The sequence below is a fragment of the Salvia miltiorrhiza genome, chromosome 7 (genome assembly GCF_028751815.1).
Source record: "Salvia miltiorrhiza cultivar Shanhuang (shh) chromosome 7, IMPLAD_Smil_shh, whole genome shotgun sequence".
Lineage (NCBI taxonomy): Eukaryota > Viridiplantae > Streptophyta > Magnoliopsida > Lamiales > Lamiaceae > Salvia > Salvia miltiorrhiza.
The window spans coordinates 3147165-3208569 of NC_080393.1; the positions used below are offsets into that span (position 1 = coordinate 3147165).

The following is a 61405-nucleotide window of genomic DNA, read 5'->3' on the forward strand; positions in this document are numbered from 1 at the left end:
TACTGACAAAGTTGGCAGGGTAAATCTTTTTCTCTTAAATTTATTATTTCACAATATTATCAAATATATCAACTAACTTTTTTTAACTTTTACTTTTTATATAGTTTGCGAAGGCATGTTTGACCAGTGGTAGCCCATTGAAAGATGCTCATATTGAGGCAGCTATCATGTATTTGTTCTCCCCTCATTTGCTAAAATTCCAAATAGTAGCATATGAAAAAAAGTCTTACACGATTTTGTGAAATGATAAGTTTGTAGAGATGGTTAATCAACATTTGTTTTTGTTTTTGTCCAGTAACTGAGGCTGCCTTGTTCATTTGTTTTTGTAAGTTCTGATATTTAGTGGCAAAGCTAAGAACATCGTAATGACGTGGTACGTTGTGAAGCCAACATCCCTGAGGTGTGGGGTTGATTGAACCTTGGAATATTACAACTAGAATTGCTACATTTGAAGGAATTGTTGTAGCACCCATTTTAATTGATACTTGCCTTCTGTCTTTCTTGATTTTTGCTTTAAATAGCTTATTATGAATCTAATCAAACTTATTGTTATACCAGGCTCTCTGTGTTATGAAGCTGAAATGTATGCATTCATCTGTTCATGCATTCATCTGTTCCTAATGTGAAATCCTTAGAAGTGGTATGTTGTTTCGATGACTACGAACAAGTACTAGCTATACAACGTTGTACTGCACACATGCACTCATCGTAAATACACTAACAGACTAAAGGTAAGGCCAAATATGTTATTACAAAGTTCGGCCCAAAATGGCCAAAAGTCCATATGAGATAATGAACCCTTAAAACTAAACTTAATTAATCATTTACAAATCCAAAAAAGTAGAAAACATTAGAGAGCTAAAAGAAGATCAATCTTTTACACAAGTTAAAATGGATGGATTTTATTTTCTATTATTGCGACGTGACTTTTTGATGGGTGCTTCTTTCTTCTTTAATTGTGAGGCTACATTGCTCCGTTTTGCTTGTGATGTGCAATCGTCTAACTTAAGTACATTGGCAGGTGAAGAAGAGTCAAACATGCAATCACCGAATTGACCTTTAAGAGGGGTCGGCATTGTTTAGCTGTGAAATCAACAAACATTAAACAAATCACTAATAGATATGTATTATACTTTATATAATATCAAAGGAGTTGTTGGATATACATTAAATTGAATGGTTAAATGGTCACATATGCCTAAACTTTGTAATATGACATTTTTAGCCTTACTCCGTTAAATTCCACCGTTCCGTGTTTGTGGTGGAATCAACAATAGCTGATGGTGAATATATCAACACCATATTTACTTCTGCTTGCATCATAAGACATTATAGCGAAAATGCTGATGCTGTAGCAGGACCAAGTGATGTTGAGGTTTGTGTAGTTTTGTGGCCATTTCATTATTTGACATATTCGAGTCTGATGCTTATACTCTATAATTTGGCTTTTTAGATAAGTGTGATTTTATCAGAAGAGACTTCTTGCATGGGTGAGCATGTGGGATATGATTTCCACTACAACATTGCAGCCCTTAAAATGAAAACTCAAATGTCAATCCCTTCATCAAGACTGAAGGAGTTAGATGACTCCATCAGTCTTGATCCAAATTTCATTGATCAACCATATGATAATCGTGATAGGTTTCGATTATTTCGTGGAGATACAGTAATGGCACTAGGTCGCTATAAACGAATGAGGCTTGTGATTATCTCTGGAAAATTCAGGTGTGATATGGTTGAACACAGTTGATTGATGTATGATTCTTGTTAATTGGTTCTTTTGACAATTTTAACCCATGCTCTCTTGTAGTATCACTCAGACTGGATTCAACTGTGAAAATCTTCTCCGTGCAGAATGTGAAATTAATAGTGTATGCACATATTTCTCTTTTTATCTGTATATGATCATCTTGTCTATGTATGATTGATTTTCTCTTTAATATTTTCTTCGTGTGATATCGTGGCATTGGGGGTCCACTGATCAATCGTCATGGAGAAGTGATTGGTATGAATTTTTTTGCTGATCGATTCACACCTTTTTTGCCGATCAATATAGTTTCATTGTGGTGGAAGGGCGTCAAGAAAAATGGGTATGACTCTTGTCATTACTTTATTTGATATAATAAGTTCATGTCTAAGCTGTACTTACACATTCATCTTGTGTAGGCATTGCATTATATCTCGACATGGATTGAAGTTGAAGAATATTTATCTGTATGAACCATGTTATTTGGAACTTGTAGTGCGGACATTTCCAAATACTTTTACAGGTGTTGTTGTTGATCAGGTGTGCACTTACTTTTACAAAGTGATGTTTTAACCATTATGTACCCTCAATTGGTTTTATCCTCACTTGTCCACATTTACCAAAATTAATTAGGACAAATCCGATTCATTGGAGTGTAGTGCATCTTCCACTAAGATATTGAAAAGTGATATCATTATCGAATGTGATGGAAAACCTGTTGCCAGTACTTTGGAGGTATTTGGTAATCTTGTACTTACTAACCTCTTTTAACATACTATTATCTAATAAAGAAAGATGTGTCAATATAACAGAATGCCACTATCGTGACTAAACTAGTTTCTAGCTTTACTCGGGTGATGATGTTTTATTTGTCGTGTACCAATTTTGTAAGTGTATGCTGAAACTATACTTTCAACAGGTTGTTGACTATCTTAAATCCGTGCAATTTTAGTTTAATATTTTTGTAATTTTTTCCTGTTTGTCGTCAGTTCTTAGAGTTGATATGGGACAAGGCGGGGGAACATGTGCAGTTAACTTTACTACGACCATTTGATGGTTCCCGTTTGCATGTTACTATAACTGTTGGTAATGTTGGCCATAATCCACTTAACAGGTGAATATACTATGCACATGCACTCGTCGTAAATACACTAACAGACTAAAGGTAAGACCAAATATGTTATTACAAAGTTCAGCCAAAAATGGCCAAAAGTCCATATGAGATAATGAACCCTTAAAACTAAACTTAATTAATCATTTACAAATCCAAAAAAGTAGAAAACATTAGAGAGCCAAAAGAAGATCAATCTTTTACACAAGTTAAAATGGATGTATTTTATTTTCTATGATTGCGACGTGACTTTTTGACGGGTGCTTATTTCTTCTTTAATTGTGAGGCTACATTTCTCCATTTTGCTTGTGATGTGCAATCGTCTAACTTAAGTACATTGGCAGGTGAAGAAGAGTCAAACATGCAATCACCAAATTGACCTTTAAGAGGGGTCGGCATTGTTTAGCTGCGAAATCAACAAACATTAAACAAATCACTAATAGATATGTATTATACTTTATATAATATCAAAGGAGTTGTTGGATATACATTAAATTGAATGGTTAAATGGTCACATATGCCTAAACTTTGTAGTATGACATTTTTAGTCTTACTCTGTTAAATTCCACTGTTCTGTGTTTGTGGTGGAATCAACAATAGCTGATGGTGAATATATCAACACCATATTTACTTCTGCTTGCATCTTAAGACATCATAGCGAAAATGCTGATGCTGTAGCTGTACCAAGTGATATTGAGGTTTGCGTAGTTTTGTGGCCGTTTCATTATTTGACATATTCGAGTCTGATGCTTATACTCTATAATTTGGCTTTTTAGATAAGTGTGATTTTATCAGAAGAGACTTCTTGCATGGGTGAGCATGTGGGATATGATTTCCACTACAACATTGCAGCCCTTAAAATGAAAACTCAAATGTCAATCCCTTCATCAAGACTGAAGGAGTTAAATGACTCCATCAGTACTCCTTCAGTCTTGATCCAAATTTCGTTGATCAACCATATGATCATCGTGGTAGGTTTCGATTATTTCTTGGAGATACAATAATGGTACTAGGTCGCTATAAACGAATGGGGCTTACGATTATCTCTGGAAAATTCATGTGTGATATGGTTGAACACAGTTGATTGATGTATGAATCTTGTTAATTGTGAAAATCTTCTCCGTGCAGAATGTGAAATTAATAGTGTATGCACACATTTCTCTTTTTATCTGTATAGGATCATCTTGTCTATGTATGATTGATTTTCTCTTTAATATTTTCTTCGTGTGATATCGTGGCATTGGGGGTCAACTGATCAATCGCCATGGAGAAGTGATTAGTATGAATTTTTTTGCTGATCAATTCACACCTTTTTTGCCGATCAATATAGTTTCATTGTGGTGGAAGGGCGTCAAAAAAAATGGGTATGACTCTTGTCATTACTTTATTTGATCTAATAAGTTCATGTCTAAGCTGTACTTACACATTCATCTTTTGTAAGCATTGCATTATACCTCGACATGGATTGAAGTTGAAGAATATTTATATGTATGAACCAGGTTATTTGGAACTTGTGGTGCGGACATTTCCAAATACTTTTGCAGGTGTTGTTGTTGATGAGGTGTGCACTTACTTTTACAAAGTGATGTTTTACGGCTTATGTACCCTCAATTGGTTTTGTCCTAACTTGTCTACATTTACCAAAATTAATTAGGACAAATCCGTTTCATACCAAAATTAATTAGGACAAATCCGATTCATTGGAGTGTACTGCATCTTCCACTAAGATATTGAAAAGTGATATCATTATTGAATGTGATGGAAAACCTGTTGCCAGTACTTTGGAGGTATTTGGTAATCTTGTACTTTACTAACCTCTTTTAACATACTATTATCTAATAAAGAAAGTATTTGGTAATCTTGTACTTTACTAACCTTTTTTAACATACTATTATCTAATAAAGAAAGGTGTGTCAATATAACACAATGTCACTATCGTGACTAAACTAGTTTCTAACTTTACTCGGGTGATGATGTTTTATTTGACGTGTATCAATTTTGTAAGTGTCTGCTGAAACTATACTTTCAACTCTTCTGTTAAGTTAACAGGTTGTTGACTATCTTAAATCCGTGCAATTTTAGTTTAATATTTTTGTAATTTTTTCCTGTTTGTTGTCAGTTCTTAGAGTAGACATGGGACAAGGCGGGGGAACCTGTGCGGTTAACTTTACTACGACCATTTGATTGTTCCCGTTTGCATGTTACTATAATTGTTGGTAATGTTGGCCATAATCCACTTAACAGGTGAATATACTGTGCACGTGCACTCGTCGTAAATACACTAACAGACTAAAGGTAAGGCCAAATATGTTATTACAAAGTTCGGACCAAAATGGCCAAAAGTTCATATGAGATAATGAACCCTTAAAACTAAACTTAATTAATTATTTATAAATCCAAAAAAGTAGCAAACATTAGAGAGCTAAAAGAAGATCAATCTTTTACACTAGTTAAAATGGATGTATTTTATCTTCTATGATTAAAATGGATGTATTTTATCTTCTATGATTGCGACTTGATGGGTGCTTCTTTCTTCTTTAATTGTGAGGCTACATTTCTCCGTTTTGCTTGTGATGTGCAATCGTCTAATTTGAGTACATTGGCAGGTGAAGAAGAGTCAAACATGCCATCACCGAATTAACCTTTAAGAGGGGTCAGCATTGTTTAGTTGCGAAATCAACAAATATTAAACAAATCACTAATAGATATGTATTATACTTTATACAATATCAAAGGAGTTGTTGGCTATACATTAAATTTAATGGTTAAATGGTCACATTCGTTTAAACTTTGTAATATGACATTTTTAGTTTTACTTTAGTGTACTTATAGCACGGGGATGTAGATCAACGTTGTACATCGCACATGTACTCGTCGTAAGTACACTAATGGACTAAAGGTGAGGCCAAAAATATCATTACAAAGTTCGAGGAACTTTTGAATAATCTTTACATTATTACTATATTTAAAATATATAAATAAAACTCTTACCTTATTCCACAATGTCCTGAGAAGAGATGAGAGAATACCCCAAACCTAATTCACGACGACTGATGCTGCCACTGACGCCACCACTGTCACTATCGTTCAACGTCTTCTTGTTTCATGAATTTGCTTGAAAATTTTGACAACTCTAGTATTGGTTACGCCTACAATATTATTTGCTCCCTTACATCTTGATTACAAACTGCCGTAGGTATAAGTGTAAAATCAGTAGCTTGGATTGGGCTGAGCCCGTTGAGGCCATGTGTGAAATGGTAATTATATTCATAGGCCTCATTTTATTCAGTATAACCTTGATTTAAAATAAACATAAAAGGCTAATTATTAATTTATCATTTTATCCTAAAATTTACAGCCCTAAATTAAATATCCTAAGTCCTAACCCATAACCCTAACTTCAAACGACGAATCAAGTCCTTGGGAAAAGATACATTGTATGTGATTCTTCCTCTAGGTTACATAATTTCACCCACACGCACATAACAAAGACATCTACAAAGTTGAGACAAAATTAAGTATATTCGAAACAACAGTCTTGATTTTGGAACCTAGAAAGATTATCCCCAAAAAAGTGCTTAACATGAAAAACCTTAATATCAAGAGCCAAGCCTATTCTAACAAAAACTCATCGATAAACTTTGTAACATGATTTTTAAGAAAATTTAACACCCTTCTAAAAAAATAAAAAATAAATAACATGAATCACCAACCTCGTAGTAGAAATTAAATATCCAAACTTCAAAAATTGTGATAACACAACATAATCTTGTACAGTTTAGGTGACAACAATTTTTTTCAAAAATTAAGATGATTGAAAATATTACATAACACGGTTGTAAAACCGAAATACAGAGAAATAAAAATTACTCCATATTACTTGGGGGATTATGGGCTATGGAGTATTTAATTTGGAGGCCATGGACTTTAAGATAAAATAATATATTCATTATCTGCTCCGTTTCATAACAAATAGCCTACTTTTCTTTCTGAGTTATCCCATAACAAGTGTCATCTTTTTAAAATAATAAAGTGGACTAGACCACTTTTTATCCTTCAGTCATCTCCATTTTAATTCTATTTCTCTCAGAAAATAAAAATGGGCGCCACCACTTTTTATTTTCTTACTTTTTAATCATACCCACCTAAATTCCATTGTCGAAATAAATTAATACACTTGTTATAGGATGGAAAGATTATTATTATTTAAGATGGCAATTATATTGAGTAAAACGGGAACTATGAATAGAATTACACTACGCCAATTTTTTTTTCCAGAGGTATAGGATTTGCCCAAAACCAAAAGCAATCTTATGTTCGGGCCATTTGATCGGCCCACCTAGGCCCCAGCCTATTGGGCCAATATAACAATATAATTTCATTAGTTCAAAAATTGGATTTAATAACTCTAATTTGAAATCCCCAAATTTATCTATATTAAGTAAAGCTTTAATGGGACTCTCTAAATTTGTTTGCTAGCCGTTTAACTCTAACAACATGAGAATCATAACATAATGGTAGGTTGTTGAAGGTGGTTCATGTTTGTTCAAGTCGAGATAAATTTAGTTAAATATAATATTATTGATTATATCATTTTGTAGTGAGCACCATATTGTATATATGTGGGTGTTGTGGGCTTGTATTATGTGAGTGGTGACAACTACCTAACATGGTCGCCAAAGGCTAAAGAGATAAGAAAGAATCATTAGTTGCATCGAATGTGGGTCACATTATATTATGAACGTGCCATGTTTTAATCGACCACAATCGCATAATGTTGTTTGTGACTTTTGTTTTCTATCTTTTTAATATTTTTTTGGGTATCGTAGATGCTACACGACGTAGGAATATGCACGGTTGGTTTTAGTTATATGGTATTTCCTTCGTCTAAATTTATTTTACATATTTTTTTTGACATAATTATTTACAAGGTGTAAGATAATAAGATAATACTATAAAGGGACACGTGTTCACATTTAATATGGCATAAAGTGATTATTTAAAAAGAAAACAGATTAAATAAAGTGAAACGGTAAAAAAAAATACTCCCTCCGTTCCATTAGACTTACTCCATTTTTTTTGACACAATTATTAAGGATAATATAATTAATGTAGTAAAAATGTGGGGTCATATTATTTATAATATAAAACAATTACCAAATATAAAAACATGAAAAAATCAATGGAACATCCAAAAAAGAAAACAAAACAAGATCAATAGAACGGAATGAATACAAGCTAAGTCAAATGACATGAAAAAAGTATAACTACAACAAAAGATTTCACTAGTCACCATGGACGGAGCTAGAAAAACATAGGCTCTGTGCAAATTCTTAAATTTGGTCCTACTATCATAGTTGGAAAAAATAATATATATTATAAAATATTTAATTAAATAAGTATATTTTTTCTGAAATTATTAATGATTATTAATGAAAATAAAAAAATAAAAGATATAAACATAATTAAAAATTTTAAAGAAATTAAATTGCCATTTTTATTTTTATTTTAAAAAGAGATGATGAAGGAGAAAATTTTTAGAAAACAAAAATATAGGGTTTAATACTTTAATTAGAGCAGGTATGGTTTGATGACACCTGTAAAACTAATTTTACAAAAAAAGTGCTTACCTCAAAGACACGATGGGCCTAAGCCCAGATTAAAAACGTTGGGATTTAAAAAATTTAGCGAACTAATAAAGCTAGAAGGGATCGAACGGTTTGAATTAATAAAGAAGCATTCACCGCTAGGCTATATTAACCAATTTAACTAACATATGGATTGTAATTGTAATATAAAACTTCCTCTATTTTTTCGGGGCTATGTGCAATCAACCACTCCGTGCAGGGTTCAAAACCGCCGCCGCTAGTCACATAAAAACTTAGTAGGTATTATGTGTGTCATAAAAATTAGTACTAATATTTAATGGTGTAGTTAATCACTAATAGCTACACTTTCAAAAATTAGGACAAACGTTAAATGGTGTAATTTTTTATCAGAGTTCGAATCCTAGAGGGAGCAAAATTTTTACTAATTTTTCGAATATTATTATTCAACACTATATACTGCATTATTCAGTACTATATATTGTCTTATTCATTATACTCAGGGTCTTACGAAAAATAACAATCTTACTATATATATATAAAGGGTGCGCTCCAGTGAGACACTTATTTTTCGTGAGACACTGAGGACAATGAATAAGACATATATACTGATGAACAAGACAGTATACACTGATGAACCGGCAGTATATACTAATGAATAATGAAATTTAAAAAATATGCAGTATATATATTCATTCAACAGGGTTACGAATCAACCGTAGATCTTGATGATTTAAGGGCTGCAAAATTATTTATATTTTATATTTATATTTTAAGAAGTATTTTTAGTTTAAAAGATGAAAACTAAGAACCAATAACAACCTTTGATTAAAAGAAAATAAAGGGGTTGAGATTTAACCTTCAATTTCACACGGTTCATTTTTATTTAAATGTAAGGGAATTAATAAGGGTAGAAATGTGAAAGACAAAATGAATTAGTAACTGCGAAATTACTTTGTGCTTGGAAAATTCATCCTAACATTTTACATTTCGAGAATGAAGTGACCGTTTATTACACGAGTCTGCATTTTGTTGCTTTCAGCACATGCTTTAATGTCCTTTGAAGTTAATTCATTTCATGTGAATGCATTCACCTATGTCGTAAACAAAAAATAACTGGATAGAGTTTGCTATTGCTGGGATTATTCTTTTTGTCAATGTCTTCTCTTTGATAACAATAGCATTGTATGCCATTGTTTCCTTCTGAAATCTCTTCTTCACAACATTGATTTGTGGCTATTGTAATTTGAAACTGTCTTTGCTTCTTTTCTTCATGTCGAAGTGATGTTGTAGAAAAGGTGCTTCAGGCTTTTGGTACGTCTGGATTGAATTCCTCTATTGTTTTACCTTCTTTGGTGCTTCTTTTCTTCATGTCGAAGTGATGTTGTAGAAAAGGAGCTTCATGTCCGGATTGAGTTGCTCTATTGTTTTACCTTCTTTGGCATGCAAAATGTTATCATTTATTGCTAAGGTCAAACGATGTACCAATTAACTGTTGATGAAACAATAGATTCGTAAGTCTGTTGTGTTCTTATTATAATCCTACATCAGCATCATTGTGTCAAGTCTTGCTGTTAGTTTAAATAATATTCCATTGAGACTGGTTTTTTTTAAAAAAAAATCTACTGAGACTGAATTAGTTTAAAATATTGTGCACTACTTGCATTGAAAAGAAGGTCGTGGATTAAAATAAGATAATCGAATAATCTAATATAGTCATATTAAGTCCAAACTTACATAAAAACACAAAATAATGTTCCCAAATTTACAACAGTCATCACCTACTACTCTTCGTTTTATTCTTGTTTGTGCTCATTCGGTTTGTGTTGTTGGCAATGAATTCTTCAATATAATTAAATAGAATGACCATGTTATACTTAATAACTTGAGAGGAAATAATTCCCACAAGATGTCCATTTGAGTTGAACACAGGACTACCAATTCCACTCTCAATCCCTATGCTTTTGATTGGAGTATTATGTGAACCAATATTTGCACAACACAAGTTATCAACTTGAATCAAATAAGTATATTTTCCAATACTACTAGGAACATATCAGAATCTATTTGATCGGATGTCATATTAAATATGTATTCGGGATCAGAGTAGAAAAGTAAAACACATTTTCCTATAAAAAGCATGAGAGATGACGATTCTGAATCATAAGCAAGTGCATACAAACTAGATCTCACTTCAGTACAAGTTGTCTGCCCAATTTTAACGTATTTAGACTTTACTTCTAATTCTAACAAACTTAATCCAATGTCTTCATCACGGTATAAAGCTATTGGTGTATAAGATATTCCCTCCGATGAACAAATCCTGATCTTATTAATTTTATCATTCTTATCAACCCAAGTTGTAAGAATGAATTTACCATTAAATACGCAAACACCATTATAGATCTACCAATTTCCTCTTCTTCTACAAAAAGAGATATTTTCCATACGCTACACTTCACTTCATTTGGTTATAAAACTCGTTCCTTTGTTGTACGTTTAGTGGACTATCGCCATCATCGTATTCCAATTCAAAATTCATGATTCTGAAAAACACATAGAAATTAAAAATAATGTCTAAATAGAAACCAATTTAGTTTAAAAAAACACAGATTATTTGATGTATTTTGTTCCATTTCAGCTAGTTTGGTGCCTGTAAGGCTGTACTCAATATATTCGGAACAAAATGGAACATTAAATTAAATGGAACATATTGAGTACAGCTTTACAGGCACCAAACTAGCTGAAATGGAATAAAATGAATCAAATAATCTGTGTTTTTTTAAACTAAATTAGTTTCTATTTAAACATTATTCCTAATTTCTATGTGTTTTTCAGAATCGTGAATTTTGAATTGGAATACAATGATGACGATGTTAGTCCACTGAACGTACAACAAATGAACGAGTTTTATAATCAAGTGAAGTGTAGCGTATGGAAAATATCTCTTTTTGTAGAAGAAGAGAAAATTGGTAGGATCTATACTGGTGTTTGCGTATTTAATGGTAAATTCATTCTTACAACTTGCGTTGATAAGAATGATAAAATTAATAAGATCATGGTTTGCTCATAGAGGAAATATTTTATACACCAATAGTTTTATGTCGTGATAAAGACCTTGGATTAAGTTTGTTAGAATTAGAAGTAAAGTCTAAATACGTTAAAATTGGGCAGACAACTTGTACTGAAGTGAGATCTAGTTTGTATGCACTTGCTTATGGTTCAGAATCGTCATCTCTCATGCTTTTTATAGAAAAATGTGCTTTACTTTTCTACTCTGATCCCGAATACATATTTAATATGGCATTCGATCAAATAGATTCTAAATATATTCCTAATAGTCTTGGATAAACATACTTATTTGATTCAAGTTGATAACTTGTATTGTGCAAATATTGATTCACATGATGCCACAATCAAAAGCATATGGATTGATAGTGGAATTGGTAGTCCTGTGTTCAACTCAAATGGACATCTTGTGGGAATTATTTCATTTCAAGTTATTAAGTGGAACATGATCATTCCATTTAATTATATTGAAGAATTCATTGACAGCAACACAATCAAGGGGGCACAAGTAAGAAAAGAAAGAAAAAAGCGAAGGGGGCACAAGTAAGAAAAGAAAGAAAAAAGCGAAGAAGAAAACGACGAAGAATAGTAGGTGATGATTGTTGTAAATTTGGGAATATTATTTTGTGTTTTTATGTAAGTTTAGACTTAGGGGGGTGTATTCGTTGTGGATTTCCACAGACTTTAAAAAGTCCATGGAATTCACATAGATTCCAGACGATTTTCAAAGAATTCGTGGTTGGATTTCACTCCGATTTTCACTGATTTTCGAAGAATTTAGGGGATAATTCTGGAATTGAAATCCATGATGTCAACGCCCGCTGAGTCCCAACACCGCTGGAAACCCAACGACCGCTGGGAATCCAGCGAGCGCTGGAAAAGAAATCAACAAATTGAACGACGCTCTCTCTATCTCAGTTGCGAAAAGAAATCAACAATTGAATATAATGAACCAAATCCAGAAACCATTCAACATCTAACCTCTAAAAAATGAAACAAGAAAAGAGTAAAGCTCCAACAATTTCTACGAATCCAGCTACTCAAACACACAAATTCATCTAGAAGCAGAGATTTTGAGGGCTGATACATCAATTGAATCATTAGGCATTTCTACACAACAATCCCAATCGTATGCAAAAGAGGAGGAAAAATCACACTTCTGTTAAACTGAATTATCAATCTCTGAGATGTAGAAATAGAATTTGAAACAGATTATTACGCTTCATCGTCGACGCCGGCTTCTTTAGGGGTCTTGGCGGTGATGGAGAGCGCGTGCAAACCGGATTGGAGCTCGTCGGAGAGGAGTTCGTAAACCATACGGTGTCGTTTGACTAGGTTTTGGCCCTGGAATTGGGCGGAGACGATTCGCACATTAAAATGAGTCTCCTGCGCGCCGCCTCCCATTTCTTTGACGGCGGCGTGGCCGGCGTGCTGGTGGGAGACGTCCTCCACCTCCAAAACGGCGGCTTGCAGCGCCGTTTCGAGCTTCGTCTTGATCCGACTCGCCCTCGAAATCGCCACTCGCGACGCCATTTCACTGTCTCGAAAAGAAATCAACAATGACAAAGCAGAATCCAAAATACACCTTATGAACAAATTTACCTTTTTTCGTCTGAATCTACAAATCTAGCTTCTGTCGCCGGTTGTGCGATTATTGTGAGAGATTGAAAAAATTGAAGAATTGGTGTCTATGGATTTCTAGTAAATAAAGGGAAAGAATTATGCAGCAAAACAAAAGGTTGGAATGTCAACGCTGGCTGAGTTCCAGCGGTCGCTGGCTTCTTGGCCGCGGCCGCTGGAACTCAGCGCTCGCTCAAAACTCATGGATTTCAATTCTCGTGGTTCTTGGCCGGATTTCGTCGTGTGTATTTTTTGAATGAAATCCATGAAAGTCATTCCGGATTTGAAGTCAATGGAATAACGAATACACCTAGATTTGTATGGATTTTAAAAAGTCTGAAACGAATACACCCAGATTTATATGGACTTTTAAAAGTCTTGAACGAATACACCCAGATTTCTGCAGACTTTTAAAAGTCTGGAACGAATACACCCAGACTTTTAAAATCCATAGAAATCTATTAAACTCCACAACGAATACACCCCCCTTAATATGGCTACATCAAATTGTTCGATTATCTTATTTTTATTTCAACCCACGACTTTCTTTTCAATGCAAGTAGTGCACAATAAATTTAACTAATTCAGTCTCAGTAAAATATTTTCTTTTTAAAACCAATTTCAATGAAATATTATTTAAACTAAAGCAAGACTTGACACAATGATATTGATGTAGAATTGTAATAAGAACACAACAGACTCATGAATCTATTATTTCATCAGCAGTTAATTGGTATATCGTTGACCTTAGCAATAAAAGAGGATAACATTTTGCATGCCAAAGAAAGTAAAACAATATAAAAATTCAAATGGCAGCAATCAACAAGAAAGAATCTATGTCTATTTCCATCATTCCATGCCACTACACAAAAAAGAGAAACTGCGATATTAAAACTATAATTTGCTATTTTTCAAAAAGCAAATAAGAATATATATATCTCAACTACAGCTCAAATCACTTAAATCTCAACTACCCGTTAGCCATTATATAAAAAATAGCCTGCGAGAAAAAAGGAAAAAAGAAACTGCAGCTTTTGAAACACTCACCTTTTGCAGGAGCCTCACCGGAGTCGGCGGTGTAGGGTTTAGTGGGGCAGAGGAGGGAGGGAGGGAGAGAGAGAGAGCAGTGGTGATAGCGTGAAAAATAGAAAATGAATGAGACCTAGGTTTCAATTAATTGGGCTTCAGAATCTTTCATGTAAAGAAAAATAATATGGCAAAAAGTTAAATGGGCTTCAAATAGTGTGATGAATTCAGAATTGGCATAAAAGAATTTAATGGTTGGATTATTATTCAATCACCTGTTAACTATTGCTTATAAGGATGCCCAGATGGAAAACTCTCAAGCTAAAATGATGTAGCAGTTTATCTTTCTCAATAATTTATATATTTTATGTTATTTTTATGAAAACGGTATATCAAATATTATTCATATAAATTATTTATATAATTAATTAAATTAAATTAGTGATACATTTTAATTATATTAATTTCAACAACTTTTAGCAATTAAATATTAATTTTGTTGAGATCATAAAAATACTCTTTTATACTCCTATAAATTTTCATATGAAATTTTATAAAAAGTTGACGTATAAAAAAAAAGTTGAAAAAAATACAAATTTGACATAGGTACGATGGATGATTGATTTGTTGCATTTGGTGTTACAAGATTTATTAATTTTGTTCATTTTTTTTAATTTGCTTTTTTATCATAATTTTATTTGGAATTTGAAAGATCATAATTGAATCGTGCGTATCATATAATTTCGAACTTGAAAGAGCATACTTAATTATGACAATCATCTCGCCTGATGCTTAAAAGACCATAACTGAGTTATCGAATATCATATCATTTGGAGTTTTAAAGACCAACCAAGTCGTGTGCATCATCTCGTCTAAAACTTAGCATATCACCTCTAACTTTTGGGCATTATCTTGTCTGAAACTTGAAAGAGCATCATCTCGTCTAGAGTTTGAGAGAGCATCATCAAATATGAAATTATATTCAACTAAGGTTAATATGAAAAAAATTCATCAAAAATTAGTGAAAATAGAAATAAAAAAAATATAAAATATAAAGAAGTTACTACAATTGTAAGAATAATACTCCCTCCGTCCCGCGAAGCTCGAGTAGTATTTTTTTTTTTTGAGTTATCCCGCGAAACTTGCGCACTTTCCTTATATAACAAGTTTATTTTTTCCTTCATTTATCTTTTTATTTTTTCACCCACCACACTTAACAAGTTTTGTGGGACGTAGGGAGTATACTATAAGACAATATATTATAGTAATAAACTAGTGAACTCAAAATAAAAAATAAGAAATTATTATAATTGTGAAAATAGTGTAATATCATCATTTCATAAAATTATACTTATAGTAGATGAAATGGATATAAAAAAGACAAGTATCGAAAAGAAAAAACAAAACACAAATGAAAAAGTAAGGGAAAGAAAAAGAAAAACATAGTAACATGAGATTCTTTCTGCATTTGAAATCCCCAATTGTATCTATATTAAGTAAAGCTTTAATGGGCCTCTCTAAATTTGTTTGCTAGCCGTTTAACTCTAACAACATGAGAATCATAAGATGATGGTAGGTTGTTGAAGGTGGTTCATGTTTGTTCAAGTCGAGATAAATTTAGTTAAATATAATATTATTGATTCTATCATTTTGTAGTGAGCACCATATTGTATATATGTGGGTGTTGTGGGCTTTTCATTCATTTATTGAAATGAGACCTTACAAAGTAAAAGGGAACAACAAAAAAAGGAATTATAAACTTCACTGTCATCTCACTCACTCTGTATTACTCTAAATTTCATCAATTTCAAAAAAGAATTTTCAACACAATAGTTTGACCAATTGCTCCATCACTCTAGATGATAATGAAGCACTGCAAGCAAAAACACACGCAAATCATAGAAGGTTCATATGATGAAAGATATAAGAAGTTCATACATTTCTTGTTTATGGAGTTAGCTAATAGGATCCATGGAATGATGTGTATGAAATAGATGAACTCTTAACTTAAATCTAGAAAGAAAAATAAATATGTCATGGATCTGACAAGCAAATTTAACAAACCTTAAATTCACGGGAAAGAGTGTTGTTGTTTACACAGAGTAGACTAGCTGAAGTTAACAAACTACTCAAGTGGATGCTATTTGTATTGTAGGATTCTATACAAAATCCAGAACCAGAAAACAGGCTCATCTCCTAAACAATGGGGGGCAAAAAAAATCAATAATGCCTGTAAATTGAACTGAACATTATTAGTACAAAGAATGTAGTATGTATACCAGAATATGAGATGAGAGAAACTAGAGATGGAGAAACTCCTAAGCCAACTTCCTTGGTGTCTATGTCTACCCATTCATTGAAGGGAAACAACTGAAAAGGATTGATGGAATTTCTGAAAATGAAGAACAAATTAAATTAAATCTGGCAAAAACACAGGCATGAAGAACAAGTTAAATTAAAGCCTCTGCATCTTACAATAAGAAAATAAGAAAGATAGATATTAACCAGCGTATTTTCAACAAAAATCTCTGCGTATAATTCACCTCTCTATCAAAGAAAATCAGCAAGCAGAATTCCCCTACTAAACTGAACTGCTCAGAAAGTGTTGGATGCGCTGCTGATTTCTTTTTACGCTTCTCCAAGTCCTACATTAGGGCGGGCGAATATGGGCGAAGCCGAGGATTGTTGTCCTTCTCCAAATTCAAAGGAAGAGGACTGTATTTCCTTGCTGCCATAATACATTAATGCTGCTTCAACCAAATCATCAACATCCTTGGGAAGGAAAGTACATACCGTATTTATCATTCAATGAGAGTATAATCTACTTATTTGCACAAGAAATGTTGGCAGTTACTATTAAGCCTCAATACTGGAAAAAAATGGTAGTATGTTACCTGAAATAGACAAGTGTTGATTTCTAATGGGTAGGCCGCAGGTGGATAACTATTTTTTTTTTTTTTAATTAAGAGTAGTGAAACTCCATGATTAGTATTTCTGCTCTGCATAGCTTGATAAGAACAGAGAAATAAACAAAAACAGAGCCTTATGCATAATGCAATTTAATATTTCTACTAGTAGAATAAAGTCAATAAATAAACCAAACTGATAGCAGACAAAGATCAAACAAAAATCAGGTATTTGGTTGGACTTTAAGTTGAAGCCAATTAGTCAACAAATAGGCAGAAGTGACAAGCCTAAAACTGCAGCTGCAGCTGGTAGCGAACATTGGAGAGCTAAGAGAAGACCAATCTTTTACACAGGTTAAGATGGATGCCTTTTCTCTTCTTTGATTGCGACGTGACCTTGCCTTTTCTCTTCTTTAATTTTGAGGCTACATTTCTCCGTGTAGCTTGTGATGTGCCCTCGTCTAACTTGAGGACACTGGCGGGTGAAGAAGAGTCAAACATGCCATCACCGAATGGATCTTTATGAGGGGTCGGCAATGGCCAGCTGCAAAATCAACAAATATTAAACAAATCACTAATAGACATGTATTATACTTTATATAATATCAAAAGAGTTAAAGAGATAACCGGTTAAATTGAGTAGGATTAATGTCGGCAACCATTATGGAAAAGTTCTGATGAGACCCATCAAGCCTTGCGACAACCAAGTCTATACGCTTCCCGACCTTGTCCCACATCAAATCAAAGAACTGATACATGAATAAAATGATAAGGATTAAAACCACCTCGTACATATTATTATTAACCAAGTCTATAACAATAAGAAATGTAAGTATATTTCAATATTGAGGACAACATACCTGTAAACAACCCTCGACAACTTCTCCATCGCACTCAATTATAATATCTTGCGAACTTATTCCAACAGATTCAGCTGGAGAATTTGGAGTAACCTGACATACACGGACATGAATTCTTACCCTTCATAGAAATAGTTTCAACTAACTACTAAATAAAATACAAAGATATACCTCATCGACCATAACTCCTTGTTTAAGATTGGGGAACTTTTGGATAATCTTTTCCAAAATAAGTAAGTGCACAGCATAGAGATTAAGCAATTTCATTCCATGACAAAGTCGGCGACAGTCCCTGTACCAAAAAAGCAAAAGATTTAGACATGAAAGTAGCAAAAAACGAAACTAAATGTACAAAATCTAAATGTTGGGACAGCTAAAAATTCAAATGCTAGAACAAAATGATTTCTTGATTAAATATTCAAACTTTGAATGTTGGAATTACCAATGAGCTGCGAACAAACAAATAGCTTAACTCTACAGTGAAAGTTTTGAAATGATAATATAAAATATTTCATGTACCTTGATTTCTTAAAATGCTCCAGCCATTTGGTAATGATGTTTATTGGAAGAAAAGGGGTGAAATTAACGTGAAAAAAATTGACTCCGACGACTTCTCCTTCTTGATTGATCATTGGTCCGCCAATGCCACTCTATCACATGAAAAAACACAAGTTACAATGGGACATTGGGAAAATCAAGCTGCAATTAGTCCTTTAGTAACAAAAGATATTATACAATATAATGTGTTTTGCCTCTTATGGTGATATTTTTTGGTCATCTGCTGTCATATTGTTGGTTGTGGTGATCTAATCAAATCTACCTTTTTCATCAGGTATGCTTTGTTACTACCTATGCAATTATTCGAAGTTAGTATCACAAAATATTTAGTTTGAGAATAATCTGTTTCCACTGACGATATGACAAAAAGACAGAGTCTCATATTGACAATCTTCAAGTTTTCAATGACATTACCAAGTGCAACAAGAATGAAGGTAAGCTCTCGATAGTTTACATTGGAGATTAGACGGGTGATTCATTTTAAAACTAACATTTATTTTGTGATTAATCTATAAATATCATAAACCATGAGGTTATCACAAGTATTGCAGTGGCAATGCTCTCACGTACAAGAGAGTAATCTCTATTGTGCTCTTGATAGCTATGCTCTTCACACTTGTATTTTACATTCTCATACATTTAAATTTTTGTGATTTATAATGTTATCTATATTTTATTAAACTATGACCGTACTGTGCATCAAATAAACAAGGAATATGAATTAAAGTGACATTTTCATTTATTCAAATCGTATGAAAATAGTTTTAATATACATTTTTCCAAGTTAAAATATTTAAAATATATATTGGTATAATACACTACGTACCTCGAATAATACAATTAGTCAAATTTAATTAACAAAGACTATTTTTTTGGCATTAATTAATTAATCTAACTCATAAATAATACTCCCTCCGTCCCTGAAATAAGTTCCTCTTTTTCCTTTTTGGGACGTCCCCCAAATAAGTTCCTCTTTCTTTCTTTCCATTTTTGGACAACTACCCCACCACTAATAATACTTTATTTATTCTTACTTTTCACTTTTTCACCACTCCCAATACTAATTATAACACTTTTTCACATTTTCACCACTTCCAATACTAATTATAACATATTTTTTTCCACTATCAATACACTTTACCATTTTTCCTTAAAACCCGTGTCGTCCCCAAAGAGGAACTTATTTTGGGGACGGAGGGAGTAGTAATATTTTGATATATTTATATAGTTTAAAAAGTTATCATGGTTTCGTGTATAGCACGGGAGGATGTACTAGTTAACTCTTCATGAAATAGAGAAAGAAAACTACCTTTGTGATTCTACAAGTTGAATAAAATAGCTCCTTACAATCAAATCCACAATCTTCAATACTACAAGAAAAAATAAATTATAAAAATATTAATTAAAGTGTCTAATTTCAATAGAAAATATGATATATCTTGTTGTGTTACTCACCTCAACTCACCGGGGGCAGCCATAAAATCCCTCATGCGATCCTGGTGGCGCCCAAGTGCCATTAACTTATGGCCTGGAAGTAAAACACTAGACTGATCACACTGGGGTCGCAACTGCCATGAAGTTGTGGCTGAGTTGAGGATCACAGAATCTTTGATACGTCCTAACTTTGCACACGGTAATAATTGAGCTGCTTGAATTCTGACAATGGCAAGGTTTAAGTGGAAGTCACATACTTCCACTACACCAAGACAGAGATCTCTGTTTGGAAGAACCACAACCACCTATAAAACGGATAAGAAAAGAAAAGCATAATGATAGTTAGGTTTTTATAAATTTAAATTAAGTTATAAGTATATGATAAGCACCCTTAAATTATCATGAGCTGTGAAGAGGGTCCCAGATGTTAGGATGGTAGCTTGAAATTGTTCATTGCATTCCAAGATGAACCCTGAACCCACACATACGGCCCTTTCACCTAAAAAAGAAAACAAAAGAATTTTGAGTGTTATATGTTTTACAAATTGAATGCACAATTAAGACACAATAAAACTAATACCTGAATAAACTCGTATCGCTACGACGGCAGGAGCAACACTCAAGCTAGCTCTTTTAGCATATATGTCCAAATTGTTATTGACTTTCAAGATACGGAAACTCTCGAAACAATTGTTTGCATCCCATGATTCTCTTTGAAAACTATCTTTAGGATCACTCTGCCATACATTGGTTTCATTCCTCCTCCTATTTGATTAATGAATATAGAATAAATGATACTAACTATTAATGGGATGATAACCAGACAATATTTGTTGGTTTACAATATAATACCTCATGCGCTGATCAGATTCAATCCTGAAATAATTCATTATCCTCGAACACAATTACTTGGACTACTGCACATGTGCAAAACAAAAACTTTCACCTTCACATAAACTGTTCCGAGTAAGAGAATGCAATGAAAACAGACACGGTGCGAAAAAAATTCCTTATTAACTTTCACATAATACTCCCACCTAGGGGTGTCTAATCGGGTCGGGTCGGGTACCCTACCCGAAAATTGCGGGTACCCGACCCCGACATTTCGCCAAAACCCCCACCCGATACCCGTCCCGCCAGCACCGTCGGGTACCCTAATACCCGACCGCATACCCGCCTGTTTTTGCGATTTTTCAATTTTTTTTTTTTTTTTCGATCAATGCCCACAAAATTTTAGCACCACAAAATTATCAATCACATTTTAGCACCACAAAATTCAACTTCCATTTATCTAGTTCTACTGTTCTAAGAAACAGCATATTCCACACATTCTCTGCATCCACACATTGCAAGAAGTATCCACACATTTATCGAGTTCTACAGCTCCATAACACACTAATCCTCACACTAGTTCTATAGGCATTCCACATTACATGTTATCCACACCAAAATCAAACAAACGATGAAACAAAAGCAGAAAGAAAAGAACTAAAGCAAAAGGGAAAAGTAAGTGCAGCGGAGGTGGTAAAAATCTGGAAGAAATCTAGAAAAATAAAACACTTACCTTCTGACCGCCGGATGCTGTTAGATTCAGGCCGTCGGACGCCGGAAACGAGGCAGGCTGAGGCTGGTATCGACGCCGGAGATAGAGCTCCGCCTGAGACAGAAACCGCGCGGCCCGGATGAGAAGGCGTCGACGACGCGGGTGAGCACTGAGCAGAGGGGCGCGGCTCGGACGGCGGACGGCGGCGCGGCTCAGACGGCGGGTGGGTGGGAGGCAGAGGGGCCGCGGCGGGTGGATGGGACTTGGGGGAGGTTTCAATTTTCACGCTACAGTGATTTAGGAATTAGGGTAGAAAGTTTAGTTTTTTACTAATTACTAGTACTAATTTACTATTTAGTAGTATTTACTATTATTAAAAATTAATAAAAATATAAAATTTATATTATATTTTTTTTTTATGAAATTACATTATAAATAATACAAACCACACACACACCCCACCTAGTGGTTATTGTGGCCGAGAGTACTCGAACCTGTGACCTCTTGGACAACAGGCAATCACCCCAACCACTAGGTCATCCCAAAGGAACAAAAAAAATATATATATATATATTATATTAATAATAGGTGCGGGTATTCAGGTATACCCGTTACCCGACAGGTATACCCGATACCCGCGGAATTTTAAATACTGCTACCCGGTCCCGTCCCGCATCTCGTCTTAGGCAGGTATCGGGTACCGGGTTCGGGACGGGTAACCCGATACCCGAATCCCGTTTAGACGCCCTAGTCCCACCTATTCAAATTGAATGTCATTTATGTTTTTAAACTTTTGTAACACATTTTTCACTCTTTTACCAATTTCAATTTTTCATTTATTAAATTTATTAAAGGTGAATTTCGCAAAAATAAGATTCATGCTTGCATTTATTGTGATACATGAATGCAAGTGAAAGGACTAACCTACTGCGATGCCCTAGCGCGGAAGAGACCGTGAGCTTGCGTCTGCCAATTTGAACTTCAGAAATGGCGCCGCTTTGTCGAATGGAGTGCAGAAGACGCGGCGAGCGGCGGTTAGTGCCTAATTTCACATTTTTCACATATTTGCCTCAATGGCGCAGCCCATTGACCCAAAAATCTGTTGGCCCATTTTTCGGAGGTATAGAATTTGCTCAAAAATCTATTGACCCATTTAATTAATAATAAATCCATAATTATTTATTTATTACCTGCTCCGTTCCATAACAAATGTCCTATTTTTCTTTTTGAGTTATCCCATAACAAGTGTCATATTTTTAAAATAATAAAGTGGACTAGACCACTTTTTATCCTTCAGTCATCTCCATTTTAATTCTATTTCTCTCACAAAATAAAAATGGGCGCCACCACTTTTTAATCATACCCACCTAAATTTCCTTGTCGAAATAAATTAATACACTTGTTATAGGATGGAAAGATTATTATTATTTAAGATGGCAATTATATTGAGTAAAACGGGAACTATGAATAGAATTACACTACGCGATTTTTTTTTTTTCAGAGGTATAGGATTTGCCCAAAACCAAAAGCAATCTTATGTTCGGGCCATTTGATCGGCCCACCTAGGCCCCAACCCATTGGGCCAATATAACAATATAATTTCATTAGTTCAAAAATTGGATTTAATAACTCTAATTTGAAATCCCCAATTTTATCTATATTAAGTAAAGCTTTAATGGGCCTCTCTAAATTTGTTTGCTAGCCGTTTAACTCTAATAACATGAGAATCATAAGATGATGGTAGGTTGTTGAAGGTGGTTCATGTTTGTTGAAGTCGATATAAATTTAGTTAAATATAATATTATGGATTCTATCATTTTGCAGTGAGCACCATATTGTATATATGTGGGTGTTGGGGGCTTGTATTATGTGAGTGGTGACAGCTACCTAACATGGTCGCCAAAGGCTAAAGAGATAAGAAAGAATCATTAGTTGCATCGAATGTGGGTCACATTATATTATGAACGTGTCATGTTTTAATCGACCACAATCACATAATGTTGCTTGTGACTTTTGTTTTCTATATTTTTTTGTATTTTTTTGGGCATCGTAGATGCTACACGACGTGGGAATATGCACGGTTGGTTTTAGTTATATACTGTATTTCCTTCGTCTAAATTTATTTTGCTTATTTTTTTTGACATAATTATTTACAAGGTGTAAGATAATAAGATAATAAGATAGGACATGTGTTCACATTTAACATGGCATAAAGTGGCTATTTAAAAAGAAAAAACATTAAATAAAGTGAAACAATAAAAAAATACTCCATCCGTTTCATTAGGCTTAGTCCATTTTTTTTACACGATTATTAAAGCGAGTATAATTAATGTAGTTAAAAATGTGTAAAGGTGTGGAGCCATATTGTTTGTAGCATAAAATCATTACTAAATATAGAAATATAACAAGATCAATGAGACAAAAAAAAAGTATAACTACAACAAATCACTAGTCATCAGGGGTGGAGCTAGAAAAACATAAGCCCTGTGCAAATTCTTAAATTTGGACCCTTTATCATAGTTGAAAAAATATATATATATATATTATAAAATATTTGATTAAATAAGTATATTATTTTTGAAACTATTAATGATTATCAATGAAAATTAAAAAAATAAAAGATATAAACATAATTAAATTTTTTAAAGAAATTAAATTGCTATTTTTATTTTAATTTTAAAAAGAGATGATGAAGGGGAGAATTTTTAGGAAACAAAAATATAGGGTTTATACTTTAATTAGAGCAGGTATGGTTTGATGACACTTGTAAAACTAATTTTACAAAAAAAGTGCTGACCTTCAAAGACACGATGGGCCTAAGCCCAGATTAAAAACGTAAAAAATTTAGCTAACTAATAATGCTAGAAGGGATCGAACTTAGGTTTGAATTATTAATAAAGAAGCCTTCACCGCTGGGCTATATTAACCAATTTAACTAACATATGGATTTTAATTATAATACAAAACTTCCTCTATTTTTCCGGGGCCTTGTGCAGTCGACCACCCCGCACGGGTCCAAAACCTAGTCACATGAAACTTGGTAGATATTATGTGTGTCATGTACTAATATTTAATGATGTAATTAGTCACTAATAGTTACACTTTTAAAAATTAGGACTAACATTTAATGGTGTAATCTTTTGACGTTGACTAAATATGAACGATCTTCACAAATGATGTGCAATTTATGGGTACTTTTCAATTTTGTATATATATAATCAATCTCACAATAAAGTTAGTGGGGTGCAATGAACCTGGATTTGATTAAAAATTTAGGCTTATGAAACATTGTTGATTGATGTATAGAGGAATAGTTCGATTTCAAAAAAAACAAAGAACAAGAAGAAAAGGTTTGGTGAACTTTGGTTGTTTAATGTAATTAGGTGTTAGTTGCCAACTTTTCTAATTGCAGCATTATTATTAGTATGATTTCTCTCACCATTTTATTGTTGAAAGTGGAGTTAGATGGGAGGGGGTTGATTCCAAATACCCAATTAAAAATAATGCCATACTACTATTTTCTATTGTGAAAGATTTTGCAGATTAAATTGTATCATAAATCATGATCGAGTATTTTTTTAATAACAAATTAAAATTCACTAACCACGTGTGTTTCTTATATATTATAGCATCCAAATTAATTAGATGTGATACAGTTGAGAGTCCCATAGTAATTACATATTTTCTAATTTTATAAATAATATTATGATTCATTGACCTTTACCTTAAAATTATAGTATATCTTGCGTTTTGCCCTAATCATTTTTGTTTTATCAGATTCTTATTAGCAGAGACGCAAAATGTTGAAAATCAGAAACTATTTAACGAATCAATGATATCAATCCAACTGTAACTCAATAAATAAATGCGACTTTTTCTTATGATATTTGATTTAGTAAACAGTCTTCTTGAATTATTTAACTAACGTATTTTTGGTCATTATCAATGAATCTTTTGGTCCTTATCAACAATACATAATAGGAATTTTTTTTTCTCAAAAAAAAAAAAACAATACATAATAGGAAATGCAATATATCAATTAATTGCAATAAAAAATCGAACTTAATGGAGTTAACTGGCCGTCTTGAACAGTGGAAATAAAATGTATTATTTTAGATTAATTACGAAAAATAACTAAAAAATTATTTGAATTATAAATTAATGTCAAGAGACTTTTAAAATATTTATAATAATAAAATCACATTTTAATTTTTTGAAGTAAAACTACGTTGTTACGTTGGTAAATCAATATTGTCTTAATGGTGAACTACGAACAAACTTTAATGAAAAAATTGAGAATAATTTTGAAAATAATACTTTCATAACAATAAAAATTAAAAATTATGCAAAAATTGTAAAGTCGTGTGAAAAATATTGTTTGTAGCCACCTAGAGGTGTGGATGGCACTAGATGTCATGAATATAAGTCATGTCTACACAACAATAATAATACTGCTAATAATTTTATGGATAAAGTTGCATGTGGTGGTCTTAAATTACCAGTCATGATGTTATAATGCAGTTGCTTTCTCTTATCATATGGGAACGAATTGGTGATTGGAGATATAAGGTTGGAGTTTGGTGAATGGAGAGATAAGGTAGTTCTTGGAGTGGATGGGGAACTAACTACTAACATCTAACATGACTTTGACCGACCAAAAAAAAAAAAAAAAAATCATATATTATCAAATTGACAGCTACCAACAATAAATCTACACCCCAAAAAAGCATTAAATTCAATCATACAAAGCTCATGGCAATATTAATATAATTTGGCGATAAAGTCTTCTTCTCCTATCTTGTAATATTGTCACATGACAAAAGAGTAGAAGAAAATTGTATGTTCAGTTATTACTAAATTCTCGAATGTTACGTATGTATTTATTTTAATTGAAATAGATGATTGGTAATCAATGTCACGATTATAATTAAGCTAATGAATCGTTTTCTAAAAAATATGTGACCGTGAATTTGAATTTGAAATCTTCGGTATCAACCATTATTAGTGAAAGATTACTATAATGCATTATAGTAGAGTTCTATCACATAATTAGTTTATCAAAATAGACCTCTAATTACGCACAACTCGCATTAATGAGGTTATTAACTTTTCGCAGTTTTCTCACTTTAAGTGGTATTGTATTCTCGTATGCGTGTAGCGTTACTCGTTGTATTGTTTAGTGTAGAAATCGCATATGCAGAGCGTTTCTCGCCTGCTTGCAGTGATATTTTCCCACTGTTTGAGTGGTGGTAAGATCTTATCTACGTGCGGGTTGCATAATTAATTATATTCAGATACCTTATGTAATTTAAAAAAAAAATCTCATATATTAAACCGTCTAATCGCAACATATATAATTTGGTTTTATTTAACGGTAAAATTGTTTGGCCATATTATGATCGGTCATAACTCATAATATGGTAAAAAATTATAAAATTCATGTATTTAATTTTTTATGTTTAAAATAAAAATAGAATTTAGTTAGTTTTATTTCTTTACATATTGTAGTTATTTTTCTTTTATTTTCTAATAAATAAAACTTGCTCGAAATCCAGCATCCATTTCAAATTATGTTCATTTTGTTTTGGGAAAATCAACAACTTTACCATTATACTATTCATTATGCTAATCGACATTAAAACAAATAGTATATGTATATACATGCATTTTAGATTATGTTGTAATTAATTTAAAAGTTTAGGCCAACTGGATATAGTACTGCAAAGCTAGGGAAATAAAAGAAAATAATTTAGAAATATGAATCAATTACGTGCTGGGCATAATAATTAATTAGATTATTAAAGTCATTATTATATATGTCTAGGCATTATTAAAGTAATAAAATTTATATTACTAGTACACCTCAAAGGTCGACAAATACACCACATTCGCCCTTTTTCTTATTTCCATGTCATCAAAGCATTATTATTTGAGTGAATAATTTATTGCGATAATATGAAAAGCATTCTTCAACACTTCAATAATCTCACAATTCACAAACATCACTAGATTTATCTTTCTTCTTTTTCTCATAGAAAGTGATTTCATATTTGATTGAAAATAAATTCATGATTTTGCTAATGTAACTAAAGGGTAAAAGTAAGTCAAAGCATTAAACTAATCGACCAAATTAAATTATGGTTGATTTGATGAGCATAACAAAAGAGAGATATGATCTAGATTGCACAGGTGCGAGGGGCGGGTGCGGGAGCGATACGATTCGGGCGCGGGGATACGGATTTTTAAAAATTATAGGGTGCGATTCGTGAAGGATACGTCTATTATATTTATATATTTTATTATATATAACCAATCAAATACCATATATATTTATATATTTTATTATATATAACCAATCAAATACCAATTATTATGCATCATCCTTAAAATAATTAAATCAAACTATTTATATAATCTAATTAATGTATTTCATTAACAAGCCTTTCTTAACTAAAAATGGAGCCAACCTTTAAATATAAGGTAGCCCAAATTTAATTTAAAACCGGGCCTAGCTTTAAACAAAAGCAGCCCCATGTACTCAATTTAAAATCGGCCCAGCTAAACAACCAATAGGCCCAGCCCCTTCTCCTTCTTCACCAAAATCGGCCCAGCTAAACCCAACCCTAACAGTAAAACACTTTCCCCTTCTCCTTCTTCACCAAAATCATTCCCTCTCCCTCTCTCTGCTACCCGCAACATCCGCCCCAGCCTCCCTCTCCGAACTCCGGCCACCTCTCCCTCGGTTCTGTGACTCAACCCGACGGTACCCCGTGCGCCGCCTCCTTCCTCGGCTGCGGCGAAGATGCCGCCGCCTCCCTCTCCTCACGATACCCACCCCACTGTTCCTGCTTCTCTCCCACTTTTTCGCACCCCCGACGATTTCAGCAGCGACAAGTCGCCGCTCCGCCTTCCTCCTTGGCGACGGCGAGGCGCCATAGCCACCGGCCACCACCGCCATGTCTGCTGTGTGAAGATTCGCGAATCCGATTCGCGAATCCAATTTTTTTTTTTTTGATTTTTGGGGGGATTCGCCAGGTGGCGAATCCCGTGCGAATCCCACGCGAATCGCGCCCGCACCCGCCCCCCGCGCGAATCGGATACTGCACGGCGTTGATTTCCGGCGAATCCGTGCATTATAGGATATGATAGATACAAACTGAATGCTTTTTTTTTTTTTTTTTGATCAGTAAAAATTCATTAATAAACGTGGATGGTACGAGGAGTACCTAAAACATCATACAAATGGTGAGTACTCGTTAGAGCACCACATAGAAAAAGAAACATTAGACTCAACAATATGGAAAATTTTGTTCCAACTCCACAGCCTTCCCTTGATATCTTTAACCGCATTGGACACCTCCCAATTCTTATTCTCGAACCTACTCTCATTTCTATATTTCCAAATCAACCAAACAGTCCCAATCCAAAGCGCTGTAAGAAAATTCTTGTTTCTCTTACCTTTCCTTCCTCCGATGAAAGACTTGAAGTGATGTTCGACTGTTTGTGGTTTTGCCGTGTCAATTCCGATCCATTGATTGATTTGATCCCAAACGCGGTCGACTTTCGTGCAATGTATTAGAGAATGGTGAACTGTTTCCGCCCTCCAAATACATGAATTGCACCATTTTTCTTCTACTGGTATCGGTACATTTCGTTTGAGAAGGTTTTCACAGGTTGGCAACCTGTTACAGATGCTTCTCCAAGCTGTGACTCTGGCTTTGTGGGGGGCCTGTGCCGTCCACAGTTGGGAGTTAGCTTCAATGTATCTTCCGGAATGTTCACCTTCCGCCTTAGCGCACTCTTCATATGCTGCTTTAGTCGAGAAGATTTCCCCCGTCACACTCTTCCATTTCCAGCCGTCCTTAAGGTTTGGGCGAGGAGAAATGACCCCAATGACTCCCCTCAAATGTGCCTCCATCTCCTTCTCCCTCTCTCTCAACTCCCTTCTCCATTTGAATTCCCACCCCCACCTTTCCTCCGTCCATTTCCCTGCCTCCTCGACTTTACCGTCTTTACAAAGACTAAGATTAAAAAGCCTAGGGAAGAGGATCTTGAGAGGATTGTCTCCCACCCACGTCTCCCCCCAAAAACCGATCTCTCTACCATTCCCCACAAATCTTTGAATATTGCCCCTAAACCACTTGGCTTCCTCACCTCCCGCACGCCCCACAATTTTTGACCACCAACCCTTCATCCCACCCCTTTTCTCGACCTTCCACACTCCCCCTTCCCCCCTGGACATTTCCCCATACAAGGATTTAATCACTCTCACCCATAACGCCCCTCCCTCAATCAAGTATCTCCAAATCCATTTAAACACCAGAACCTTGTTAAACCATTCAATGTTACGAAAACCCAAACCCCCTTTAGACTTTTCAACACACAAGTCTTTCCATTTGAACCAAGCAATAGACCTCGACATGTCACATCCCCCCCACAAGAATTTTCCAAAAACTGAGTTAAGATCGTGGATTACCGATTTAGGAATGAAGGAAAAAGAGAGTTGGAACACTGGTATTGCTTGAAGAACGGACTTCACAAGCACGATGCGTCCCGCCAAAGATAGAGATTTCTTGTTCCACCCTCTGATTTTCCTCTTAACTTTTTCCACCACGCCACTCCAGTCGACACTGCTCTTCATTCTTCCCCCGACTTTGATGCCGAGATAATTGAAAGGAAAAGATCCCTCCTTACAGTTAAGAATACCTGCCCATCTTCTTAAACACTCGTTTTGAACACCAGCGGCCATCAAGCTACTCTTGTCAAAGTTTATCTTTAGCCCTGAAAGAAATTGGAAAAGTAGGAGGATCCTTTTGATAAAGGTGACATTTCCCTCGCACGCCTCCAGCACAAAGATTGTGTCATCTGCATATTGTAGATGTGAGACCTGTATTTTATCCATCCCCACCACAGCCGGACTCAGAAGCTTGAAATCTGTAGCTCTCTCTATCAGGGCATTTAACCCTTCGGCAATGATTAAAAAGAGGAAAGGTGACATCGGGTCCCCCTGCCTAAGACCCCTTTCCATGTTGAAGTCTCCGGTGGATGATCCATTCACCAGCACGCTACCTGACGCCGATTCAAGGCATCCCTTTATCCATTTCCGCCACTTCTGATCGAAATTCAAAAGACCGAATAATGCATCGAGGAAATCCCATTGGACGGAGTCGTAAGCTTTTGCGAAGTCAATCTTAAAGAATAAACGACCGATTTTCTTTTTCTTTGCTTCCGCAATTGCTTCATTAAGGATAACAACCCCATCAAGAATGAATCGACCTTTGATAAAAGCACACTGTTTGTCCGAAATAATAGACCCCACCACCATTTGCATCCTCCCTGCGAGAATTTTTGCAATGATTTTGTATAAGCTATTGATCAGAGAGATCGGTCGAAACTCATCCAGATTCTCTACCCCTTCTTTCTTCGGTATGAGCACAATGAACGAGGTGTTGCTTCCCTTAGGAATACTCCCGTTCTCATAAAACTCTTTCAGGACTTGGAGCAGATCTTCCTTGACCGTTGACCATGCATTCTTCCAGAAGCAAAACGTGAACCCATCTGGACCCGGGCTCTTATCTCCACCACAGTTCCATACCGCCTCCTTAATCTCGTTCATCTCGAACTCCCTACTCAACCAAATACGCTCCTCATCAGTGAGCTTTTTCTTAAGGAAGTCGTTGGGTATGTTTGGCAGATAACGTTGCCTTTTTTTGAAAAACTCTTTAAAGTGTTCCCTAACTTTGGATTTTACCTCCCCTGGATTAGACACCCATTGGTTTCCGAAATATAAACCCACGATTTCATTCTTTTTTCTTCTCCCCCTAATCGCTCGATGATAGAAACCCGTATTTAGATCACCGCTTTTGAGCCAACGGACCTTGGTTTGTTGTTGCAGAACCCTTTGTTTGTCTTTCAACTGAAGAAAAAGATTCGCTTGAATCTCATTTCTTCGTATAATTTCAGAGTCTACTATCCCCTGTTCTTCATCTTTCTGATCCAAACTTTGCAGTTCTGACTTGAGTTTCTGGATCCTCTCATCAATATTCCCGAAAGTGGATTTATTCCAATCCTTCAATTTCATTTTCAGTTTCTTGAGTTTTTCACTAACGACGAAACACCTCCATCCTGTCACTCCGTCCGCTGTCCACACTTTCCTAACCTGTTGTTCAAACTCCGGGTGAGTCGCCCACACATTGAGGAAACGAAAAGGCCTTGGTCCCCAGTCTTCAGCTTTTGACAACATGACAATCGGGCAATGATCCGAAATAGTGCGCTGAAGACCTCGTCCCATCGACTCCTCCCATTGTCGCAGCCACAAATCATTAACCAAAAACCTGTCCAATTTACTTTTACACATTCCGTTCGGCTTGTACCAAGTAAATTTGCGTCCTTGGGATCTGATTTCTGTTAGGCCGCTTTCAAGAATGAAACTTTCGAAATTTCTTGCATCTGCTACACCAAAAGAGTCCTCACTGCCGACTCTTTCTTCCCGCTTCCGTACCGCATTAAAATCCCCCATAACGCAAACTCCGCAATCATCATTTTGTTGCACAATATTTTTGAGAACATCCCAAAGTCTAGATTTTTCCTCCGTACTTGCTGGTGCATAAACATTAATGATGCAACACTGAAAATCACCTTGAACCCATTTTCCATTCACCACCACAGCTCCGTTGACATCCCATTTGCTAGAAGCTTGGAAGACATCATTATTCCACGCACTCACTAAACCCCCTGATCTCCCTTCAGAATTACGAACCGCAAGATCAAACTTCTCTAAACCCCACCAATTGTTACAGATCGAATGATTAAACTCAACCATTTTTGTTTCTTGGAGGCAACAAAAATCAATCTTTTGCATCTTGACAATCTCACTAACATCTTTCTGTTTCCCTAAACTCCCAAGGCCCCGAATATTATAGGACAAAAAATTCATAAACACTTACAAGATTGACTCCCAGCTTCTGTCCTCACGTTTTGTTCTTCATGTCCCTCAATTTGTGCTTCCATCTGCTGATCCGATAGTTGACTTGAGAGCCCCAATTGTTTTCCTAATTTCCAGATTTCCACACTTTCGGCTTCCAAACCAGAAATGAAATTTTTCCATCCATAATTTTGTTCCTCTTTTTCTCGCCTCTTCTTCGATTTCTTACTTTGATTCTTTTTGTTTTTGCCAAGAATTCTACCATCAATCTCCTTTTCATGAGTTTCCTGAAGAGAGCTCATTCCCCCGTCGCCTTGTGACTGCTGTGAAGATGCGTCCCTGTCTTTGTCCTCGTCAATTCCAGAATCGACGGGAAAAATATTTTCAGCCGCAACAATACTTGTTGATCTCTCTCTCTCCTGTCGTTTCTCCAATCTTTCTTCCCTCCCCTTTTCCACTTCTTCCTCATAAAGTTCTGCGTGTATACTGTTTGATAAAGGCGTAGGCTCCACCATTATGCAAGGCTGAAGAGAATGTTGGATTGAAAAGTCATATTTTTCCCTTGGGCCGATTTCTTGAGTAGATAGGCCTACAACTTCTTTACTTAGCTGCTTTGGTTCATTTGTGCTCGACATGGGCCTCCTAATTATCGGCCCATCTTGATTTTCTCTTGCTTTATCTCCCAGAATGTCCTTATTCGAATTTGTGACAAAAAAGTCACCCTGCGCCGACTCTTTTTCGAAAGTTAACATGGCCTCAGTTCTACCCCTCTCACGCGTAGCGTGATACGCGGAGATTTTTTCTTGGGATACTGAAACGCCGTCATCGTAATAAATTCCTTCATCCTCGATAATTGCGTCTGCAGGTCCTGTTGATTCCTCCTCCCAAGACTCGTCGGAATCCGATTCCGTCCTCTCCTCGTCCGCCTGAGTTCCGTCGCAGGGATTGAATGAATGTCGAACCTCCTCGACTCGGATTTTGAAACATATCCCGTCGATGAAGCAATCTACAATTCTGTCACAAGAATGGAAGCCCGTAGCAACCTGTATTAATGCCTCGTCGATCTTCTCTTTAGTCTCCGTTCCTTCGTAAATTTTAAGCACCGCACCAAAGCTAGCGCTTGCAGCTTTGAAAAAGCGAGGATTCCATGCATGCAACGGCACGCCTACCCATTTGGTCCATACCGATCTTTGATGCGAAACATCCCCGATCTTCCATTTCCTACTCCACTCGAACCAAAACCGGAGCCATTCGTCCATCTCTTTAAGGGTTTCTTCAGTTGAGTTCCCGCAAGTACTCTGTATGAGGACTAGATTCCCTCCCAAATTCGACACTTTCAGTTTCCCCGAGCATTCTCCAGTGATCTCGTCTTTGATCTCGTCCCACCGATACTCCTTTTTCAGGGAACCCGTAATTGCTCCTTGAAGCCAAGATTTCTCCTCCTCGGATGGGTAAAAATGGATCACTTCATTCGGTCTTGTTTCCTTTCCTACGTTCCCCGTAAGTATGTCTTTGAAGGAGACTCCATGTTTCCTATCCGCTCCCTCCAAACGATGGCCTTTCTCCTGTCTTCTATCACCCAAAGTTTCAAGCTTCGAACCTTCCCGCTTCTCAGCCCTCCGTTGTCTCTCGAACCTTGGTTTGTATACCCTTATTTTATAGCTACCAATCCATAAAGTATTCAGATCGGCAAGCAGTTTGTCGGGATTACCCACCCCCGCGAACCTTACAAAGCCGAATGCTTTCCCACGCATGTCCTTCTTTTTTGGACATACAACTTCGATGGGTTCCAACACCGTGCCAAACTTTCTTCTCAAGAAATCCGGGCTACATCCATCCGGCAGGTTGTTAACGAAGAAAGTGGTGAATGCCTTGTCTCTCCCATTCCGATCCATGTACTTCGGTTGTCTGTCATCTTTTCCACCTTCTCCATTGAAGGTTGTCCTTGAGCGTGGTGTTAGGATTCTAGGTTTTTGGTATCTTTGGTGCCTTACCGGATTGCTCTCGGAAAAGGGTTGACGTACCTCTCGTTTCCTTACCTCCCTCCAAACGCCCTCCATATCGTGATACAAACTGAATGCTAACCTAAAATAAACTTACAAAATTTTCAAATGTTATTTATTCAATATCTCCGAGCAAAAATTTGTGTGTAATTAAATATATGGTGCATCCATCATAATTAAATTCATCAATCATTAATTCAAGTTTATTAATTTTTAATGAATTTTTATTTCCACTTAAATATTTATAATTAAAATTCGATTAAAATAGATACACAAACTCACAAAGTATATCAAAGTGTTCCTCTATATTTTGATATCTTATTATATACTACCCTTTCATCACAACAACTTTTTATTGCCAATTTTTATTTTAAATAACAACAACACCAACTTAATTTTTTACATTTTTTTTTAACTCTTCTTATTTCCAACGTATACCAACTACTTAGGTTGGGTTTTAATATTTATTTAGACGTTAAATTATTGTTTCTTTGAAAGTAAAATGTCAGTTTTATAATATCATTAGGTAAAGATTTGCTGTAACAGAGAATTGAATTATCAGGAAAAAAGTGGAGTTTTTTTTTTTTTTGGTAATATTAAAATCACAAATTCGAGTAATGCTATATTTATTGATTTAATTTACTCTAAAATCGTAATCTTTCATTTTCGTTACAGAATACAGACAATATATCTCGAATTCTCCACCTTTATTCTCGGAAAAAAAAAAAACCCTTGTTTTATCTCCCGTTCCTCATCTTGTTTGTACATTCTGCTTCGATTTCTCAGCCGCCAAGAAATCCCTCATTTGAGCCGTTTTCCTCTTGAATTTGGTGTGTTAGTCGCGTTTTCGGTGAATTTAATCATCGCCAATAATGTACGTGTAGCTTCGGTATCAAGTTTGAGTATTACAATTATGAGTGATAAGTAGTCTTTGTTTGTATGTTTTTGTGCGTGAGGGGAATTCCTTTTGGGGTCGAATTGCAATTTGGAAGAAAATTTAGAGGTGTTTGGGCGGTGCAATGATGAAGCTGGGATTGAAATCACGGTCGCGGAGGGTGGTGCAGGACAGCTCAATGGCGGTGGAGAAATCGAAGATTTTCACGGGCAAAAATAAGAGCGATTCGGACGAAAGCTGCAGTTATTTCTGCTGGGCAAGTTTGCCGCCGGAGTTACTGAGGGAAGTATTGATGAAATTGGAGGAATCGGAGTCCAAGTGGCCGGCGAGGAAACACGTAGTGGCGTGTGCGGGTGTGTGTAAGAGCTGGAGAGAAGTGATGAAGGATGTGGTGAAGACTCCAGAAGCTTCTGGAAAGATAACGTTTCCTATATCTGTGAAGCAGGTATGGTTCGTCTAAGATTTCTTTTCAATTTTTCTTCTCTTAAATCGTGGTTAAATTTCGATATTTTGCTGAGTTTCGTGTTTTTGGTTGTGTGTTGTTGAGTTAATTATGCTAATTTCCTGTTGCATTTATCACAATTTTCCGTATATATTATAGAAACGCATCATGAATTTGGGAGTAAATGTTGTGGTGGGATAAGAAAAACCGATTTGGAGTAGAAAATTCGGACTTGTTTATAACAAAATTTTTGTCTGCGAATATTTGATATGTGTTTTGGGGATTGTGATGCGGAGATTTGATGGTGTTTTGAATGGTTGGGGATTTATCCATGGAGCTTTTTGAGCCTGTCTCTGTAACAAGGGTTTTATTTTTTGTTCATCAACTTAGAGTGTTGACATTTCCTGGTAAATTCGATGGAGATGAGAAGTATGGAAACGGAGGTTTCAAGCCCGCGGTATAGCTAGATAAACGATTGACATTGTTTCTCAGCTTGGTCATAAGGCTAGTGTGGTTTAGTGATTCGTATTCAGTTGAATGCAGAATTAATGGTTTGTGTTCATGGTTTGATTAAAGGTTTTCTTTAGCAAGTATAGGCCTATACAAGAAAGATGCATGTTATACATGCTTTTGTGAAAATTCAGTGTTTTGCGATAACATTTGGCTCTTCTTGATGCCGTTACTTTTTAACTCAAGAGCTTGGACTTCCTCTTGCGTTTTATGAAGCTTTCCAGATCCAGATCCAGAAAATTTGGATGCAAAGCATGATATAGTATATTTAGTTCCTGAATACTGATATGGCTTGTGGGAAATCGATTGATCAGTAGCAATTACTTGTTGTGCATGATTTGTTCTCTGAAGATAAATGACCGTTGCTCGTTAACAATTGTAGGCTCTTAGTTTTATTGCTTCAGTAGTTCTATTTCAAAATACTTCAAAAGGAGAATATGCCGAAAGTTGATTGGCATTCTTGACTTTGCATTCAAGAATTCTCATATGTTGAATGGATACTTAAACAGCTGAGCTTTTGAATGGAACTTTTAGTATCGTTGTATGTTTCAATCTCCTCTAAGAAATCTTCGTGTTTGTGCAGCCTGGCCCAAGAGAATCTCTTATGCAGTGCTTTATAAAAAGGAACCGATCGAATCAAACATATTATCTTTTTCTGAGCTTAAGTCAAGGTGCATTGTATTATCTTAGCTGCTTTACTCTTCTTGATTTATGTTAGCATTTACCGTGGCACCTTTTGTAGACATTTCCTTATATTTATATTTAACATCCTCCATTTGTTATCAATGGCAGCACTTGCCGATGATGGAAAGTTTCTTCTTGCTGCTCGTAAATGTAGGCGGCCGACATGTACAGATTACATGATCTCTCTACACGCAGATGATACTTCGAAGGGAAGTGAAACTTATGTGGGGAAACTAAGGTGAATGTCTAGTTCCACTGCTAATAATTTTGACAAATGTGGTAACAAAAAGAGGCTGAAATCTCGTTATCTCTTTAGATCGAATTTCCTAGGAACGAAGTTCGTCGTGTTTGATGCTCTTCCTCCCCATTCTGGAGCCAAGATGGCAAAAAGCTGGTCCACCCGCATGGTCGGCTCAAAACAAATTTCGCCTAAGCTTCCCGCTGGCAACTATACCGTAGCTCACGTCTCGTACGAGCTGAATGTGTTGGGAGCCAGGTAAAATTAAATTCTCGCAATTACTTAGATTTTATGCTTTTTACATCCCGGCAAGTCTTGTGTAAGACACAGTCTGATGGATAAAGACCCGTACGGTTTCTATCCGGATCTTAACCCGTCAAACTGTCTTATAGAAGCTTTTGTGTTTTACCATAATTAGTTGAATCCATCAATACTTAATGTCATGTGCAGAGGTCCAAGAAGAATGCATTGTGTTATCGATGCAATCCCCGTTTCCGCTATTAATCCCGGAGGCGTTGCTCCGACGCAGACATATTTCCCTCTAACCGGCATCGACTCCTCTCCGGCTCTCCCGTTCTTCCGCCTAAAATCGAACTCTCTCGACAAATCCTTGTCCGGCCCGTTGAGCAACCATGCTGACGGCTCTCTCGTCTTAAGAAACAAGTCGCCCCGATGGCACGAGCAGCTCCAGTGCTGGTGCTTGAACTTCCACGGCCGTGTCACCGTCGCATCAGTCAAGAATTTCCAGCTGGTTGCTTCCCCGGAGAATGGCGTGGCCGGGCCAGAACACGAGAAGGTCATCCTTCAGTTCGGGAAGGTGGGGAAAGACGTCTTTACGATGGACTATCGCTACCCGCTCTCAGCCTTCCAGGCATTCGCCATCTGCCTCAGCAGCTTCGACACGAAAATTGCATGTGAGTAAAACTAGTTGGTTAAGAATGATGCTCAGATCAAAATGTAGTACTTATTTTTTAATCACTTTGTTCGTCCAATATTATGTAATGTAAAAATTATTGTTTTTGTATGTTAAATTAATCCTTTTCGGTAAGAAATTTGCAAGAATGGTGTGAAGCTGTAAGAGTTGGAAGAGGAAAAATGGTTGAGAAATAATTGCGCAAGTTGAGGAACAACTGTTGTTTAGTAGTGAAATTAATTTAGAAATTGTTTTCGTGTTGGATAAAGGATGTAACTGGCTTGTCTTATTTGGTTGTAGCTATGATAAAGTAACCATTTTCTATTTGTGTGTGAGTAATCAATCATAGTAAGCAAATGATAGATTTTTTTTTGGGCTAAGCAAATGATAGATTAAAAAAGACAAAGTTGGTATATTTCATACAAATGCCAAACAAATCTGAAGAATTGTATAATAGCATGCTAAATTTTTATATGAAGTAAAACAAGTGTGGAATAAATATATTAAACAAAAACAAATAAAATATAAAAATATGGTCTTCACTCAAGTGATAAGTATATACCTTATAATATTCCTATATTTAGAAGAATAAAAAACAAACACACCATAAATATAATAAAATTGTAAAATACATATATTTATAATGATAAAACATATGCTACGTATATCTCTCTACTAAAAGCACCATTTATGAGCACACTCACGTTAGTCCACGTTAGCATTTTTTAAATTTAATTTCATATATTCACTAATTCTAATACATATAGCATTATTTTTTTTTATCTTTTATTTATTATTTAAAAAAAATCATGACAGTCTCTTACTTAAGACCTTGGGTTATACACATTAATCACGCTATCACTAAAACAACGTATGCACACACAAGTCATACATTGTTAATTCAAAAAAAAAAGTGTCATACATTGTATGATCAATTTATATTACTAGTATTTTACATTTTGAGATTCTATACTACATTAACGATAGATACAAATGTGATGTGAGCCAAACATAGTTTCATTTTATCAAGAGTTTCACAATATATCGTTTCTACTTTCTGCACAACATACATAACCACAGTCTCAGCAGTTACAAGATTACACATTTTCGCAGCTTCACTCCAAAAAGCCAAAACACATTTGGACCAAACTGATCATATTTACATAGCCAGCAATTGCCACACTCACGCCGTCTGCATCTGCTTATTCATACCAGAGAGCGACTCCGCAGTCTCGTCGTCTTCTTCCACGGGCAGATCGTCGAGAGATCGAGCCGGCTCGTTCAGGCCGCAGACGAACTTCGTGAAACGAGGGAAGTGCTCGGGGGAGAAGAAATCCGCTCCCATCCTCTGATACGTGAACAAGCTCGCCACCGCGTTCTCGCCCGTCAAGTTCTTGCTTATCTGCTCGAAGCTCCTCGGGGCGCCACACACCAGCGCGTTCTGCCCCAACACGGCCGTCTCGTGCTTCCTGCAAGCAGCCTGCATCGCTGCGAGTAGGGACTCGGGGCTCGACCGGGATTCGTTAGGCTGGCTCTCGTCCGATAGGTCGAAGCCGGGTAGTATCACCTGGCATGAGTTCCTCGAGAACATCTCGGCCACGGCATCGTACCCGTCTCTACCGGCCGTGTTGTAGAATCCCGCTGTCAGCTCCGAAGGGTGCGACCGCAGTTTGCTCCACGGGTGCATCAGAGGGATCTTGCCAGACAACGTGATCGGATCGTCCTTGAAGGTCGAGGCAGCCAGGGCGAGAATGCGATCCCCGTGTGACAACAGTTGGTTTGAATACCAAGAGAGGAAGAAATCGCCGTATTGATTCTCCCAAGCCCCGCCGTTGTCCGCGAAGAAGCCTCCCACCTCCGGAGACTCGTTGTATCCAGGGGCGTCATGGGGGCCGCCGAATCCCCACAGAGGGTTCCCGTGTGCCTCCGCGTGATGCTTCAGGAGGCTGAGCATATTCACGTCGTAGCACTGGAACTCCCCGGCCCCAACAAGACTACTCGTGCCCATTGCTCGTTGGTGGTGGGAAGGATACCGCAGCTCGCCATCCGGCCCAAGACCAATCGTCAAGCCCTGAAAAGAAACTCAGACATATCAGCAACCAACTAAGGCAATCCTCCTATGTTTTATCAGTATATCCTATCACTCAGAGTAAATCGCCCTACCGTGATTGTGGAGCCCATGAAAGGCGAAAACGAGGCTTTGAAGCTCTCGAGAAACGCCTTGTACACTTGGAGTGGAGTCTTTCCATCTAAAACAGGAAGATCATCCACACCTAATGATAAACAATCTTTATACTGCTGCCCCGATTTATCCGTGAAGTAAATGCTCGGGTCCGATTCACCAATCCGCGACACCCATGCCGGTAGAGGCAGCTTGGCATCTCCGGAGGCGTGGAAGCAAAGAGACACATGAAGCTCGAGATCCAAACTTTTCACCACTTCGACTATGGCCAGGTAGCTCGACCAATCATACTTCCCCATTGCTTCGTTTTCAGCTACTCCCCACCACACCGGGAGCTCTACACCGTCAACCCCTAACAACTTGAGAGCCTTCAGCCCTGCAGCAATGGCTCGAGCATGGTTTATCGAGTTGCAGCTGGAGACGGTGTCGAGTGGCAAACCGACATACAGCTTTGTGCCATCGATCTGCAAGCCAATTTAAGATGCAAACTTAGTTCACTTGTTTGTCTCTGCTTCCATTTACACAAACAACAACACTTTGCTGAATCAACCAACAGTAGAAGCAATGCGATGTAGGAATGCAGGTAAGCAAATGGATATTGAATTCAGTTGATTACAAATTTTCAAGATATGGATATCATTAGATGCAGCAGATTCATAAACTCTGCTAATCCAATACTAAATTGCTAAGCATTAACTCAAACGAAGAAGCATAAGAAAACCAAAATGCCTCACAATTCAAGATAATCATATACAAGAAGCAAGCACGGCAAATTCAAGAAAATAAATGTAATAAATATAGCAAGTTGATTTGCTTCAATTTCTTCCTCCCTACTGAAATTCAAGGCCACCATTTTAAAGAAAGAGACATTTTTTAATAAAGGGTTAATTGCTAGAAAAATCATCGCAATAATAACATCACTTTTCATTTGTAGCAAAATAGACACGTTCACACCTCACTACATTTGTAGAAGTTAATGAACTTTTTAGCTAAGGCAAGTTCCAGAATCAATTGATTAACAACAATTATTACAAAAAAAAAATCTAACTTGTAGTAAATTATGTTATAATATACCCATTATCTTTCAAGCTCCTATAACATAACAGACAGTTGATGGATTACAATCAAGAAAACCTCAACAATAACATGCAAAATCAACAAACTGAGAAGAAACAAGGACTCACGGTTGTGTTTGTTGTAATATTTGAAGCTTTCTTCTCATAAACAAGAGGTTGGTTTTGAGCAGAAGAAGATGCCCTAAGACTAAGAACTTGAGATCTCGAAGGCCACAAAAATCTTCTGCTCTGAACAATATTGCATCCCTTTGAAAAATTATTCTTAAAACTCAACATGTTAACATTCAAATTCCTTCTAAGATTACACAACCCAACCGTATCAATCCTCCCAAGATTGAGCTGTGAGCTCCCAATCACAGACACCTCCATACTTGCAAAAAATCCGAAAAATTGAGAGAGGATATTTGTTTTGGACCCAACAACAAAATTGGGAATTTTATGCAAAAGTGCAAGATGACAGGATTTCTAAGGGGATTTGATCCAAGAAAATGGATGAAATCCCACAAAGGTTGAATTTTTCTTTGATGGGTTTCGATGGGAATGGAGAATTTTGAGAAATGGGAGGGGAAAAAAAATGTGAGGAATTAATGGGGGAAATGGATAGAGATATATAGGAATAAATTGGAAATGAAATGTTTGTATGGCTTTAAAGAGCAAAGATGGACCCCATTTTTTGAAGAGAGAGAGGAAAAGGGAGGTGCCCCACGTCCGACACGTGTCATGGTTGAAGTGAAACCAACGGCAGCCGCATAATAATGCTGAGCTTATTTTGTGCCTTACCTTTTCTTTTTCTTTTTTATTGTGATTTTTGGAGTTTGATTAATACGACAACGTTTGATGTTTGTTGAAGAGGAAATAATTTACATGTTTGAATAGACAATAGGAATTGTTGAAGAGGAATTTAGATGTTTAAAATAGACAATAAGAAGTAAAAGGCACACATAGCTTATTAAATGCTATGATAAAATGAAATAAAGTACTACTAAAGTAACATACTGCAGCCTTCCAATATATAATTTGATGCAATTATTTTAGCCAAAGTAGTCCAACTTTTAAAATAAATTATCACAATTGGCATTAAAACCCATGAAGTTGTAATATAAAATTAAGGGTATTGATCTCAATTATAAAGGAGTGTAAATGTGTAATAATAGAACCCTTGCTTTAAAAAAAATTGATAATAATTTTACATTTTTCCTATAATAGTTTGAACCCCTAACCTAAAAGGTTAAAGAGGAAATATTTTATTAACTAAATTGTGCTCTGTTATCATAAATTCATAATAAAATCTTGATTATTGTACATGTATTATATTTTTGAAAATTCTAATAACAAAAGTAGTAATAAATACATATCAACCAACTTTTGACCAAATTAATAGAGCTGCATTATTACAAAATTTGGTTTTTCCTTTATTAATTCATAAAAACGTATAGAACAACAAAATACATTTCAAAATTGTGAGAATTTATTTTTGAATTGCCAATGAAAGATTTACTACCGCAGAAAACGTGCGAGGAGAGCACCATTTCAAAAATTGAAATTCAACTATGGATGACTAGATAACTCAAAATATAATAATAAATAAATAAAATAGATAATTGTGATGGTTGGATATGCAATCTTACTTGCAATTCCAAGTAGAATTTGGATAAGAAAAAGCGAAATAAGTGGTGACATGTAAAGTGCAAGTGGGAAAAAATTAATCATTAATAAAAGAAAAGGAAATAATTGGAACTATTGAGGCATCCTGTGCCAACCAATTTAACGACCACATTTAAAAAAAAAAATTTATTGTCGAAATAAATTAATATTAGTAGGTGTTACAAAATGACAAGCTGCTGACTCATATTCATGCATATATTTTTTTTCTCTACGCCGTTCATTACATTACTTGACCGTTTATTTTAAAGTATTTCACACCATGGAAACACAAAAGCATTGTAAACCTCAAAATTTTATTTGGTTATTTTTCGTTATTTAGATTTGATTTCTCTATGGTTTGGATGCGTTATGTTATAAAACAATATTCTTATTTTATTCACAAACAAATATACAGATAGATACAATATTAGTGGAGGGGTGTCCCAAGCCCCCCGAACTATAGAAACGTTATTTTTATGTAATTAGATAAATAATTCTTTCATTTTTTTTTTCAAACCTAAATGTATTAATTATGCTAGTAATTCTAAATAATTATGTCACCTTTCATTTTCAATGAAAATTTTCATGAATAATGACCGTGAATAATTATATTGTTGGTCGTGAACAATTCACAGTTTTCTTTGAATAACACGATAAAAGTAAAATGAATTTTGCCAAAGTCATTTTCAATGAAATTCCATGTGAATAATTACGTATAATCATTTAATTAAAATTTTCCATGATTAAAACCACTATAAATCCACTTATTAAGGAAGGGGTCAATTATAATACTTCATTCGTCCTATGAAGCTTGAGCAGCTTTCTTTTTCGAGTTATCCCGTAGTTTTCTTATATGACAAAAAATTTACCTTTTATTCATCTTTTTACTTTTTCACCTATCACACTTAACATACAAAATACCAACTTCTTAAAATTCGTGCCGAAAAGAAGTTTCTCAAACTTCGTGGGACGAAGGGAGTATATTACCATGTTATGAATGTCAAATTTAATCATAAGATTTAAAAAATTCAATAAATGTGATGAGTTTTCACGAATATTTGAAGTTCTCACGTGATCACATATATATATATGGTGTGGTTCTAGAGAGAACTACATTATTTGTGAGAACGTGAGGACCATCAAATCTAATGCATCCACTGTAAAAAATTAATGCATTCGCTGTTAAAATTAATGCACTCAAAAAAATTGCTCCCTTCAGGATTCGAACCCAGGATCTGCATTCATCCAACAAGATGATGCATCCACCGTAGATCTTGATGATCGAATGATTGAAAATGATTCTCTGTTCTGTTTTTATGTAGTGGTTCTTTCTTCCTATATATATATATATATATATATATATATATATATAGAGTGCGGTTATAGTGAGAACCACAATTATCGTGAGAACATAAGAACCAATAAAATTACTGCATCTGCTATACAAATTAATGCATCCGCTATTAAATTTAATGCATCCGAAAAAAATATTTTTTTTGCTCCCTTCAGGATTCGAACCCAGCACCTGCATCCATCCACCAAGATGATGCATCCACCGTAGATCTTGATGATCGAATGGCTTAAAATGGTTCTCCGTTCTTATTTTATTAGTGGTTCTTATTTGAACCTCTCCCTATATATATATATATATATATATATATATATAGGGAAGGGATCAAAAAAGAAAGCTAAATGTAGGAAGAATAAAGAATAAATATAAGCCTTTAGATTATAGTAATCAAACGGCCCATAATTAGGCTGAAGATTAGATGCGATTTTTATCTTAAGGTTAATCAAGTAATTTGATTTTTAATGTAACCGCTTTGACTTAATGATTTTTTGACCGAATCTTTTTTATTATTTTGTTTCAGTCATGGAGATATTATTATTTACGGTAGTTATCAAATTAATATTAATGAGGTTGACAAAATTTGTAGTATTTTTGGTGGTAGTTACATACATTTTCATGATTTTCTTATTTAATTTTTTATTAGTTCAAATTTTTTAATATTTTTAATCATAAATTCGAGCGTATGTAAGACCATTGTTTTTAATTGTTTGTAGTTTAATGTTATGATTTATTTTATCACATAATAATTTTTTTCAATAATTAATTAAAATTAAAACTTTTTATTCTACATGTTCGTAATTTTTTTAAACTTGTTCGAAATGTTTTTTATGAAATATTTTAACATTTCAACAAGTAAAGTTCGAAAATTTAATTTAGATAATCGTAACTTTTGTACACTTTGTTCGAAATATTTTTCATAAAATAATTTTACAATTCTCAATCAGATATCAATTATATTATTCATTCTAATATAATTTATTTCAAATGACATTCATTACAAAAACGATTTACTTCGCTATTTTTGTATATTTATTCAAAAGGTTTCATATTAATTATTTTACTTTATATTAGTAACAAAGATTTTATTTAGATGTTCGGAATTTTTATGTAGTCTAAGATTGTATTTGAATATTGTTTAAAACGTACCAAAATAAGAATTATATTTTTGTGAATATGGATACTAATTTGATGAATAACGTAACTGTTACTCAATACTCATAAATTATGAATAAGAAAAATATTAGTTGAATAAAGTAACATTATTCATGAATATATCATTTTCGAATAAAAATCATATTTATTTGAATAAGGATAAGAGTTTGCTGAATAATTTATATGATACTCATAAATTGTGAATAAGGAAACTATTTTGTTGAATAAAGTAGCATTTTTCATGAATAACCGTATCTGAATTTTGTTCAAGATTTATCGAATAAAAATCATATTTATGTGAATAAGGAATAAAGTTTGCTGAATAATTTATATGATACTCATAAATTGTGAATAAGGAAACTATTTTGTTGAATAAAGTACCATTTTTCATGAATAATCATATCTGAATTTTGTTCAAGATTTATCGAATAAAAATCATATTTATGTGAATAAGGAATAAAGTTTGTTGAATAATTTATATGATACTCATAAATTGTGAATAATAAACAAATATGACATGACCACACATAATTAAGATCAAATTTATTTGAATAAACTACAAAAGTTAATGAATATACATAGAAAATTTAAGAATAAACTACACAATATACTGAATTTATAACGAATATTCAATGCAAAACAAGAAATGAACAATTTTTCCCAGCACTCAACGAAATTAAACCAGCAATCCATAGTATGCAATCCAACAATAAATGTCTTTGTTGAGTTTCCTCGCAAAATTCAGAGAATTGTAACTACAAACCTTAATTCCCACAAACCCTTCTAGGTGTTTATAGGAGCATGAACGAGATTGAAATCTATAAAAACACATCATATGAAACAATTTGTGAGCCAAATCTCGAAGTAATTACATAAAAGAGCCACCAAAAATACAAACAAATGAATTACACAAAAAGGGGAAATCCATGAGACATCGAAAGACAAATACCAGAACCAACGAAAAATTAGCGTGAATAATGGCTGAAAATATCTAGAGGCAGCGGCGGTGAAAATCTTTTTACTAGAGGTGGCACGGCCGGTGGTAGTGGCTTCGCCTGCGACGGACGACAGAGGGCGGCAGAGGGAGGGCGGTAGCGCCTCGCAGCGCCGAAAACAACGAGAAAGAGAAAGAGAGGGATCCGGCAGCAGAATCGCGAGATCAACCTCGAATTGCAGGCTATTGAATCAAGATCGGAGACGCTCCACTCTACCAGATATTCATGATTCGCCACTCTACCAGATAAGAGAAATGGACGCTCCGCCACTCTACCAGCCACAAGCGAAATTGAGAGATTAGAGAGAGAGAATGAGACGACAAATTAATGGGGGTGATGGAGGCGTGTTATTCATAAGTATATTCTTCCATAACTTTCTTAAAAATAATTGAGTGCCGAGATTGACGGGATTTGGGTATTTGGGGGGTAATTTACGTGGTGGTAAAAATACACATCTATCCTCCACTAATTAAAACCAATTTTTAAATGTTTATTCACTAAATAAAACTATAATCTAAGAATTTATCATAACCGTCCATTTCCACTTAATAGACGGCTGTTATTGATTCCTTATTCTCTAACTTAAGGGGATTCTCTATGGATCTCTACCCTCTATATATATATATATATGAAATGTACTAAACACGTTTAGGAGTTGAAGCGTATTGCGATTATTGTCAGAGTTTGAAAATTATGTTTGAGGTGGACTCGTTATCATCAAGTTGCAACCAGCACTATTCGAGCCATGCAAATTGGATTATGTAATCGAGGGAATGGAAATCTATTTATTTAATTATTTCACACCACATATATAAATATATATATATATATATATATATATATATATATATATATCCGTGTTCAACTTTGACATCATTTTATTCGGTATAGGTCACATCATATAAATAATTGGTCTCCAAAATCTAAACGTCCAAATTGCTCTTTCTAATTAAAACTGGACTGTTACTCCAAGAATGGATTAATATGAAAAAGAATAAGATAGTGAATAACATGATCGATTTAATATTTTAATTAGTGAAGTGAAGGTAAAAATTATAGTGAGATTAAGAAAATGTTCAATCTACATCGTCCATTTAAAAAAAAAAGAATCAGAAAGAAAAAAAAATTAAAGTTAAATAATCATGACTGAAAATTAAGTCGCAGACACGAATTTGAATTTCATCGTTAATTTTAAGTCAGAGTATAATATTTACTTCAATAATAAATCAATTTCTAATTTTAAGAGGGTCTCATTATAATATTCAAAAGAATAAAAAAATGTGACTAGAAATCATGATGTGTCAAGTGAGGCCCACAAAAAGATGATTGAGAACTAACTTCTTGATTTTTTGGAGGAAACAAATTTCTTGTTTCTCCAATCATGCATGTAAAATGTGACTTCCAATTTTTGGAAGCCACCGTTGGAGGCATGCTAAGAGTCTACAAAATCATACTAATAAAGTAATAATATTGAAATTTTGAACAAGAATAATTTATACTTTCACATCATTTTTCAAAATAGAGCAAACAATACATTTTCAACTTGAATGAAGTTAGTATTGAATATTTTCCATAAATACGAATAAATTATATCTACTGCGACAAAATTGTTTAATAGTGACATAATTTTACTGGTGTCAAGAGATAATCACAAAATTTATTATATATTTTGTGTAACAAAATTTAATTATATCTATATATGTATTCGTAGAATTTTGCTACATATAAAAATATAAATATTTTTTTAGTTATAAAAATTGATACGATACACCCTCAAATGTCAATATATTTTATGATGTACTTTTATTTATATGACACGCAAAATAACATCACAAGATACACTATTAAAAAAAGGGGGCCTAACGAACAAAAAAATAATCGTTAATTATAAGAAAACAATTGTTAAATGATCTAACGACGACGTCGCAAACATAATCGTTAATTACAAGAAAACGATCGTTAAATAATCTAACGACCGTTTAAATAATCTGACGACCGTTCAAATAGGTCGCAATTTGCATGGTCGTTTTTCATCTTAATGGCTATTTTTTTATCATTAAATTTAATGATGATTTCTTTAAAACTAACGTTAGTCGTTGTAATTAATTATTGGTCGGATTTTCACGATCATTTATCTAATGACACATGCAATAGCAAATTTTTCCTTTCAAATAGAAAAGAATAACAATTTTTGTAAAAATTATGTCACTATTAAAACAAACATTTATTGATTTCTAACTTTAAATTAAATTTGATGCTTGGATTACGCGACCGACATAATATGCGAAGCAATCACGTCTCTTCACAATTTATGTTACATGTTTCAATCTGTCATTTTCTGCCCTACATAAAACATTATCCATTAAGCTCCATAATTGTATTGGACACAACTTTAATAAAATCAAATTGTATTGGACACAACTTATACCAACTTTAATAAATGATTTTGAATATTTGTTTGTTAGTTGGTTACATATAAACAAGATGGGCAATTCCTTAATCGGTAGCATTTTTAAGGGGGGCAATCACAAGCATGAAACAAACTCACCATATAAACGAGATCATTCTCATAATGAAATAGAATTCAATAATTCAATTATTATGAGAATGTTTCTTCCAATAATAATTGTCCTTGCCTATTAAAAATTCCCGAGACCGACCACCAAAAATGAGATGGGCCCATAAGTTAATTTCAACTAGTTCCAAATATTTCAATCATCATCAAAATTATTGGGCTCGGTGTCCAATCCCTTCCTCTGCATCAAAAATCTTCAAAGATGTGTAGGTATAATTTATGATTTAATTAAAAAAATACATTGATTAAAATGTATTTCAAAAGACAAATTGTGTTGAGATCTAATTTGCAACAAGGTCTAAAAGTTAGGATTTAATTAGTATTTAATTCTTTTACGAAATAAAAAATGATAATAAGGAATAAAATACAAGTTATACACTACTCCCTCCGTCCCGCGAGTCTTGACACGTTTGGGTTCGGCACGGGAATTAAGGAGTTGTAGATTATTGTTTTAGGTGTGTAATTAATAAAGTATAAAATTGATAAAGTAGGAGAGATAAGGTAATAAAAGTGATAAAGTAGGAGAGAGAATATAATAAATGTGATAAAGTAAGAGAGAGAAGGTAATAATTATTGTCAAAAAAGGAAACGTGTCAAGATTCGTGAGACGGTCCAAAAAGAAAAACGTGTCAAGACTCGTGGGACGGAGGGAGTACAAAGGAACAAACATTATTTCAGTGATGCATATATATCATCTATAAGGAGGCGGCTCCTCAGAGTAACCATATGGGCCGGGCTGACCAAACGGGCCTGGTGGGCCCGGTGGGCCACCCATGACAGAGCCCAATAGCCCATGATGCTGATGCCCCGTCACCACCGTCGGCGGAGGCGGCGGCGGCTCCGGTGATCCATAAGCCGGCCAAGGGAAGCTACGTTGGCTCGAAAAGCAGTCTTCAACCAGCCAACAACAAGAGAAGACATAACAGCTACAACATGCAAATAAAAACACAATTTATATCTCAAAATACATACATTTATTTTAAATATAAAAAAACTGAATAATTTTGAGTTTGCAAATATATAAACTATAATTAAATATTTTTTTTTAAAGTAGAAGAAAGAAATACTAACCAAGAACAGATAGCAGTGCACAAGTTGTGGAGAAACCCATTGATCAGGCCCGATCTCCGGCCTGGGCCCGGCCCACCATACCCACTCGGTGGCTTCATTTCACACCTTCAAATTTTGAGAGAAATTGGTCTCAGAAAATAAGTATGCAACCCCAAAAAATATTAGTAAAAATTTATTATCACCTTTGGGGAAATGTTGAGATGTGTAGAAAGGGTGAGTGTATTTATGTAAGAGGTTGAGACGGTGGAATTTGGAAAATATTGCATGTTATTGCATGTATCAACATGTCCACGTATCATTATTTGAGACAACATAAACTCCACATTTTCCTTTTCTATTGGCCTTTGTTTTGTTGTGTTTCCTCATTTTAGATTTTTCTGTTCATTTTCTATGTTCATCTTAATTTTTACAAAATTTCCATAGGTGGATGTTGAAATCTTACATATAATTATCCCTCTCCATGAGCACTTAGTGTTGTTCTTTCTTTTTCTTTTCTTTTCTTTTTTTTTTTTTTTTTGGAGCACTTGGAGAATTTGAAACTACATAAACCAATCACTTTAAAATACTCATATTAGAGTGTGTACAATAACATTTTACTCCATTACATTAAGTTCAATTATAGCTAAAAATGAAAAGCTCAATTATTCGTCGAAAATCACAAATTTTCACTTGAGAAGGTTAGGAGTCTGCAATTTAATTTCCAAATAAACGTAACTGCATTTGGTTCCATGATCCATCACTAGGATTAACTATTTTATCACTTGAAAAAGAAATATTCCTCAAAATTTAAATAAGACTGCATTTGAAAATTAGGGGCATGAACTGTTAAGGCATGATTAGAGCATAGTGTAACATTTCTCACTGCATTTATATATGATAGTCACATGTCAAGAGGATTGAAAAATCTACCATATTTTGCTTACAAAAAGTTCTTAATTATTTTCAATTCATGCGAAACCTTTGCCATTTTCATGAATTTCACAAAATATGGTAGATTTTCGTTGGTATATGACAAATTCACATCAAACTCAAAACCATTCTACACCACATAACACAAAATCATGAAGCCCTCGAACTAAAACAAGAATGAATTTCCTCATCCAGAAATACAATGTTGCAAAAGTTTCAAAACAAAGACATTACACTTAATCAATGGGGGCAAGAAAAAGGGAAGAAAAGAAATACTAATAATTTTACAGAAAAGTTCTCATGTTTACATTAGCAATGCACAGTAAAGTTCCAGCAAAAGAGATTCATAGAGAAATAATATAACGACCGATTCATGAATAGAGAAATAATGGGACACAATCACAGAAAAAGAGATTCCAGCATTGTATAAGGGCAGCGACGGCCATTAAAATTAATAAGTAAAACCAAAATATCACAAAAACAATTCAACAAGTTAACTAACAAGTCTGAAACAAAGAAGTTGATCCAGATAAACAAAAACAATCTCTGACTACTCAGAAAGCAACAACATTCAAATTCCATCAAACTCATCACAGAGTAGCTGCATCCACAAATGCTCTTCCAGGTTGCCTTAGCGCCAAAGGTCCGTGACATCCAAGAAGCTAAGACAGTTGAATGACAACATCCAAAATTCATCAGCAATGCAGAATTTTAAAAACACATTTACATATCAAAATTAGGCTGATCTATACAAGTTCCCGCATTCAAGGATAAAAACAATAGGAAAAGTTAAAACAGCACAAACCTTGGCATTCACACCATCAGGCATAATCCTGTTCTCAGACTTCCATCGCAGATAGTCAGTTCGATTGTACTTGGTAAATCCCCTGGAAGTTTTGGAAAATGAAAAGAAAAGTAATCAGCCATAGTTTTTCAAATGGAAAGACATATTATCAACAAACTACGGATAGAGATATTATATCATAATATGCAACTTCAAAGAAAATGACTGCAGTGAAAAATGCTTGGATAACTACAGAGAAAGTGCATAAAGAGAGTTCCTTGCAAAACAAACCAAAAGATGGGTATTCTAAAGCAGCAGCATTGAAAATAATTACTAGAAACAGATATTAATTGAAAAGAAAACAAATAATAGACCAGAAACATAAGAAAAAACATGTGCAGAATGCTTAATTCAATACCATTTCCTGCTGACGATAATCTTTTGACGACCAGGAAACTTGAATTTTGCACGGCGTAGAGCCTCCTGAGCATGAGGGCTGTTGCTATCCTTGCAGCGAACAGACAGAAGGACCTGACCAATGGCTACACGAGCACAGACACCCTGGGGCTTGCCAAAAGCACCCCTCATTCCAGTCTGGAGCCTATCAGCCCCGGCACATGACAACATTTTGTTGATACGAAGAACATGGAATGGGTGAACCCTCACTCTCAAATGGAAAGCATCCTTTCCAGCAAACTTTGTCATGTACTTGTTGCATGCAATACGCGCTGCTTCAAGCGCCTCACTTGAAACATTTTCCTTCTCCCAACTGACCAAATGCACACAGAAAGGAAATTCATCGACACCCTTTCTTTTCATTCCCACATCATAAATCCTGATCTTGGGATCAGGCACACCACGACAGAATCGTGACTTCGGGTAGGGTTTATTCTTGATTTGACGATAGCATCTTGCAGGTCCTGGAAATAAAGGGAAAAAACAATTTTAAAGCGTAGAGTAAATCAATGCATCATACATCAATAAATATCTCAAAATTATTACCAATGTAGAAGCAAATTCGAGCAAATTCTTCAGAAAATAAAAAAATTAAAAAATCAAAGAGTTCTCAATCTTCCATTCCACTTAAATATGAGTTTGTTAGAGTTGAATATTTCAAAACCACAACTGTATTCCTAATTTTAACAAATGGAAATGATGACATAATTTCCTGCCAGGCACAGCTGCCACACTTAGAGCTAGCTAAATTACAAGAACACATATTAAAGACATGAAACCAATAACAAAGATAGTTCTTTTGAGACATTACTTAGTCTGTACTTTCTAAAAGAGTTCGATCCCTCAAATTTTTCTAGTTGAACATAAGATGACAGGAAATTTCATTCATTATAAAATAGTAACACTTTTTCGGGCAAGATCAGTTCATCCAAGCAGGCCAGTGGCGGAGAAGTACAAGATCACTTAATGATAGCAAAAATGAATTTTCTGCGGGATAAAGATGATTTTCTCCGCTCAGAACATTTTACATTTCACCATGTATCACATCAAAAGCAGCAGCCAGAAAACCAAACAAAAATATCAAATGAACGGGAACGTGTGAATCAATTAATTGTATCCAATATTTTGATATTGAGCTAAAATAATACGAGCTCAATGGATGAAGATCAAAAGCAAACGAATAAGATACATAATTAATTATTCGTGCAGAAACATCCGTATAATTTCATGCAATAGACAAGTGCAAAAGTTCTGAGATAGATTCAAGAACTGAAGAATGCCAAGAGGCTTACTTCTCCCCATGGCGATGAGTCTGCGGCTCCGATTCAAGAGAAAGGCAAAACCCTAGCCCTAAAATTAAACTACTGATGTCGTATAAATGCTTTTTTTTTAGGAGACTCCAATTGGGTAATTTTTAGAAGGGACATTGGGCTTTTGATTGTTAAGTTTAATACATTGGGCTTTTGAATGGGATAAAATTTGAGTGTGAAAATGGGATTCCATAACATTTCGCTCATATATGGAGTATATATAATTAATTAAGTTTAATTTTTACAACTTACCCGATTGTTAAGTCTAATTTTTTAGAAGGGACATTTCGCTCATAATATATATAATTAATTAATTATTATTAACACTATCCTAAGACTCTTTCTTCACCCATAATACATTCAATCATTTTTATTAAAATTTATTTGACACTCTCCTATTATTACTTTTAATATGAAAATGGGATTCCATAACATTTCTCCCACTTGGCAGTTTAGAATTTCATAAGTTTATTTTTCCTTGAACCTTCTTCATTTGTAATAATTCTCTATTTTTATATTTTATTGATTCTAAGTTATAATTATACCCCCTTCATTTCCTAAATAATTTTATGATTTTTATTTTTTAGTCCCGATGATCTTCATGCAAAGGAAACATTGCCACCACCTCGAAGAAGCTGCAAATAAGACTTTACTTTTATTTTTTTTGGCTTGGGGGAGTTGGAGAGGAAGAACAATGGGGTTTGAACTCGTGACCTCATTGTTCACACATAGAAGGTCGCACGGCTTGGTGTCTCCTTGCAAATAACACGTTACATAATTTACCTATTCCCTTCAAATTTTTTTATTTTTTATTTACCTATATTAGCTACTACTACGATGGCAGCTGCTACTATCGTGTTTTTGGATAACAAGAAAGAAGAATATATCGTGTGTTAGTAGACATTTTTCTCTAGTCAAATTGGAAAGCGCAAACATATGTGATAACAGAAATGCAAATTAAATTTTCATGACTGCGAATTAGGATTACAAATTAAACGCAAGAAAGCAGGTTTACAAAATTTCCCCCCTCAACGATTCTTATTCCCTCAATCCATAAAAAGTGTCCTATTTAGGTGTCGGAACGGATATTAAAAAAACTGATAAAATTATTTTGAATGGGATAAAAATTAGAGTATAAGGATAATGCTTATAGCATGGATTAAATTAAATGGTGAGTTTATTAATGGTATAAGTTGTAAATAAGTTGAAAAATACAAAATACGAATGTACAAAAAAAAAAAGTACTTTTTCATGGACAAAAAAAGAATAAATAAGACATTTTTTCATGGACAAACCATATACATAATTATCCCTCCATGACCATGAGTACTTAGTGTTGTTCTTTCTTTTCTTTTCTCTTTTTTGGAGTTTGGAGCACTTAAGAGTATTTGAAACTACATAAACCAATCACTTCAAAATACTCATATTAAATTCTCAAAAAAAAAAAAGATCATGTTAGTGTGTACAATAACATTTACCCCATTACAATATACTCCATAATTGAGTAAGTTCAATTATAGCTAAAAATGAAAAGCTCATTTAGTTGTTGAAAATCACAAAATTTCATTTGAGAAGGCGAGGAGTCTGCAATTTAATTTCCAAATAAACGTAAGTCCCATCAATAGGATTTAAACTATTTTATCTATTAAAAATGAAATATTCCTAAAAGTTTAAATAAGACTGCATATGAATTTCAAGAGGATTGAAATATTCCTAAAGGTTTCAATTCCTAAAAGAGGATTGAAATATTCCTAAAAGTTTAACATTTCTCATAACATTTGTAAATGATAGTCACACGTCAAGAGGATTGATAATCTACCATATTTTGCTTACATTTTTTTTTTTCAATTCATGCAAAGCCTTTGCCATTTTCATGAATTTCACAAAATATGGTAGATTTTCGTGGGTATATGACAAATTTACATCAAGCTCAAACCAGCAAATTTCTACACCACATAAGTTACATAACACAAAACAATGAAGTCCTCCAACTAAAACAAGAATCAATTTCCTCATCCAGAATGTTGCAAAAGTTTCAAAACAAAGTTAAAGGGAAGAAAGAAATAATAATTTTACAAAAAAGTTCTCATGTTTACATTAGCAATGCATAGTAAACCTTCTCATGTTTACAAAAAATTAACATTAGCAATGCATAGTAAAAGTTGTCATGTTTACAAAAGAGAGAGAGAGAGAGATAGAAATTGGCAGTATCAAGAAAACAGATGGAAACCAAAAGATATATATATATATATCTATATATATTACCTCTTAAAACAGTTTGGAAAAAAAATTCCCGCCAAAGATGGATATAACACAATAATCTGCAGCTGTCTGCACCTTTTCTTCATGTACGTGAGGAGGGATGGAAAGAGTGCTGTATCACAAGTCATCTCTCTCTTTATTCCGGCCCGAATTCTTGTCTTTCCGATGATCCTTCTTCGATGGCTTCGATCTCCTTCTTGGGGCTCCGACAGCAGCAGGGTCAGCCAATGGGCCGGACCAAGTCTGCATCGGATCTTTAGGGTACGAGAAGTTAGTCGAGCTGAAGGGTATATCGGGAGGATCATAGGTTGGGTCGAGGTGCTGAGACGACCCCAGAGGGTAGCCCAACCCGCCATCTTGATGCGGAGGAGGGAACTTCTCGCTCTTGCTCTTTGCATTGGCGTGGGAAATCAGACGCCGTCTCTGCTTCAACGAGGCAAAAGTTACTCCCAAATTCGTCTTTAAATCAACAATATAGTAACAGAACGATAGTTTTGGCTCAATGAATTCTCAAGAAACAAAGATGCCTTAGATTAATGCAACTTCAACTCATCTTATCGAAGTTCCTAACCAGTCCTATCTGAGAATTTCATATAAATTCGATGAACTACGTAAATACATAGAATAGAATGGTAGAAATCACTTGGAGAATCACAATCTGCTGAGATACGTACAGAATATATTACGAGATAGATGGTAAGAAACGACATATATAAATGTTCCCAAATAACAAATATGTAACAACTTACATCAATATTGGCCTGTAGCTCAGCATTGGCTTCGGGAGCAGGAACTCCCCGCATTGCCCTTTCTCGTGTCCGAGGTTTCTTTGCACCGTCAGCTTGAGTTTTACCAGCAGCTCGTAGCCTACAATCATGCAACTCATACATTTAGGTTTTCTAAAAAAGGAAACTGCAAAATTGGAGTAAAATCAAGTCCTCGGCTTTGTCCCTTCAAAGAAGACAAAAGACAACTACAATGGTAACACAAATTTTTTATATAGAATGGTAGTTCTCTAAACCTTCTGGCTTCTTCATCACGTCGCTTAGCATCCATCTCCTTACTCGGTGGATACTTCGGAAGGCTGGAAGGTTCACATGGATAAGGCTTGGTTGTGAAGAACTGCAATGAGACAATATATAATCCATGTTATCGTCTTTGATCACCAAACACGATCCTCCCGAAATGAGATCATACAATTGACAAAATTTTAAAAATGTAACAGAGAAGTGTTTCTAAATTTCATTGAGAATAAAAAATGTTCTATATCCTTCCTCACTTGTCATTTCTAGTGTGTGGAGAGAAGATAGGGAGGCAGAGAGCTCACTTCACTCTTTAGCGCAGCTGTAGCAGTTTGACGTTCGCTGGGATCAATTGCCAGTAGAGTATCAATTAAAGACAATGCTGACGGAGGGAAATCCTTAAATGTCTCCCTTATGCATCTTTTATACGACTGTTGTGGTTTGAATATGGTCGCATGAGGAAGCTTCGACTTCTTCCAATATTCTTCAGATGGAGAACCGCATAGCTTGAAGATCCTGTGAAGTTGTTCCACCTACACAAGATAAATAATGTCTTGTTTATGGTACAAAAACGATGGTGGCGCTAAAATTTCGCCTAAAGATTCAAGAAATGCAACTAAACATGTTAGATTCAAGATTCAAGAATACCATCTCTAGACTTTTAAATGACAGGGGCGTCAATCCCAGCAAAACACACACAAATATGGTTTATGAATATGCAAAATAATTGTGTTAAATATGAAAGCAAAATATTTTCCAGAGACGACAATCAGTCACAGCGATGAACAAGTGAACAAGTAGCAGTTACTATGAATGGTGAATGATCCATTTTAACATTAATAAAATGAAAAGCTACCTCCGTACGGCCTGTCATGATTGGCTTCCCGGCAAATAGCTCAGCTAAAATGCACCCAGCGCTCCACAAATCAATACCTACGCCATAGTGGGTGGCTCCAAGAAGCAGCTCAGGCGGCCTATACCACAGAGTGACCACACGGCTAGTCATGGGCTGCTTGCTATTGGGATCAAACGTGGAAGCCAATCCAAAATCGGCTATCTTAAGAACTCCTCCATCAGTAATGAGGAGATTCGAGCCCTTAATATCTCTATGCAGGACGTGGCGGTTGTGACAGTGTTCAAGGCCGGACAACAGCTGATTCATGTAGCACTTGACCTAACATATCAATCAAACTATTGAAACATAAGGAAAACAGTTTTTCAAATCTCCGAATAGTCAAAACTATAAAAACAAAGGGAGACCATCACACCTGAGGTTCTGTAAACTTGATTCCGGGGCTTGAAACAAGACCGGCCAAATCATGCTCCATGTAATCGAAAACAAGGTACAAACTACACGACATCCTTGATGTCGCTAACCCTTGTAATTTCACCACATTGGGATGATCCAAACGGCGCAGGATCAAAATCTCCCTAGCCATGAACCTCACACTCTCGGGCTCCAAATTATCGAATCTAACCTTTTTTAGAGCTACAACTTTCCCCGTTATGGCGTCTTTAGCTTTATACACATTACTATAAGTACCTTGCCCAATCTGAAAACACAAATCACCAAAACATAAACAGGAAAAGCCATTAAGACATGAATGAAGCAGCACAAAAATAGAAAGTAGCAACCAACCACATTCATTAACCACTTGCCTTATCAATCTTTACAAATGAATCAGCACGACGAGGTGTCCACCCATTGATCGCCTCGCCTGCCACAGCAGAGAGCCAAGAAGGCCATCCAGCAGCCACTTGCTCACCATGGATATTCTTAGGAGGATTGCTCAGCCTCGGATTTGGCCTAGACCGTCTCCTCTCGCCTCTCGGCTGTCGAGCATTCTCTTCCTTCCTCTCCTCCTTCTTATCCCTGCCATTCGGGACTTGACCTCCACCATCACCACCACTAGCAGCCTCTCCTTCTGATTTATTTACTGATCCAACAACTACTTTCTCTCTCCTCTCAGAATCTCTCTCTTCCCCTTTACTTCTCCCCTTTCCAGCTACATCGCCACTAGCTCGCTCAGACGACGAAATCTCTTTCCCGAATACACACCCCATTTCGCAATAACCCTAACTCTCATATCTCAGTACCTCGCCACATAGTATAATCATACACCTCATTCAAAACCAACAAATATTTCCAAGAAGATTCAGTAAAAAGTATTCAACTCTCAACGCAGATCAATCAAATAGAATTTCCACAATCTAGCACAGGTGAAAGAAATTCACGAGACACGAACAATAAACCTCGAGTTTGAGCAAATTAGGCAAATGGGCAGCTTAAATTCAAGAAAAATAAATACTCAGAAGTGTATTTATCAAGGAATTCTTAACTAAATAGTGATCTTACACTCCAATGGGGAAAAAAAGGAAAAGGGAAAGAGGAAATTCAGTCGCTGCCCAAAAAGCAGAAGCAACAATTATGATTTGAACAAAGCCCACAACTTATGGAACCAACAAGAATAATCTAAGAAGCAAGTATACCTACAAAAAGCAAAGACAGTAATACTATTATACAGTAGAAAAATGCTTAAATAGTTTGATTGAACTCTGCTTTGTTTGGGATTGAAGAAAAGATCACAGTGAGCTTATGCAAAAGGAAAATTCCTCACTGTTTAGTTTGGTTTTTTGTATTGATACGAAAATATGAAGTGGAGAAAACGATCAAGCAGCAGATCTGCGCTTACTGTTTCTTTGAACACATAAGATGCGAGAGAGAGGGATTTGAGAGAGAGAGAGAGAGTGCAGACAGATTTTTTGGCCGGGAGCGAAATGAAAAATGTTTACGTATGTAGGGATGGCAGTGGATCTTGGACCCGGTCCAGATCCGTGGATCCAGATCCGTTTTTCAGGGTCTGGATCTCAATTTTTTGGACCCGACGGATCTGGATCCGGATCTGGATCTCAATTTTAAAAACGGATCTGGATCTGGATCTGAAATTTTCAGATCCGGATCCGACCCAGATCCGACCCGTGGATCCGTTTTATTTAATATATATTTTTTATATTTGATATTTATTTTCTTAATAATATTTAATATATTAAAATTAAAAATAATACACTACTTAAAAATTTCATTTAGAATTAGAACTAAGGAAACCCTAAAATTTCCTACATTGAGCGGCGCCTCCCTCCTGCTTGGCTTCCCAAATCCTATCTTCGATTCCAGCCATCTCCACCGTCCGGCGCCACCGTCCCATCTGTCCGACTCCGTCAATTTCTCCATCTCGCCGGGCAGAGGTTCGCCGCCAGAGCTTCGCACACCAGAGGTTCGCCGGGCAGAGGTTCGTCGTCAACTTCTCCATCTCGCCGGGCAGAGGTTCGCGCACCAGAGGTTCGCCGGCAGAGGTTCAGCGGCCCAGCTCGCTGAATTGTAGCCAAAGGTTCACCGCTAGAGGTTCGCGCGCCGAATCGCTGCCACCGTTCGCGAGTCCAGAACCTCCACCGCCGCGAGTCTAGAGGCTTCACCTCCGCGAGTCCAGAACCTCCACTGCTTTGCTAGATTCAACATCCGCGAGTCTAGAACCTCCGTGAGTCCAGAACCTCCGCGAGTCTATAGTTTTTGAGAGATTCAACCATTTGTTAGATTTGAACTTTATGACTTGATTATGATTTTTGACTGAATTGCTTATGAAATGCTTCTAGTTTTCGATTCAATTTATGACAGATTTTCATTTGTTTTGATTCAATTTATGACAGATTTATCAGAACCATTTGTTTTGAATTTATCTTAACAACAGTAGATCCATGGATCTAGACCCGTGGACCCGCGGATCTGACGGATCTGGATCTGGATTTGAATTTTTTAGATCCGTCGGATCTGGGGCGGATCTGGATCTGATAAAATAAAACGGATCCGGATCTGGTATTGATGAGATCCGGTCCAGATCCGGCCCGTTGCCATCCCTATACGTATGCAGTTAGTAAGTCAACACAGTTTTCAGTTTTCACTATTGTGGATTTATTTATGGTTATTATTTTTTTTATTATAATTTTAGGAGACATTTTTTTAGAGTAATTTGAGGATACATTTGGTTGAGTGTTTCAGGTAAATTTAAAGTTTTTTTTTTTTGAAAACTAAGACGTGCCCTTCATATTAAGGAAAATCAACAGAAAACAACTAGCGAAGCTAGCGAGGAAAGTCAGCAGCCCAACAGATTGGGCTCTGATAAGAACGCGCAAACTGCGTAAGACTATGAGCTACAATATTAGCCTCTCTACATGTATTATTGAACATCTATAAATTGATTCATCTTCTATTCACTTTCACACACAATTCTCATTCTTCTTATTCCTCTTCTTCTTGTTTATTTCATGAGTATTTTTTTGTGCTAAAATCATGGAGGATATCAAGATTGGTGCTACAATCTATGGGTGACACCTCCAGCATGAAACCCGACGAATTGGCTCACCACTTGAAATTGATGGAAGATATCAAGAAACGCAACGATCTCCAATAGATTGTAGTTTTTTTTTTTACGCTTTTTAAAATTGAAGTAATTTAGGACTTTATTTTATTGT

The 61405-nt window shown here is 35.3% G+C and overlaps 6 protein-coding genes and 1 long non-coding RNA gene across 10 annotated transcripts; 1 reads left to right on the plus strand and 6 right to left on the minus strand.

Moving 5' to 3' along the window:
- Positions 1–12451: 12451 nt before the first annotated feature.
- Positions 12452–15426, minus strand: LOC130991641 (uncharacterized). Its single transcript, XR_009091175.1, has 2 exons — positions 14201–15426; positions 12452–13070 (listed from the first exon to the last, which is right to left on the minus strand). It is a non-coding gene; the product is annotated as an uncharacterized LOC130991641 (long non-coding RNA).
- Positions 15427–17222: 1796 nt separating this feature from the next.
- Positions 17223–22536, minus strand: LOC130991642 (putative protease Do-like 14). 2 transcript variants are annotated; one of them, XM_057915965.1, is made up of 12 exons: positions 22405–22536; positions 21502–21767; positions 20790–20854; positions 20518–20702; positions 20327–20436; positions 19959–20242; positions 19813–19873; positions 18465–18595; positions 18117–18237; positions 17946–18038; positions 17713–17834; positions 17223–17629 (listed from the first exon to the last, which is right to left on the minus strand). In XM_057915965.1, exons 3-12 carry the CDS (start codon positions 20825–20827, stop codon positions 17413–17415), a joined length of 1362 nt encoding a protein of 453 aa, XP_057771948.1. In that variant the 5' UTR covers positions 20828–20854; positions 21502–21767; positions 22405–22536; the 3' UTR covers positions 17223–17412. The 2 variants fall into 2 exon arrangements, with proteins under 2 accessions (XP_057771948.1, XP_057771949.1); XM_057915966.1 differs by lacking the exon at positions 21502–21767 and having other exon boundaries at positions 22405–22518.
- Positions 22537–34917: 12381 nt separating this feature from the next.
- Positions 34918–38228, plus strand: LOC130991644 (tubby-like F-box protein 6). The gene is made up of 5 exons (XM_057915968.1): positions 34918–35747; positions 36838–36925; positions 37047–37176; positions 37255–37434; positions 37627–38228. The coding sequence occupies exons 1-5, from the start codon at positions 35427–35429 to the stop codon at positions 38096–38098; spliced, it is 1191 nt and encodes a 396-aa protein (XP_057771951.1). The 5' UTR covers positions 34918–35426; the 3' UTR covers positions 38099–38228.
- An 862-nt stretch (positions 38229–39090) lies between these two features.
- LOC130991643 (inactive beta-amylase 9) lies at positions 39091–41997 on the minus strand. The gene is made up of 3 exons (XM_057915967.1): positions 41456–41997; positions 40253–40735; positions 39091–40160 (listed from the first exon to the last, which is right to left on the minus strand). Exons 1-3 carry the CDS (start codon positions 41714–41716, stop codon positions 39273–39275), a joined length of 1632 nt encoding a protein of 543 aa, XP_057771950.1. The 5' UTR covers positions 41717–41997; the 3' UTR covers positions 39091–39272.
- A 7726-nt stretch (positions 41998–49723) lies between these two features.
- Positions 49724–50586, minus strand: LOC130991645 (uncharacterized). Its single transcript, XM_057915969.1, has 2 exons — positions 50136–50586; positions 49724–49990 (listed from the first exon to the last, which is right to left on the minus strand). The coding sequence occupies exons 1-2, from the start codon at positions 50231–50233 to the stop codon at positions 49756–49758; spliced, it is 333 nt and encodes a 110-aa protein (XP_057771952.1). The 5' UTR covers positions 50234–50586; the 3' UTR covers positions 49724–49755.
- Positions 50587–51466: 880 nt separating this feature from the next.
- On the minus strand, positions 51467–53785 carry LOC130991648 (60S ribosomal protein L10). The gene is made up of 4 exons (XM_057915973.1): positions 53577–53785; positions 52247–52748; positions 51850–51931; positions 51467–51706 (listed from the first exon to the last, which is right to left on the minus strand). Exons 1-4 carry the CDS (start codon positions 53584–53586, stop codon positions 51635–51637), a joined length of 666 nt encoding a protein of 221 aa, XP_057771956.1. The 5' UTR covers positions 53587–53785; the 3' UTR covers positions 51467–51634.
- A 1855-nt stretch (positions 53786–55640) lies between these two features.
- On the minus strand, positions 55641–59671 carry LOC130991646 (probable serine/threonine-protein kinase At1g54610). Of its 3 annotated transcripts, none has more exons than XM_057915971.1 (8): positions 59497–59661; positions 58538–58975; positions 58147–58431; positions 57735–58052; positions 57184–57411; positions 56878–56978; positions 56606–56723; positions 55641–56279 (listed from the first exon to the last, which is right to left on the minus strand). In XM_057915971.1, exons 2-8 carry the CDS (start codon positions 58940–58942, stop codon positions 55974–55976), a joined length of 1761 nt encoding a protein of 586 aa, XP_057771954.1. In that variant the 5' UTR covers positions 58943–58975; positions 59497–59661; the 3' UTR covers positions 55641–55973. The 3 variants fall into 3 exon arrangements, with proteins under 3 accessions (XP_057771954.1, XP_057771955.1, XP_057771953.1); XM_057915972.1 differs by having other exon boundaries at positions 59572–59595; XM_057915970.1 differs by having other exon boundaries at positions 58538–59671.
- Between the last annotated feature and the right edge of the window lie 1734 nt (positions 59672–61405).

Bases quoted from the DNA above. Each gene is read 5' to 3' on its own strand.
- LOC130991645 (XM_057915969.1), bottom strand. From the start codon at position 50,233: ATGAAGCCACCGAGTGGGTATGGTGGGCCGGGCCCAGGCCGGAGATCG. The intron at 49,991-50,135 runs GTTAGTATTTCT...TGCATGTTGTAG, and splicing joins TGCACTGCTATCTGTTCTTG to CTGTTATGTCTTCTCTTGTT.
- LOC130991642 (XM_057915965.1), bottom strand. From the start codon at position 20,827: ATGAATTATTTCAGGATTGAATCTGATCAGCGCATGAG. The intron at 20,437-20,517 runs GTATTAGTTTTA...TTTCTTTTTTAG, and splicing joins AGCGATACGAGTTTATTCAG to GTGAAAGGGCCGTATGTGTG. The intron at 17,835-17,945 runs GTATGTTGTCCT...TTCATGTATCAG, and splicing joins TTGTCGAGGGTTGTTTACAG to TTCTTTGATTTGATGTGGGA.
- LOC130991643 (XM_057915967.1), bottom strand. From the start codon at position 41,716: ATGGAGGTGTCTGTGATTGGGAGCTCACAGCTCAATCTTGGGAGGATT. The intron at 40,736-41,455 runs GTGAGTCCTTGT...ATTGGCTTGCAG, and splicing joins ATATTACAACAAACACAACC to ATCGATGGCACAAAGCTGTA. The intron at 40,161-40,252 runs GTAGGGCGATTT...GTTTCTTTTCAG, and splicing joins TCATGGGCTCCACAATCACG to GGCTTGACGATTGGTCTTGG.
- LOC130991646 (XM_057915970.1), bottom strand. From the start codon at position 58,942: ATGGGGTGTGTATTCGGGAAAGAGATTTCGTCGTCTGAGCGAGCTAGT. The intron at 58,053-58,146 runs GTGTGATGGTCT...TTGATATGTTAG, and splicing joins TCAAGTTTACAGAACCTCAG to GTCAAGTGCTACATGAATCA. The intron at 56,280-56,605 runs GTAAGTTGTTAC...TCGTTGAAGCAG, and splicing joins AGCTACAGGCCAATATTGAT to AGACGGCGTCTGATTTCCCA.
- LOC130991648 (XM_057915973.1), bottom strand. The intron at 51,932-52,246 runs GTATTGAATTAA...CAAAACTTCCAG, and splicing joins ATTATCGTCAGCAGGAAATG to GGGATTTACCAAGTACAATC. The intron at 51,707-51,849 runs GTTTGTGCTGTT...CAACTGTCTTAG, and splicing joins CTGATGGTGTGAATGCCAAG to CTTCTTGGATGTCACGGACC.
- LOC130991644 (XM_057915968.1), top strand. From the start codon at position 35,427: ATGATGAAGCTGGGATTGAAATCACGGTCGCGGAGGGTGGTGCAGGAC. The intron at 35,748-36,837 runs GTATGGTTCGTC...GTGTTTGTGCAG, and splicing joins TTCCTATATCTGTGAAGCAG to CCTGGCCCAAGAGAATCTCT. The intron at 37,177-37,254 runs GTGAATGTCTAG...TTATCTCTTTAG, and splicing joins ACTTATGTGGGGAAACTAAG to ATCGAATTTCCTAGGAACGA.